This window comes from Accipiter gentilis, chromosome 10 (assembly GCF_929443795.1).
Source record: "Accipiter gentilis chromosome 10, bAccGen1.1, whole genome shotgun sequence".
Taxonomy (NCBI): Eukaryota; Metazoa; Chordata; class Aves; order Accipitriformes; family Accipitridae; genus Astur; species Astur gentilis.
In genome coordinates, this window is record NC_064889.1 from 35,573,965 (window position 1) to 35,646,053 (window position 72,089).

The 72,089-nt window shown below is 40.4% G+C and overlaps 2 protein-coding genes across 3 annotated transcripts; one reads left to right on the forward strand and one right to left on the reverse strand.

The window, feature by feature from the left end:
• Nucleotides 1-15,601: 15,601 nt before the first annotated feature.
• Nucleotides 15,602-23,099, reverse strand: TMEM100 (transmembrane protein 100). Of its 2 annotated transcripts, none has more exons than XM_049811808.1 (3): nucleotides 22,806-23,099; nucleotides 19,820-20,004; nucleotides 15,602-16,534 (listed from the first exon to the last, which is right to left on the reverse strand). In XM_049811808.1, the coding sequence occupies exon 3, from the start codon at nucleotides 16,470-16,472 to the stop codon at nucleotides 16,068-16,070; it is 405 nt and encodes a 134-aa protein (XP_049667765.1). In that variant the 5' UTR covers nucleotides 16,473-16,534; nucleotides 19,820-20,004; nucleotides 22,806-23,099; the 3' UTR covers nucleotides 15,602-16,067. The 2 variants fall into 2 exon arrangements, with proteins under 2 accessions (XP_049667765.1, XP_049667766.1); XM_049811809.1 differs by lacking the exon at nucleotides 22,806-23,099 and adding an exon at nucleotides 22,138-22,332.
• Nucleotides 23,100-31,687: 8,588 nt separating this feature from the next.
• On the forward strand, nucleotides 31,688-43,347 carry PCTP (phosphatidylcholine transfer protein). Its single transcript, XM_049811806.1, is given in 8 exon segments — nucleotides 31,688-31,711; nucleotides 31,713-31,889; nucleotides 36,233-36,350; nucleotides 40,275-40,354; nucleotides 40,692-40,863; nucleotides 41,536-41,603; nucleotides 42,104-42,165; nucleotides 42,329-43,347. Coding segments are annotated over 8 exon segments (705 nt in total). The 3' UTR covers nucleotides 42,333-43,347.
• The last annotated feature ends 28,742 nt before the right edge of the window (nucleotides 43,348-72,089 follow it).

Here is a 72,089-nt window from a genome sequence, read left to right on the forward strand (position 1 = left end):
CTGAGAACACTGCTCAAGACCAATGTAAATCCAGTCTTATTAACCAAGTTATGAAGTTCTGCATATAATGGTGGAAAGATGTAAAAATGATCATATATATATATATATACACATTAAAAAAAAAATCATACAATAAACATATTTTCTATCTAGCTTAAAATTAAAGGCAGCAAGAGAGTAAGCTTTTTACCAAAATTTAGTAACTCAGCAAGGTAAATAAAAGTATCTAACAGAGCCTAGGTGATGTGTGTCAGATATGTTTTCTTCATATAACTGCTTGAAGGTTGAGCGCCTGACCTCAGAAGCCTTAGCGGGGATTCCCATTGCAATACCAGGTAACAACCTGATTTTTGCAACAGTGCTGGCCCACACTAACTTCCCGGGTTTCTTCTTACCAAGGAAGGTGCCCTACACAGTTGGCCAGAAGCTCACTAGCGTGGGCTTGTACCTCCCTCATCATTCTCCTCCACCCCAACAACCACTCCTTATTTTTTGTAAAGCGGAACATTTTCCTTTAGCCTACACAATAAGGGACTAAATTCAAGACAATTGGACTAGCAAGACAGGTGAGGAAAAGCAGAACCACTGCCACTAGGTCAGCTGAACTGCTCACGCTCTCGGGGGGCTGTGACAAGGACGCCCACCTGATGGGTGCTGGAGCACTCAGCTTTCCGGAGGGAAGCAGCATCTGAGGCAGCTGGGGTGCTCGTGTATGGGAAGTGCCAAACTTGCTCCAGCAATCACCCACCTGAGACAGCAGCTCAGGGAACATTACGGGGTTGGCATAAGATCGTTCAGTTCTTCCACAGACCTAACCCTGCAGTGCTTTTGGAAGAGCTACCCAGATCATTTTGTTTTCTTGGGTAAGACCTGTCTGGAATTGAATATTTGCATACATCTATAAACAGATATGCAAGCTGCTGCTAGACAGGAGGGAAGTAACAAGGAAGTAGCCAGGAATTGGGAATAGCTGGGTGTCTTTTAGTTATTTAAGGTATTAGCTGAGCCAATGGGCACGCTTTTCCTGTTTTAGATAGACACAATAAGATAAAGGTCAGCAGGGGAATTGGTTACATTTCTCTTTCCCACGTATAGGTATACTGCTGCGGAGGATGTAATCCTGCCAGAATACTTTAAAGATACAGGATAATTTGGAGATTTTAGAAGTATCATATTGGCTTCATTAGCTCAGAGCATAGTGCTTTATAGGTACCAATTCCCTGTGAAAGCCATAAGAATTTGGGCATTCTGATACTCAAACAGCAAAACTAAAGCCTGCTATGCAATTAAGGGATCCCATAGGAAAACTTACTTGCATCAAAGCTAACTACCCTGTAAGTTCATCTTTATAAAAGAAAACATCTCATTGTTGGGAAAAATGTATTTTCTAATCAGCTTTCTTATGCTTCAGCAGATAATTGAACTAGAAATCAATCTTAAAGTGCGCCAAGAAGCTCAATAAATACCTCTAGAAATGATAATTGCTTAGTCCAGGCAACAAGATACTCAGTGGCACTCTTCCAGATCTATTAACATACAAACTTGATACAGACACTAAGGCATGCGCAGAACCCACCTTTATTTTAGTGGCTTACCATCTTAATTTGTAATTAAACCCTTTTTTTTTTTTTTTCTTCAGTATAGTAAACAATTACAAAAGCACCTCTTTCAGACCAAAAAAAAATAAAAAAAAAAAAATCACAGTCTTACAAACCTGCATATCCCACGGAGATCAGTAAGAGCCTTCAGTTTACTAGGAGTTCATGCTGACTTGCAATTACATTTATAATGCATTCTGGTTCATTAGACACCAATTAAGATCACTGGCAGCTGTAAATAATTCAGTTAATCAATTGTTAGCTTTAAAGTGCAAAGAAAGTGATGCTTCTGATTATAAAAGCACTTTTAAGGATTATATCATTTCTTGAAGTGAGAATATTAAAGGTTGGGTTTTATATGTATTTATATACACACACATATTCATATGCAGGCATGTATATAAAAGCCCAAGAGAATTTGTTTATGGAGAAATGTAGAAAGACCTTTACAATGGGCGTTCTGAGTGTTGCTTCCTTAGTCTTAAACATGAAATCTAAGATTGACCATGCAAAATACACAGCAGTCTGTCTGAGGTCTCAAGCACATTGTATCTTGTATTCAGGTTCTGTTTTACAGTTTCCTTATTGCTTCCAGAATCGTTACTCTGGAGAACATGCTGTTAACTCAGTAAAAGTCAAAACCCTGCTGTCAAGAGCTCAGGGAAAAGCTATTACAGAAGCCAAAGTGTAAGGTGTGATGTTATTGGAATGTTCCTGAATAAGGAACTTAAAGCAATCAATTTGTTCTACTTTTGTTTTGGAAAGAAAGTAATGAAATATTACTCTTGGGATCCAAAATGAACAAGAGATCCATTCCCTCCCTTTATTGTAAAAAAACCCACATCTTGCAAAATCTGTTTTAATGGCTTATTTCTGGTCCAGGGATTTCAAAATGTATATGGCTACACTCCAAACCTTCCTTGAAAGACATGAAATAAGACTGTGGGTTTTTTAACTTAGAAAAAATATCCTCATTGTATGCAAATTCCTTCCCTGGCCTATGGGAAAAATACATCATAGTGACCATGAGTTGCGAAACCTTCATTGTACAAACCATGATGTGTGGTTTGAAAGACACCGCATTTCACCTTTCTGCTTGACCAGCTGAGCTATCGCTGAAGGGCAGAGGTACAAGAAGTCAAACAGTTTTGGTTCAGGAGTTACATGCACTAGCTTAGGCTTGGTTCAGCAGAGCATTAGCACCCTAATTTAACCGTAAGCATCTCTGTAGCCTTTGCTGAATTTGCAACAACAGCAGAAAGTCATCCCAAAGTGCAGTCCTCACAGTGACTTTTATCTGAACAAACGTATTTAAATGTTTTCCAAATAAAATACGTAGACCAGGGAATAAGAACATTTGATATTGAGTTTAATTGCTATTCTTTGGACGTGTTCAAATAATACTAGTTTTTGAAAAGGCTGCTTTCTCAGCTTATTGTGATACTATTAAGAACCTCTGGCATCTGAACAAACTGAGTGTTGAAGAGAAGTGAGCTGGCTTTCTGATATGACAATTTAAAGAATAATGGACTTCTAGTGACAAAGTCTCCATGTTGGGCTATTATGTTAGCAATTATTGCAGAGGAAGTTTGTTTAGGATTTAGGCCCAACGTTCCCTAAGTGAGGCTTGTAAACAGTGTGGAAGTTGACTTTCCTGTTGGTGATAGAAAGATTGACAGCAAACAGCAACCTTTTGTGTAGCAGTGACAACTGTGATTATTTTGCAGTTTCGCTGCAATATGATTAGATTGTAATTAGACTGTGGCTCTGCTGGATTTTTGGATTGCTTAATTGATGGCCCCAAACCAAATGACTTTCACTATGAGAAAAAAAGCCTGAAACTTGAATTCCCTCCCACTGAATTGGTGTAACACATTCTAGTGCAGTTTCATGCTTGTAGCAAATGAGCTTGCTTTCTTTACGCACTTTTGGATAAAACCCACAGAAAGCATGGAAAAATCCACTAACAGATTCCGCACCTGGGCCCAGGTGACTCTGCCAGATGCATCTGTTACTAAAAATTTCCTCGAATTTGGTTGAGAGAAATGGTTTTCTATTTTGATTTAGAGAATGGTATAAATCTTTCCTCAGTTCCATAAAACTGTCATGAAGATGAAACTCCTTTTATAATGAAAAAGTACTTGTCAACAGATAGACAACTGTGGGTACAATCTTGGTTTTATGGAAATCTGAAAGTTGCGTTATTATCACTGGTGAAACAAAGATATGATCTGGTGGATTTGGAATAAAGGAAGCGCTGTAGTTTCTTTATTTTGTATATTTTTATAGGTGTGTTGCTCAGGGCACATTTCTAAGCTTAGAGAATGAATATTTTCAGATCATCTACATTAGTGAAGAAAAGAGTAAGGTATAACAGGGTGATTGTGTATATGCACAAGGATAATAAGTTGTTTAATTGAACACATGTTAAAAAACAAACAACAAAACAAATAATGTCTGAAAAAATAACTTTGAGAAAATCAAATCAGAATTAATTTCGTCAATTAGTAACAAGTGTCTAATGGGAAGTGTAGCTAATGAACCCATGCTGGAAATTTTTAAATATATCCAGAAACTTGAGCCACAAGCTTATATTTGGCAAACACTACCAAATGTTCCAACAACATATGATAAGACTGAGTTACATAAACACAACCCATGCATGAGAAAGTTGCCTATTTATGTTTCATATATCAAATAAGATGATGGAAACATGCCACTATTTAAAAAGATCCTATTAAAAAGTAAAGACTTTTCTTTCCATTCTCCACAAGAAAGAGTCAATTTAGAGAAGATGGAGACAGGAGCTGACTTCTCTTCTTGGACCCCCTATCAAGGTGTCCCTTCAAAAAACAGCACAGATTTTTATTTTCTCCCTTTCTAGCACCTAGGTATGCTCATTGGTCACATGGAAGGAGGCCGCTTTGTGGACGTACCTGTTCATTCACACACAGACTTAAAAATCCTCTAAAATGAGCTAATGTTTTAGAATATGTTCTTCCCCCCTTAGGAGCCTGGAGTGTTTCTCTGCATTTCAAGGCCATTTATTAGCAGCTGCCAGCTATGCTACAGGCCCCTCTCTAATCAGTCATTCCATCATCACTTTAGGACACTTGTAATGCTTGACAGGACTTTAATATAAAACTTCCCAAGGCAGTTGTCAGACGGCCATGAGTTCTGACCATGATATAATTCACATGTTCGGGAATGTAATTTCATGCTATGCATGTTGCTGAACTGCAAGCTTTTAGTTCTGACTTCACGGTACTTAATCTCTTCCATGCCAAAAATTGCTTCAATAGCATCTTTTATGTTCAGCTGAACTGCTGCACTAGCCCAAGGGAAAACTTTTTTTCAAGGTGGATTTAAATGTTTCTGGAAAAAAAATCTAACCAGACCATTTAATACAATTTACACTGTTGCTCCTTCTGCCTGTGATGTGCAGAGGATGCAGAATGGCTCTGCCCACCTCACCCCCATCAACGACTGGCACACAGCACCTCTCTCTGCTGGAGACGAGGATTTCTTCTCCTTTCCTGCCCATAATACCTGTTCTCCAGGGGCTCGTGAGCGACTGGCCTCCCGAACACCTTGCTAGTCTGCTGGAGCTGCACAGGCGTTGGACCACTGGAGACGGCTGCTCGCTGCTGCGCTGTGCCCGACGCGCCTACACGGGCAGAGACAGCCCGGCTCTAGGGAGCTTGCGGTCTCACCGGCAAGGCAGATCGAAAAGCACCATCTGGGGTGTGTTCCATCCACAGCACAAAGACTGGCAGGGCCTCACCCTGGGGAAGATCTAGAAATTAAGTATAAATCCCCAAGCACCGTCACACCCCCAGGACAACCCTCCTACTACCACTTTTGAGCTGGAAATGAAGAGTGACTTCACAGGGTGTCCTTCGCATGGCTCCTTCTCAGACGTCTCCCTGTGATTAGATTAAATGATCCCCCTGCACAGCTAGCCTGTCCCAAAGCAGCTAAAATGAGTGGCTGAATGAGATGATAGAAATAGCAGTCGTCTGCCCCAGATGGTGTGTCAAAATTGGGAGCTAACAGTGCCTGAGTCTGAACAACAGCCCTCTAACTCCTGGTAAAAACTGGCCGTTTTCGGCAAGAGCTGTTTGGAGAGCAAGCTGTGACGACGACTCTCCCAAACGCTTCTCTCTCTCACTTGCTCCAAACCATTCTTCAGCCCAACCTGATGTTTGCTGTCCTGTGTTCAGACTATAGCTTTCTGTAACAGGGGCTGGCTTCCCAGATACCTGATGTTCAGGGCATGAGTCTAGGGAGACCCGAGGAGAAGATTTTACTTCTTTCAGATGACAGATCTGTGCAAATGAGAACTCTCTCAAAGTACTCTGCAGAGCTGATGCCAGTCACATTTGCAGAGTTCCAGCATTTAACAAAGACTTCACTCTGGGGACAAGACCATTGTCCAGCAAAGGAGGTGACAGAGACGTCAAATCTATATGCCAGATGTCGGTGTCGTAACTTGTACCGAGACTCCTTTCTCTTTGTACACTTGGCCTCGCTGCCTGCAACGTTCATTTCCCAGCTGGAAAGACCTCGCACACTTCTAACACTGGGAAAAAGAAAATTGCCCAAAGGGAAAAAAGTACAAAAGGTTTGCCTCTGCTACAGGAAATCGAAACTGCCAACAGACTGCTTTGCTGAACTGAGTACGTCGGCAGAATTAGGGTTTAGCAAGGTATCAGCAGTGTGTGCATGGACAGAAATGGACAGAAAGAATTTTTGAAGTCAGGTTCTTTTCTCTCAAAACAACATGGAATAGAGAAATAAAAATTCAGGGATTGGAGCTCTTCACAACCTGGATTTTCAATCCATGACAAATTCCAGGATTGTTCTCATTTTGTTGCCTTCCCCAATCAGGATGCAAATCTGTCTTAGGAGTTTATCTATGTGTGGATTTAGGTACAGAGCTTTCATATATGTGTGTAATATTTCATTTCAGCAAGATGAAAATGTGTCGTGTCATCTTTCTCTTTTTGATCTTTTAAAAACTATGCAGTTGGAAATTAAATGTGTTACTGTAATGATTACAATTTTCTGTAAAAATGAATATGCAACAAATATGTTACATTTCTGTGCAATGTTTTGAGTTAATCAGATCATCATTTTCCAGTGAAGACTATTCGCTTGGGAGTTTCTGACCAGCTGTAACTCTAGCACTTGGAAATCTTTCACCCTAGGAAATTAAAGAATATCAGAACCATGAAAACATGGGAGCATGGCGAAGCGCTGCTTGCGACACTGCAGGGATGCCTATCAGTCGTGGGAGCATCGCGGTGCTGAAGTCTTACTTTCTCATTCTTCTCCTCAATTTGAAAGCCTTCATACCTCTTAACCCAGAGTATTACATACGTATGAGTATACCAGCAGTACACTTGGTGTGCAAACAATTCGAAAACAGCTAAAACTCCAGTAGATGGCGCTCAAAAATATCCAAAATGTGTGTCCCGGTGGGGCTCGCACAGGCCCTTGGTGCTGCGCTAAAGGGCTTCGTGCAGGCGGCTGCGGCAGCAGCTCTCGGCACCGCGGTGGTCTTGGGGGGGTTCGGTACAAGGTCTGGTCTGCTCTGGCACAGCGATGTCACCGTGACTCTGGGAGACAGGAGCCGATCAGAACTGCAGGACCCGTACGCAAAGGTTGGCTGAGCAGCGGCAGGCAGCTGTTGCTCACCAGTGCAGCGGGAAATGGGGCCGCGCACGTCCCAGTTCCCCCCAGTGCCCCCTTAGCACCCTGCTCTGTCATACACAGCCATCAGTTGTACTTACTGGTCACTCTCTCGCTCAGCGTGAAGTTAACAGGCAATACACGTAAAGTTAATGGTTTAAGAGATCCGAGTCCTGTGAAAACAGAGCAAAGTTTTGGCAAAGTGCTGAGATCCAGGGCAGTTGTAGAACACGACTCGCTGGGTAGGGGAATGTCTGGCTGCCAATTCCTGTGCAGTTTTGTTGTTTAGCAATGGCCAGTTCTGGTGCCAGTTTTACATTTTGTAGCTCTGACTGGAAAGAGCTCGTTGTATTACAAAGGCCGTTGGATAGTAATCCTTCAACAGAAGCACAAATGGTTTTACCACCACCAGGGGAATGGTTTTTATTGACCATTTTGACCAAAGACCAGAGTGAAAGTTGATACCATCGGATCAAGTCCTTGGCTGGTGGCCCAAGGGAAATGATCGAACGACCAGCTCCCCTGAAGTCCCACAAAGCCACTGCCAGAAGGGCATTAGCAACAACACGCTGTGATTCATCAGATACTCCGGGGAGCCCAGATCTCCTGACTGTCATCTGCTTTATACAAAGCAAAAAAAAAGCCCTTTATTGAGCCAGGGAACAGATACATCACGAGCGGCAGTGGTGAAAGCCTTTCCAAGCTGGTTGCCAATGTGCTTCAGTCCTTCTCTGGAGTACTTACCTCTGCTTTAACATTAGTATGAGCAAAACACACATGTGCACATGGATTCTCCCTGATTCGTTTTGTCCCGTCCTGAGCTCCAGGCTTGATACTTTAACTTCTGGTCACTTTACAGTCCAACTGCACTTTTCTGTGTCTGGAGATAAGTCCCGCTAGTCCTGCCTAGCATGATCAAGCAGCCCAGGCTACAGTGAAGAAGAGATCGCTGCTCAGAAAAGCCATCATAGCCCAGCTGATGTCAGCACCCAGTGGAGCAGAACCTGAGCAGGTCAGTGAATGTGAACGCTGTGCCCAGCACTGATGGTTTACATCTTTCACAATACTTGGAGCTGGTGGCAACTGAGGCTACGGTGCCTGTCGTGTGCTGTGATGGAAGAAATGAAATATTTTGCGATGGGAATATAAGCTTTTTTCCTAGGTTGTTGGTTTTTTTTCTTTAATCTTAAGAGGCAAATGAAGGTGTTGGTCCTATTACACTTAATCACTCATCTTGCAAGAGCTGAAACGCTAGCAGTAACTTGACTATCTTTCTGATCTTTGCACAGGAATGACATTATTCACTGCAGCAGTTTTGCCTTCGGGCAAAAAGGGTAAGGGGTGACAGGATGGTTTGCTTCAACCCTGGATTTCATCAAGCTTAAGCTGTACCAGTTTTGTTGCAGATCAGGCAACAATTGATCCACTCATTGGACTTTCTTATGAAAACTATTTATAGGGAAATTGCTAAGAGACCAGGATGTTTCTTTACAAATTTATTTTACGAGCCAGAGTGATGGCTGAAAAGCCCTTTGCTTGTGTGATAGCAGAGGCCATTCTTTGAAGCACCATCAGTTGGTAGGCAAAGAATGGAATTTTGTCTGTATCTAGCTAAAAACAAAACAGAAGTGGCAACACAGATGGTCATACATAACATACCCCATATATTCCAGAGGACTAAGCCTATTCACACAGACTGTGTATCTGACCCCAGCACTCTTAACTGAGGAGCTGTTGAGTTACATGATGTGAAGTCCAGTGGGATTTCAGCTCTTCCATTATATGGAAGATGAGGAAAAATGATCATGGCTTCATTCAGAGGAGCAGACATCTCACCACAAGAAGCCAGAGCTAGCTTGTGGGATCAGACGTTTGTTAACCATCAGACGGCAAAGAGAGTGGGAAGGTGGGTGAGCACCGGCTTTCAAACAAACTTTCATTTCAGCTGCACTCCCAACATGCCTGGCCCTTCCAGCAATTATTCTGGCTCTCAGCCATCAGTCCTGGGAAGAAGCTTCCTTTGGGGGAGCGCATTTTTATGCTGCAAGCATTAGAAGTACACGTATCTCAGGCTATTTGCCCCTATGTGTAGTCAAAGAAGCGTATGTGTGTATGTATATATGATCTTTTCTCTCTTTTTTTTTACTAATACAGAACAACTCAAGATATTAAAAAATGGACTAATGACTTGGGGTTTAAAAATGAGGTGTTCTTCAGGACAGCACAAATATCTCCTACAGCTTTCAGATGAGGAGCAAGAGGACTAATATTCTAGATTAATACTCCAAGTACCGCAGAGAAGAATTGCCATTTGAGAACCTAAATAGATTTTGTCACATGTGGTCTGGCAGAGGGGAAAGTGGAAATAAGAAATCTTCCGATCGTCCTCTCTCCACCCTGCCCAATGTCTATGAAGGACTTGGGGCTGCCAACTATTCAGATTGACAAGGGGCTGCTGGGGTTGTCTTGAAGGAGGCACACTTCAGTTTGCACCATGTCACAAACTGAACCTAAACCTCATTTAAGGGATGATTTGGGCTCCCCTAATTCACCATTTAATCTCCCAAGAGTTTGTCCTGCTAAATACTGAATTGAACTACCTTTCCCGGGGACAACAGCACAGTATCAGGAGAAAGCTAGTCACAAACCATTTCAAGCTGATAGCTTATGTTCCCTCGCCAGTGCATTTCCCTCAAGAAGTGGTGAAAGTTGTTCAATGAAGCTTTTGTGTTCCTTTGGTGAATCTCAGCTAATTCACATACAAGCATACTTTGTACTTTTTTTTCTTTGTTAAGCAGCCATTGTACTATCCAGCACAGGCAAAAGAACAAAGAGCAGCAGGCAGCAAGAATGTGACACCATCTCTTCCCATGCAGCTCTGTTGCTGCGGCTCAGCCGGCTGGATGTTATTTTAGTGGCTGTGCATCCCACCCATGCGTTTCTGTGGGCCCAGAAGCCGCGCTGCTGTGACGCCTTGTGAGCTCGAAGCTTATTCATGTTCAGGAATGGGAGGGTCAGGGCCATCGACACACACCAGCATCCTGCTGCCTATTATTTCCTGCCAGTGCTGGCGTCGCACCAAGCCCTAACATGACAGGTGGATGGAGTTCACAAGGAAATAATGTCATGGGCCAGTTTTCCAGGAAAGCTGTTAACTCTATTCACAAACTCGGGCCTTCAGATTGAAAGGGAATGTGGCTGAGAAAAGGTGGTGAAGGGCCGCTCTGGTGTTATTTACTTTTTTTTTTTTTTTTTTTTAATAGATTATTCACTGACATCTCTTGCTGCAGTACAGAAATCTTTACCTTTATTAGTGCCTACATCTTCAAGAGTAGACTGTGGCTGAATACCTTATAACTTACAAAACCACGGGGGCGCCGCCTCTGCAAGTCCCAAATGGCCATTTTAATTTCAATCAGATTGCAAAAGATGGTAAGAAACTAAACATCCGCCTTTTCCTGAGCTAACTGATTCCTGGGAAACAGAAAAGGAGAAGAAATATTAGGTGAGATCTAAGACTGATGTTAACCTGGGGACTTCAGGCATTTTATAAGAATGAAACTGAGGGTACAGCCAAGGATGTATCAGAAACAAGACTGACATATTTTTAAAGGTCTCTGCCTTCCAATAAGGCATTTGTGTAAAGCTCTACTATCCTTCCTGACTTTAGGTAGTGTCCAACATTTGCTGTCGTGTGTTCTTCTCTTTCCTCTTTTCCTCTCTGTTTTTAAAGTTTAATACTTTTTTCTCTTACTCTAGAAAGCACAGAAGAGTTAAGTGAAAGCAATCAATCCAAAAAGTGTTTTTCAAAAATGCCATGTTTGCCACAAATGCAAATTTTTGGATGCATGAGTTAGGACAATAGGACTCCAACTGGCTACTCATGAGAGGAAGGATTAGGTCCTCTGTCATGTTAATAGTGACATCAACAACCTGAATAAAAGCCAAAAATTCAAGTTGATTCTGCAGTTTAAGACCATTGTTCTCCGATATGGTTTAGCCTGTAAGATTTAGTCTACACATAAGAGTTTTGCCAGGATTTATATAATTTTTCACATCATACAGTGCAATTCCTGATATGTTAATGTACTTTTATGTATAAAAGCCCTTTGTAATTGACAAAGATTTATACTGATATAGCTAAAATGTCCTACAATCTAAAGGCATCAGAGGTATTGGAAATACGTATGCAAAATGATGGTTACCGATCTTCTTATTTTGGAGCCCATTGTACAAACAAATTAAGCAAAACCCACTAATGATATGCAACAACCTCCATCTCAGGTATTAAAGGAGCAGTAGCCCTGGGCTTCGACTCTGGATAAGGAAAGCTGAGGCAAGTATACAGGATATTCCAGAGGGCTTGCTTCTGGCCTGACCCTTCTGGATCCTGATGAAATTCTCAGGCCTTTCTTCATTCCGTTCTCTGAGCCTGATTCATGTTCTGTAGAGCTGCAGTAATACTGTACATTAGTTGTTTGGTAACAGGAGCTCTCCCAAGCATTCAAGGCAGAGAAATTAATTCTTGACACAACTCCACGAAACTAACCTAGCTCTCTCCTTTTTTTTTTTTTAAACCTGGCAAATTATGGTATTAGAACCACAGTCACGTACAAAACATGACAAGTTAAGTGACTGGGGAATCGTAAATTGGGCGTTTTGACTTGAACAAATACTAAGCATTGTCATACCAAACTGATTATTATTTTAAAATACTGTCCCGGGCTATAACTGGCTTTGTGTACAATAGCAATACAGGGTGTAGTTACAGACACAATTTCCTGTGCTTAAGTTTTGAAATTATTATTTAAGATCCACGTAACATTTGCCCAGTACACCAGCGCAATTCCCCTATTAGATAATTTTCTATCCTTGTGAGGGCAATTTTACTTGCGCAATGCTGCCAGAGCTTTCAGGAAGGGAGAGACAAGCAATTGTGACAATAAAATTTGCATCAGCTCCCACCCAACCTCTCCCAGAACCTAAATACCATTTGTCGCATTCAAAGCCTTTTCACACCAGAAGGGAAGGTGTTTCTGAACTGGAAAGTCATTGTGATCTCCACAGGGTTGCATCCTCCAGGATGACTTTTGCCTCTCAGGTTCCCATGAGAAACAGCAACTGTGGAGTTCCAAATGGATTTGCATCAAAGACTCGGTGGACTGCATGACCAAGCATCCAGGCTCGAAACCCCAAATCAATGCAGGTTAGGTCATGGAGTTCAAAAGCTGAAGCAGAAATTTTGCTGTTTGTAGCTGACCAGTTTGAGGGAGTTGACCCTTGTAAAAGCATTGTAAAAGTGTCCTTGTAAAAAACATTTCAGATCTAACAATACCACCAGTTTCTGGAAAAATGAAGGTGCTAAGCCTGCCACACTGTACTCATGTAGCACATCTCCCAGAATGATTGGGTTTTAAGGGCTAAAAAGAATGTATTGTTTCTGTGTGGGAACAAGGACAAGGAGAGAGAGGGATAGTAATGAAAATGTCTGTAATATGTAGATTTGTAGGAAGAAAAAACATAAGACTGTGAGACTTGTGTTGGACGTCATCACTGCTCATTCCAAAAAGATGCTACTACTCCTTCAGATTGTCCCAAAATCAATGCACACAAATGATGGTGGAGAAGTCTGTGCCAGTTTCTAAGGCCACATGGCAATTGAGTGATGAAACATGTGAAAATATCTTCAGCAGCATGAGGTCTCTGACCAAACTGTTCACAACCTCTGCCTTGCTCCTGCAGGACACCAGGACCAGGTGCTGGGCTTCTTCCCCATAAAATTACTATTTTGCTTCTCTGAATAAAGGACAAACAAGAGTGAATTCCTGCACAGGCTTTCACTCACTGCTTGACACGAAAATGCTTGTGCATGTACCTTGTCTCAGTAGGATAGCTGATGCTACTGAGCTCAGCAGTGTGCGCTACAGCAGCCCCATATTACCTAGAGGCCTCTCAACCTGTCAGTTAGCTGGTATTACAGGACACCATGCTGCATGTGAAGCTTTGCTATGCTAGGGGATCATGGCTAGGGTCATTGCAATGCTGTCTGTCACTGCTCACATGCTGCTTAATGCCTAGATGCCCCACAACTAGCAAGGCAGAGGGCGGTGCAGGCACTCTGCTGTGTCCTTGTATATGCAGGGCAAATATAAAAGAGAGCAGAGACAAGGGAAAGGAAATCTTCTCTAGTAGTAGCAGAGTGACTCGTACTCACTGTTAATTTACCTTTCCTGAAAAAACTGCTCCCCAGAACCCATTGCCTCCATTCCACTGAGTTTGGCCTTTGCTCCACTTGACTTGGAGCAGAGCCTCACCTTGCACCTCTCCTTTCCTTCCACACACCGCGTGCAAGTTCGCCTGTATCACAGCAATGGCGAAGGGACGACCCACGTATGAGAAAGACTTCTGAAGAGGGCAACAGGCTGCTTCTGCTTTGGGCTCAGCCTGGGAATCACGGGGCTGAGCTGCTACACTTGTCTAGCGGAAATCACTGCATCTCTACAGCCCCTGCAATTCTCTTCTCGGCAGCCCGCAAAATTCCACTGAGGAAAAAGAAATGGGGAGGGGGAAGAAGGAGTCAGAAAAAAACTATTGTGTTCCCAGGGGGGGGAAAAATAAACAGCCCTATTTAGCTTATCCAGCTTTGCTAATGTCAATCACTTTTCTCATTTTAAACAGGAAAGACACCACTTTAGTCCACCTGTTCCATTATTTATCATGCTATGCATTTCCCATGAATTGTCACTCATGCAAAACCTGTACATCGTAAGGGGACACCCTAATATTTTTAATGACCTTAAGCAAAGTGATTGACATTAGACACCGGTGTCAGATGTTCTGGTGACGCAACATGTTCTCCTAGCAGCAGGAAAGCTTCCTGCCGTGATTAAGTTAGGGCTATGGAAGTGCTAAAATGTGTTGTCAGCTTTCCTCTGATGCAAGTGATTTTATTATAGCGTCTGGTAACCACGGAGTGTGGCAACGCAAATACTGACTCCAAACATCCCCTCCCAAACATATAGCTAGCTCTATTTAAAACACAAAGTGCACTTTGCAAATCCGGGGATAAGTTATGGATGTAACAAGCTTAAACCATGGAGGGCAGAGGAAAAGGCGGCACCTAAGCCAGAATGCCTGGGTGATTTCAGCAAGAGAAGCGTACGGCTCCGGGATGACCTGCAGAAGGCTATCTCCTGCGGCACCTGTCAGCAGGTGTGCTCTGCAGCGGCATCGCCGCAGCCGTTGTGGATGCCAGAGGTTCTGGAGGGCAAAGAGGAGGCCCGCTAGCACAGGCCTCGCTCGCTGTAGCAGTGGGAAGCAAAAATCGCATCCAGCTCTTCTGAGTCTGGAAAAGTAAGGGAAGATAAAAAAAAAAAAAAAAGAAGGAGAAAGAGAGGGAAAAAAAAAAAAAGAAAGAGGACTCCATGCAGCCTCTCTGCCTTCTGACACCCTCATACATGCTGGGGTGGAAGTCTGTGACTTGGCTCAGCACCACTTGTCCTTCAAGACATAGATAAAGAAATAATGTTCTGGTTTGCTTCAATTTCAATTTGGGACCAGCCCCTCAATTATTCATTACCTGAGAAAAGCTGGAATACCTCTAGAACACAAGAGTTACAGAATCAAACGTCTCAGACACACACAGGGGACACCTGGCACCCGCTTTTCGTGAAGGTTCATTCAACAAACATTTACCACACAGATGACTTTGCTTCCACAAGTAATTATTAATAGTTGTGTCTAAAACTGGCTACGCCAGTGTCTGCAGAACTGACTGTTACGATTTTTCAATAACTGACCTGTTAATCAAGCTACAAGAGGGGCGGGCTGTCAAATCAAAATCCATAGTCTACAGAGATTTTTGGAAGAGATCAGCAGTACATATGTTCACAGTTATTGTCACAGATGTTGTTCTACAAAAATAGAATCATAAAGCAGTCAAATTTGAAGATACAAGCTATCCTGATAGCAATAAAAAAAGATTTTCTAAAGGTCTAGCAGCACTGAATATTATTTTAATGACATTTACTTTTTAATTTTATAGCAAAATAATCAAAAGTGCTAAACCTGACCACATTAATTTACAAAAAAAGTCTCATGTTTTAAGATATAGTCATACCTCGTTATTTAGGTTAGACAATATAATTACACATTTCTACCTATTTCTATTCAATAGTAAAACAAAATTAATATTAGTTGGTTTAAAAAAGGGGGAAAGTACCACAGATATTGGGAGGGGAAAGTTACATAAAATATACGAATCAGCTTATTGAACAATCTGCAGTGTGTTTGGTTGTTACTGCTTTTTTTTTTTTTTCTTTTCAGCTACAATTTAAGTCACAGACAATCTGGCCGTAAGATTGTAGTCACTTCAAATGCTATGACTTCTCCCTTGGTCAAATGTCACAGTGTGTATTTTAAGGAGATCTCTGGCATTTCAAGTCAGTTCAAATTATTTTCTTAGTTCTCACAAGTTCGCTTTCCAACACAATCAGCATGTTGGAGAATGCAGTTATGATGATTGCAGTTATGATGACACTTTTCTGTGAAGGAAACCTGTTTTTTCCTCCGTCTTGGAAAGAATCACTACCAAGTCTGCAGTAAGAAAAATATTAAGAGCACTTGCAGAGTTTTAAAGCGTATTTCTCAATCCATTCCATTTTCATTTCAGTTCATTTCCAAAGTTAAATTAAAACCTGCATTCTCTCGTATTGATAAATAGTCAAGTTGACTTACAAAGGTTCTGTCTTCTGTCCAGCATTCTCTTGGTTGTCTTTAACCAAACAAGGTTCGTTGATTTGCCACAAGCGCTGTCTGGCTCTCCCGCCTCTTTGCTTTCTTGTTTTGCTGCCTGATTTTCCAGCACACTGCACTAGAAGCCAGCAAAAGGAGTCCTGATGACAAGAGGACTAATCCAAACACTGAGATGATTGATCCATGGGAATTGAAGCTGTACGCCACAGCAGTAACCACAATGCCGGCTATGAGGATAACCACACCGAAGGGAATGGTACAGCGATAACAGGAGAGTTCTGCTCCCCCTGTTGCTGCAGTCAGCTGGCATTCACTGACAAGAGGGATGGTGGTTATCACACAGTCATTGTTATTACTCTTCTCCGTGGTGACAGAATCAGGATGCTTTGGAGCACCCAGGATCTCTTTAATAGGTTCGTTTGTCATCTTGATTGTCTTGACTTCGTCAATTCTTAGGCTACTGCAGGCTCTGCTGAGCACGCATTGCACTGTGGAGAGAAGAGCATGAGTTCAACTAAGAAGCATTACCGTTATGTGACAAATGGGTGACACAGAAGTATCCCCCTCAGGATTGCAAACAAGCAGACACTCTGACCCCACAAGGATTTGCGCACAAGCTTATTTGTAACACTGCCGATTGTGGAGGATCTGAATCAAATCTTATGGTAGTCATCAGCAGGTGCCTAAGAGCTAGAAAGAACAGTGTCACAGACTAAGACAGACACCAACCTTAAAGTGTTGTGGGCCAAATCCCAGTTTAAGTTACATCCTAAAGTCAGTATTTCTGGATGTAATTTAGATTTCAATGGCATTACATCTTTTGATGAGGGGGTGAAGTTCATGGGCTGTTTTGGTTAAAAATTCTACTCTTGCTCACACACTTTCTCACACTTTCTTCATATATACACCTATACACACACATTACACAGATTTGCTCCAATGCACATCACAATAACCTAGGCAAGAACTGGCTCAGCAAAAACCAGGACTGAACAGCGAACCCTTTCTCGGTGCAAGTGCTACTTCGCAAAAAAATCCAAATGGTCACGACTAGGTATGGGTGTGGGGGGAATGGGGATGAAGACAGTTCCCTGCACTCAGCAAACACCAGCTGAAAGCTGGTGAACCTACCGTTACAGCAACATCGATGCCAGACTGTCAGCTTGCCATTTAAATTGGCTTAATGCAAAAGTAATGGGTCCCTTGTAAGTCCATGAACCACATCCATGTTACTGTGTGGGAGGGAGATTTACAGTCATATTCACTCATCTCAGTTACAGTAAGTTGCTGTCCTCCTGTCTCCATATTGTATACACGCTCTCACTCCTACAGACGGCACGCACAGTTTGATTGCTTCCACATTATGAGACAAAACAGCCTTTGGCTCCACGGAACCCAGTGCTTAACTGGAGTCCACCCGATCGGGGCAAGCCGAGCCCGCGGCTTTCCACCACTCCAGGCTGCCGTGACAGACCTCGGCCATCTCACCGGGACTCTGGTGGTGTGGGGGCCGCCCCGGAGACTGCGATGAGCCTCTGACGGCTGTGCTGCCTTGGACCAGGCTGTGCGCTCAGTGCACCCCACCACATACAACAGAGCCTGGGACACGGGAACCACTAGGTTTTCCTCCTGCAAGTAGCTCACAGGACTCCTGCACCACTCTCCAGTACGGGCTGTGTAACTTTTGCTCTTATGAGCAGCATGATACGCAGCTCAGAGAACAAGGAAGAGCGTTGGCAATGCAGTAATGCTTTTATCACTTTTATCACCTTCACATCTGTGACTAGGAAGTTAATTGCCAGATACTTGTATTCTCCTTTTCCTTTCCCACCACTCCCACCCTTGTTGCTAAGATATATTCATCCATTGTGGAGAGCCCTTGGTTTTGTATCTCGGTACCTCATATAACCGACTGCGTGTTTTGCAAGAAAGAGCACTTCACTATTTTTAAACACACGCACAAACAGGCTATACCCTGTATCTAGTCAGAGAGTTTGTGTTTGAGTTTCCTTGAACCCTAATGAGAGAAGGCAAGTTCAGATCTGGTTTGACAAAGCTTTTGTTCTACTTCTCTAAGGAAGAGTGCTCAGCTCAATATTGTATCTTGCTGTACACAGCTACCTTCAGGGGTCAATCCTGCAAGGGGCTCAGCAGCTACAAGACAGAGTAGCCTTTCCCTCCCTAATGACAACACTGAGCACAACACAACCGAGCACACACTGAGCACGCACACTGACAGCACAAGAGGCAAAGGGCACAAACTGAAACATAGGAGGTTCTGTCTGAACATCAGGAAAACACTTTTTTACTGTGAGGGTGACTGAGCGCTGGAACAGGTTGCCCAGGGAGGCTGTGAAGTCTCCATCCTTGGAGATATTCAGAAGCCATCTGGCCAGTCCTGGGCAAACTTCTTTAGGTGACCCTGCTCGAGCAGGATGGGTGGTGGACCAGATACCTCCAGAGGTCCCTTCCAACCACAAGCATTCCATGATTCTGTGTGTTTCGGTGAAGGTACTTGGTATCTCCAAGGGCAGGAAGGGGATCTGATCAGTGCTTATCGGACAAAGCAAATATATTTGTGCTGACACCTTAGATATCCTCGGTTCTCCTAGGTTCTGTTGCTTTGTACTTCGAATCATAACGCATGATTAAGCACCTTTTATATCAGTTGAAAGAGCCCAGGAAAGCCATGAGGTTGCTGTAGGGTGCCATCGATCTGTCCCCACGTGGATCTGTCCCCACATGGATCTGAGCCCAAGTTCTGCATTTTCTGTAATGACTTACATGGCAGTGAGACTCACACTGGTGTCATTATGTTGCTGCATTACTTATGCATAAAATGTTACAGAAGTTCAGCACAATGGGAGAATGTGGTCCCCAAACGTCACCTTTTTTTGATCTTACCATTAAACATATTCAATTTGTTCAACATTTTATTATTAAATTTGTGGGAGGAAAAAAATGTAACTGGTTTCTATATAAAAGGTCTCTTAGTTCCAAATACATTAACTATTCAAAAGTCCATACACTCTCTTCTAACAGTCACAGAAACAGGCAAACTTCCGAATAACTTGAAAAAGTTTTGGATTGGGCTCGTAGTAAACACGATTATGCTGAAAAACTTTAACATCCAATCAAAGTATATTTACTCCTGTCTCTACAGTCCTTGTCCCTCTGCTTCAGATACATCCCCAATGAGCATTACATCTCTTAGATGTCTTGTACAAAGATTATGAAGAACATACATTTATACAGTCAAAACTAACATGAATTTTAAAAAAACTTCCTAAACCACCAAAATTAAACCAATGGCAAAATACCTGTTGATTTCTGAGGAGCACAGTTCTTGCCTGTAATAGGATGTAAGCAGACAAGCATTCATATAAAACAAATAAACAAACCTCTATTGAAATACTGTAAGTTAAATAAACAACAGAACCTATTTGAAGTGTGAGTAAAGGTATTCAGCCCTAGAAAATAGGGCACTAGATCCTCATTGCCAGCAAAGTCACTTCTGACTTATGCCAACAGGTGACTTGGTTCAAGTTTCAGAGCAAGAAATTTAGGCAAAGATACCCAGCAACACCAGCATCCTCTCACTAATCATACTAGAAGTACTGTCTTAAGGAGCTACTTTGACTTGGAGGAAGAATGTGTTTCTGTGGCAATCTGTGGCTAACACTGGATGAAGGGGAGAGGAATGTTTTACCCACTAATAAGCATAAGCTGAGATTTACTGAAAAGCCATGAAATCCAACAGCATGCACACCTACCAGGTCCATGAGAAATCCATCGTAAAAAATCCCCTCGCTCAGGAAGCCAAGGAAGACTGCTTAAGATGCCTCGTATGTCAGTTCAAGGCAGAGTCATGCAGCAGTAAGAGCCGCTCCAGGCTTTGAAGTGTCAGATGTTGCTGAATGATGAATTGGAGGTGACAATATTCTAGCATGGAAGTTTCCTACAAGAAAAGTTGTTGGATATTTATCAACTTCTTAAGAAAAAAACTCCTGCGTGGAAAAGCTGCTGCTGTGTGCTGACTCCTGCTCCTAACCTAACCGAAGCAGGAGATGTTCTCCCTCTGGCTCTCCTAGTGGTTTCTGCCTCTTTTCTTGGCAGCAGTCACCCATTTCTGGCCCTATGTAACATTTTCCTTTGATGATGCGATGTCTCGATGATAAGCGTCACAACCCAGGCAAGTGCCCCAGAAAGAGCTAGGTAGAAAAAGGTAATGCACACAAATTTCTATAGTTAAAAATCTCATTTAACTTCGTTTCTATCGCCCACTTCGCCTATGTGAATCACAACTCGGAATACTTGGGGTTTTGCCTCCTCTATGTCTCCAGTTTCTTTGAGCAAATCACTTCATCTCCCTGTGCCTTGGTTTTCCTAGCTGTAAACTGACAGTGACAACAAGCTTCCCACTAAAAAAAACCCTTTTAAATCTATTCTACTATAACAAAACCTAAGTAATATAATCTGAAAATGTCTCTCAGAAAAAAAGGCAAACCGAGTCCAAAAACTCACTGTATTAACATAAATCCATTATATTTACTATTCATTTCTGTTATCGGATTTTTTAAAATAAGATTCATAACTCAAATAGGGACAAGGCAGAATCTGCAGGCAGAGCAGTGTGACAACTCTGCAGAAAGCAGAGCGATGGAAATTGTTATCAACTGCAGAAACAGCTGTGAAATCACCAAGCAGCTGGGTAAAACTTATGAAGCAGCAGAGATTTATGTTGCTAATCTTATTCAACATTCCCTTTCTACATGTGCATGATTATGGAAGATCATTTTGACACTGAAGCAGGAGTCCCAAGTGGGGATGAGAATAAATTCATGAGAATAAGTTCATATAATGATAAACTTTAAGGGCTTTTTCTCTTTTTAAGTTATTTAGACCATGCTATCATTTCACAAGCACAAACATTTACAGGCACAAACTGCTGCTGTTCTTCTCCAGATGATCCTTGGAACAAGCCTGGGACATAGCTGAAGTATATTTAGCCGATTATTGAAGTTAGATAATAATAAGGAAGTCTCCTTGTCTCCTTGACTATATTCTTGTGCACACTACCTAGAAATTAGTTTAACTTTTTGAAAAGTTTGGAGGGAAATGCAGAAAAAAAAAAAACCACCCAAACACCACTTTAGATAAATTATCTAGATTACATTAAAACAAAAGCAGACCTCTGAAATTATCTTGCAGTCAGCTTCCACTCGTATTACAAGAACGGTTACATTTGTTTGAAAAGCTCTTCCTAGTGCAATTGTGCCCCCTAAGCCACTCTGCTAGCATCATTCTTTGAAAAGATTAATTACTCTGTCAAATACATACAATTTATTTGTATTTGTCCTTGACTCCATATAGTTTAGGTAATTTTTTTAAATTAACGTCTATCAAAAAACCTGACTGACAGCAACTTTTTTTTAGACAGGATTTCTTCCCTCCTCCTTGTCTCCCTCACCACAAAGCTGAGAAGCAGAAACACATGAAATCTATACATTAAGCTTCCAATATTTTAACTCTCAATGATTTCATGTGGTGCTCTCTCAGGAGGCTTCCCACATACTGAATATCCCCGTGCAAGTGCAAAGAGCCGGTATTTCTCAGCCACTACGACCCTTTCTCCTTTTTTGCATTTTACTCAGAACCAGTGGGACACATTCCTGCCTTCAGGCTCCTGACCTGATTCTCTCTGTCTTGCATGTATTTCAGACAGCCTTTTTTGCTTATCTAAAATTCCAATAAATCATAATGCTCATGCTTCACACTTGGTTTTGCATTAAAGTGACTATGGAAAACAGCGTAAGGAGTCCTTCCGTATCGAGAGGAGAGCCAGAGTTCATTTGGAATTCAACAGACTATAGTAATCCCGAACACAATCCCGCAGCTCTTGCCCATGTGCACGCTCCTGGAAATACATAACTAGAATTTGTACTTACAAGACTCTAGGATCGGGCCCTGAACTACAGGGGGAGGAGAAGAACACATCACACCCATGCCAACTGCCTGACCCTCAGGATGCCGTACGTTTCCACCACCACGTTTTTCGGGCAATATGATTACCAGATTTAAGCTCTCGCACCTTTTTCGTTTCTCAGGCATAGTCGGTGGGTAGGATGGGAGCCAACCACACCGCTCCACAACCAACCTCCGTTATCTGCACGTTGCCAAACTTGCAAACGCGTCTGTAAAACGCCACGCACACCTAGGGCAAACCACCGCGTGTCACGCCTGTCCCCGAGCACCTATGCCCGGCAGAAGAGACGCGAAGAAGCACGGAAAGCTTTACGCCCGCTTGCTGCTGCACAGCCCGCCAGTAACGAGAAGGAGCTCCGACCGCCGAGAGCCCGAAGCTTTTCCTTCTAATACTTCATCCCCCGGGAGAAGCCCTGTGCCACGCAGGAGGGAGCGGTGCTAGGAACCGCCTCAGGACCCTCCGGCCGGAGCGGAGAGGCTGCCTGGAGTACCCGAGCAAGCCCAGCCCGCCCCGCCGGCGCGGCGAGCCGGGCCCCGGGCGCTGCCCGCGGCAGCAGCGGGGCCGGAGCCCCCGCGGGCACCGAGAGCCGGCGGGGGCGCGACCGCCGCGCCGGGCGAGCGGCTCCAGCGGCTGCCAGCCGAGCCGAGCCGAGCCGTGCCGAGTCGAGCCGTGCCAGGCTGAGCCGAGCCGTGCCAGACCGTGCTATAGTATAGTATGGTATGGTGTGCCGTGCCGTGCCGTGCCGTGCCGTGCCGAGCCGAGCCGAGCCTTACCTCCCGACTGCCGGACGGGACTGCGGCGGACACCAGCCCGGAGCAAGCATAAGAGGGGGATGCAGCTCGCCGCACAAGGGACTGTAAACAAAGTTCTTGGTGAGAGCGAAACAATTAAGGGACCGGAGCAAATTCAGCGGCGGGAGCTGCCGCGGGCGGGGCGGCACTCGCCGGGGAAGGTCCCGCTCTGGTTTGGGAGGGCGGCCGGGAGGAAGGCTGTCCTTCGGATGCCAGGCTGGGCAGGGCGAGCAAGGAGCCTGCCCGGCCCACAGCGGTTTCGCTTGTCCCGGCCGGCGGTGCCGGCGCCGCACGGTTCACGTGCCCGTTTCAGAGAGGCGCACGGCGGGGACGCGCGTGTCTCCTGCTTCGCCCCGTCACGCACCGTGGCGAGGCTCTGCATCACACCCTAGGCGTGTCGGGTTAAACGCGGGGCCTGGGCGAGCGTTTTCCAAGCCCTCTCGGTGTCCTCCTGCACAGCACCGCGCGGGGGGCCGGCCCCGTCGATACCCACGCGTGGTGATTTGAGCGAGCGCGGACGGGGGGCTCGCTGCCCGTCCTGAGCCCTTCTGGGACGTCAGGAGCGGCAGCGCTGGGTGGCACTGCGAAAGCACGGCCCGTGCCGAAATCCAGATGAACTCCTCCTAGCTGGTGTTGAACGGCTCAGGAATCAACTGAGGAGGAACGCACTTTTGGACGACATCCTTAGAGGATAAAGTTTCATGTATCACCTAGAAATATTTTTACTGGCTTTTCTATGCTTTAATCACTCATTTCAGCAGAACGTCAAGTACTACAGGGGTTTGGAGTGGATGGGTATGGGTATGTGGGGGGTTTAACCATGATTTCTGTTCTTTTCAGACAAAAAGCAGACAAATTTTGCTTTTAAGGCTTGTAATGGGACACGTTTGAATTTTGCGGTTAAGCTTACCCAAAGTTTATATTTAAAAGGCACTCTTTTATCAATGATTGATAAAAGAGCAGTGCACCAGATGTATTTAATCAGCCACTCTGTCTCTGAAAGCATGCATGTACTTTTGACTCCCTTTCCAGGGTGAAATCCTGGCCTCACAGAAAGCAATAGCAAAACTTCCATCAACTTCACAGGGGCCAGGATTTCACCCTGTGTATCATTAAGAACTCCCCAGTGATGGAGATCCTGCCAAGGGTTCATCTCCTCCAGCCAAATCAGCCAGGGGGTTCTGGAAGAGCTCCACGACTTTATACAAGAAACTGGCATTTTTTCCCCATTTGGTAGCGTTCCCTCCAAATACATCGGCATTTCAGCAGAAATGACAAACAAGCTGGATCTGAGGGGAACTGTCATCAGAGAGGATCTCTTGGGCCATTAAGTCCAGTCCTTCCTAATACAGGCAGCCGTGCCAGGTAATATCTTTATTAAACTCGCTGAGTTCCACCTCAAACCAACTGGGTTTCCTATTCCTTCTGCTGGAAGGCTATGAGCCTTATTCTGTTGATATATAGGAACCTCTATATTGTTTCTAGCTTCATGGATTCATAGACAATTATACATGGATGAATAAGCTTTTTGCAGAAATAGGTGGTCTTTCTTTTGGCAATTAACCCTCGAATGTCCTAAGAGGTAGAAATCGGACTCTCTCTCAGTCTTATTTTTGATCATCATTTTTCTCAGAGTTGGCCTTACCAGTATTCTGCATGGAAGTGCAAGTATTTTCCTGTCTCTACCAGAAATACTAACGTTTCATAATCATCCTCTGATTGTTCAGTATATCTGGACTCTTCTCCAGTAACAGTTCCATTTATCACTTTATATCCGAAATTCTTGCTGTTAGCACATATGTGCACGGCCTAAATTTCACCACATTCCTATTACATCAATTCCTCTCTAGTCCTTCCAGTGTAGTATTTGGTCCTCCTATGTTGATAGAGAACCTCCCTCCCATGCTTACACCAGCAACAGTTCCACTCCTACATTCTTACTTTCCCATGCCAACTTTATTACTGAAAGCGTTACATAAAATACTGAAAGCGTTACATAAAATACTTCCCAGTACTGGTTTTTGATGGACTAATCTGAAGTACGCATAAACAAGCATTGAAGCTGGGCTTAGAATTCCTATGTTTCTGTACAAATAAATGCCTTAACAATAGGCTAGAAAGTCACACTCTCTCCTAGACCCCGTGCAATTGTAACTCCTTTTTGTGAAGCAGAAAAGCTGAGATGAAAAGTGATGGGAACGCCATCTCCCTCTAGTGCTGCGAGATTAGTGGGCTCTCCCCTAGATGGGTGGGTTTGTAGCTCTCAGGCACATAAGGGTCGAACACAACTTGGGCACCACCCCTCTGGCCCCTTTTTAAAAAGGGGATGACTGACTACCTCTGCCATTTAAGGTCTTGCTGTGTTCTCAGCATGACTCTCCAAGGATATAAGGAAAGAAGCACCAAACATACCCGAAACAGCACGTTTGGCACCTGTAGAAATTCAGTGCAAACAGCTGAGGAAACTTCAGGACTGAGCAACAGCTGCAGTGAGGGGTTACAGGTTCACAATTTTGGACTGCCATGCTTAAATGCTACATAGTTCCCCTTTAGGACCTGCACTAAATGACAAAATCTCCTCCCTGTGGCCTTAACACAGCTGCTTCGGAGGAGGTGCAGCCCCAGCGCCTGGGACAATAAGCAAAAAGCCTGTGTGATTCTGGAACTCCTGCAGCCTATTGAGAGAGTGGAGTTGTACTCCTAAATTGAGCAATGCCGTTGCTCTGCCTACTAAGACACACTTGCAATACTTCACGGCTTCCTTTGAGTTTCTAACAGTCTCATGGGCCTTAGCAGCACGGCAAACAGTGACTCATTAATCTGGCAAAGTACTACCATTGTAGACTCCCTATTCAATTAGTTTTCCTTGCCTTTTCCCTAATCCTCCACTGAATTTTCCTTTATTTCAACCCTAAGCCCACACATGGACATGACATGCCAGTTGATTGCATTTACTGAAACTTCTAGAAAGCACTCTTTCAACATGTTTAATATGTTGTAAATTGTCCTTACCATGTCATGCAGTGTATGTGTTTTGTGATGGGGAACGGAGTCTTTAACAAAGCGAGTTAAAAGAGAACCAAATTATTTCACATAAAATGCTGTAGCTCCCCTCTCATTAAAACAGTTTACAGCACAAGGGAGTTCAGCCCTGTTGGTTGATAGCTATGCAAACCACCCACTTTGTGTGTAATCAGGCTCATGAAATGGATGTGTTTGTAACGATAGTGAGAAACCTCTTTGGTGACTAGGAATATGGAAAGGAATTTTCTTTGAACTCCATTAGGTCCTACAGTAGTTTGGTCAACATCAGTTTCCTGCTGTGCATTTGAACTTTGTTATTGCCCTACTCGACTTTCACTTAATCTTCCTGCAGTGCTGAAGAATACAGGACATCTGGAGCTGAAAACAATTATTCTTATCTCCTACTGCTTTCATAATTACATGAAGTTCACATTTGAAGCGCTACATTCCTTATGTGGACATGTGCTTTTAATTAACAGAGGGATGCGCCACACCACCAGAAGCCAAATACTGAATCTTGCACAAGTAGGTTACAGAAACTCTGAATCTGTAGCCAACATGGCAGCTTTCTGGCTGAGCTAGGAGGAAGCCTGGTAACACACACAAGACAATGTAATTTCACCATAACAGTGCTTTTTTGTTATACTACTGCAGTAGGATCCAGCAGATGCAGCTGAGATTTAAGTCAGGGTAGGAATCATCTCTTCCCATGGCTTTGCAGAGGGCTTTTCTTGTTTTTCCTGCACTGGCTACCCCTGAGAATTTACAGGGCACAAAGACATGAAGTGAAACGCTGACAAAGAGCTGAAAAAATGACTCGTCCAAGCTCACCTAGTGGATGACGTCAAGAGACATTTTGTATCTTGCTTCCCTGCTCTGCCAGTACATATGGCATAAAGAGCACACACTGTTCCATCTTTAAATGGTCACTCTAATGAATGTGGAGCATTTCAGCCAGTTGTAATTGACTCTCCAGCAGTAGAAAGAAAATTATGAGCTTTCAGCTAACCTACACAGGCCATCAGTTGAATTACTTCCTTTAAAACAAGCTTCTCCATAGGGTCTAGACAGCTTGGGAAAATTGGTGAGAAGGGAAAGAAAGCGTTACAGGGAAATCACCACTTGCCAGTTGTGTTCAATGGCTATTGATGCACAGATATACAGGTTTATGGCCACAAGAAACCTTCAGATTATCTTAGTTGACATCCTGTGTAACACAAAGCATTCAATTTTGCATTCAGTCCAAGATCTGTACTATGAAACCAAAATTCTCTTCTCATCTGAAGTCTATTTTTCAGAAAATCATCCAATCAAGAGATGGAGAATTTGTCTCACCAATTCATTCAAATGTTACTATCTTCACTGTTAAAAAACTATGGTTTATTTCTAATTTTTCTAATTTCTTTATGTTAATTTTAAATCTTCTGGCTTTTACCCGGTCTGATAAATCTTTCTTTGTCCTACTCCACTACAATCCTTGGGACTAAATTTATACATAAGATCTATCTAAAATACTGCATATAGCTCAAATACCCAGATTTTCTCCTACATAATAGATGACTTCTGTGAAATTAACAGTAAGTCAAGTGTCTGACCTAAAGGGTAGGTAAGAAAAAAAAGAAAGAATTATTGCAGTCAGACCAGTTCTCACTATTCCCAGGAAAGAGACCTTTTCATATATATCATCTGCTTTAGCATCACACACTAAAGGAAATGTTTAGAAATATTTCTACATCCATGTAAACAGGTTAGGAAAGTAGAGGGTGTGGTAGTGACAACCATTTGCCAAATCAAGTCTAGATCCAAATAGCCTTGCTTATCTTTTGAATGAGTCATTTTAGGGCTTGCAGATAATAGTACAATCCCTTCTTTCCTACAGCAAAGTTTTAAAATTATCCCTCTTTCCTCATAAATAGGTCGCACCTCACAATCACCAGTTTATTTGCACAGGGAGCGCATTACTTTCCAGAAAAGCTGTGGCTGAAAGGGCTAAATCAAAAGTAAACATGGCCAAATGAGAGAGATGGGTCCTGATACCAGGAGTCCAGGATATTAAAACTCTTTACAAAGATCAAAAATATTTAGTATCAGAGGGCAGGAAAACAGCAGAACTCCAGTTATTTTCTGAATCCACTTCTATTTGGGTGGAGCTCTGCTGAAATTAGATACTCGATACAGATATAGTCATAGGGTTAAATTCAACTCTATGAAGGCGGCCATTACAAGCCAGTGTTTAATGGCCACTTAAGACCTCTTCCGACAGCTCAAACAGTGGATGTCTTGTGCTAATTCTTTGCAAAAGAGATGACTGTCACTCTGGGTGCCCCTTCCAGCCTATCTACTTAAGCAGGAATATAAAATACATAAAATATATAAAGATCTCAGTGCAGCAGACAGGCTAGATTTTCTGCATATTCCAGAAGTGTTGAAAAAACAGATTTCCCTTTGACTCGGATAGACTGCCTTACACATGCGTGTCTGTGGCGGGATATGCTATTGTTACTTTTCAGCTTTCTGGATGAAGAATTTGCTTCTTGAAAGCTGCAAAAGTCATGGAACAATTTGTAAGAAAGGCTTTTACATAATTCAGTCAATAAAACAACAGTAGCAGAAGTTTATAATTGGTTTGGCTGTGTATAATAGAAATATGAATGTGCATACTGTATAAATGGTGTGTCAGGACTATTCAGCACTTTTGCAAAGTTTTTGGAATGCACTGAGTAAAATGGAATGACAATAGTATATAAATGTCTGCACAGCAGCTGAATCCAGCAAAATCCTACATCTTTAGTTCATCTTGAAGAATTTCTCAAAGTGCACCAGTGCCACACAGAGACAGATGTAGGAAAACACAATATAGCTGGTAGCACTCTTACATGTGGATACCCATATCCAAAACAAACACTGAAAATCATCTGGGGCCTGAAAACATCAAGGTAGTATTCACTGCTGTTTTAATTTCTGGCCACATAGGATTTTCTGATGGAGGAGTTGTCCAATTTACTGGTTTGATTCCACACTGTAGAATTCAGTGGATTACTCGGCGTTGATTTCAGTAGCAGAAACGTTAGGTGCTAGGGTGGAATTAATACAGATTATTTCCACTCTAAAAGACAGGTGGACAATTTAGGTGCATTAATCCCATTGATAGCCCAGATCAGCAAGTTTCCTTGAGGTATCATTTCCCACTGAAAGCAGCAGCAGCTAAATACCTAAGAAATACTAAGTATGTGGGTCAAGTTGTGGGCACTTTTGAAACTCCCCCTCATTGCCCTAGAATAGTAACCCTCTATTTTCATTCAGTTAGTATTTAGGTCCCTGATCCATGTGTGGGACTGGATCGTGCTGTATCTAGGCTGCCTTTGGTAGCTGTGCTCAAGCTTGGGTTCATGTTCCCAGAACCAGCTGCCCTGAAGCAGTTGCTATCCCACTCTCTGTTGGGGCAGAGCTCTAGGAAGTTAGTCCCCGCTGTGTCTGAACTCACCCCAGACTACAGCCACACTATCTAATAGTGCAGATATCAAAGACTTTTGTTCGAAGTTTAGCTTCTATCCCTAAGCTAAGGGCAATACATGGACATAGAAGTGATAAACAGTAACACTTACATAAACATACAGGAAAATAGAAAATAAAGTCTCCTTTCAGAACTGTTTGTGCTTTCTTAGTAATCACCACTCCTTATTTACCAAGAAAAAAGGTCACATAGTAATGCCTTTTCTGAAAGATTTGGTCCCTGGAGTAGCCTTGTGAGATAAATCTCTTTTTTCCATGAGAGTGCTGGGGGGAGGAGGGAGTGGCCAGGCAGCTGTAGCCAACTTACAACTCTGATGCCATGTAGACAACCATATAATGCAAAACATTTACTGTAAAACAATAGGCAACATTGAGCTACGATCACTTCAGTCCTTTTGCACAAACAAGGCTCCTTAAGCGATCATATACTCTCACGGGTATGTGTCCTTGCTGCATGTTAAACATCAACTTTTGACTCGGAACCACTCCTTTTTCATACAGGGTGAAAGTCATCTCTGTACAAACAAGAGCCACAAGCTCTTTCAGTCTTGTGTGAATCCTATTTCAGAGCATGAATGGGATTTAAAAGTGAGATAAGAATCTGATAAAATTGCTGCAAAAGTGAAACTACCGCTTAAAGAAATACTTCTGCAAGATAAACTAAATCAGTCTCACCCACAGACCATTGTCTCATTTTAAAGACCAGATCCTCAGCTGGGTGAGCTGCATAGCTCCACTGAAGTCAGCTTAGCTCAGCCAAGAATTTACTTGTAAAGGTTCAGCCGTAAGAAATGTATTGTCATAACGTTTTGGAGAACCAGCTGGGCTGACTGAAAGCACGCCATTGTAATTCACAAAGAACACAAATAAGCCAAAATATTTTATACATATTGTATAAATATTAATCATAAAAGGTCATCATACGTGTAAGCATACAACAAAAATAAAAGAACTGGAATGCTTGCCAAGCAGTTTCACTGGGGAGGTGAGAGCAGGTAATCTATGAGCAGAGACTTATCACCATTAGTGACATTATTTTAGAAAGACGCTACAGGTCAAATTCTGGCATCAAATTTACATGCTGGGGGGAGGGTTGTGAGATACCATCTTGCCTTCTGCCAAAACTCTGTCTCCGGAAGTTTTCTGGACTGTGCAAGGATGATGCTCAGCCTGTATGTCCAAACCAGAGTCAGCCAGAAATCCTCATGCTCTGCTTGCAAACCAATTGACTGGAACTGGAAAGGACAGCTGACATAAGTGACCTCTTTGTCACAGAAGTCACTCACTTGGCAGGGAAGCTAGAAAAAGCTAAATTTTGCCAGCCTTGCACAGAGGTTACCACCAAGTACGCTGGGCTAGTGTTGTCAGACAAGCTCTTTTGTCAGTCAGTAGGTTTGATGACGTCCCATAGCTCAGAGCTGCTTCTGTTTTATTCTGAAGACATAGTGTTCAGCAGGAAAGTCTCACAGGAATTAGAAGAATAAAGCTGTAATGAAAACAGATTTACAGCTCCAGGGAGAAAACGTGCCTTAGCCCCTTACATTTTGATGACCCGAATGCTTTGGCTGTCTGTGCCAGCCTCACACGTTAGCATATGGTTGTAGGTGGGGTCATTCAGCGGCAGCCTAAGTAAGGTGTGAGGTGTGTCCCCATCAGTAGATTCCTCCGGCCCGCGAGCTCAGCCCAGTGACAGTTTTCTGTCCCTTTCCACTCTGCCCACCCCAGGCCACCATGGGCCAGAGCCTGCTGCCACCTCCTCTTTGCTGTCCCCTCCACCAGGCTGGCTGGGCCTCGGTGGGTGCGTGCCTGCGTCAAACACACCTACCAACCAGCTGCCCAGCGTTTATGCCTTCTTTACATATTCCCGTACGAACAGCCCATAAAGAAAACTGCTTTTTAGAATGTGAAAAATACATGTATAAAAATACACGTGCCCACAGAGACTAATCCATTTCCCTCCTTGGGGAACACCCGAAAGGCAAGGCCCTGACCAACAAACACACCAGCGGGACGCGGCCCTGCTCTGGCAGCAGAGAGATGACTCGCACGTACGAAAACCTCCTCGCCCTCGTACCCCTGAGAAACGGAGACCTTCTCGGGAAACTGCAGAAAGCCCGGAGAGAACGTGCCGGGCAAAGAGACCAGCGGGTTTACAGCCATACAACCCCTCGTCCTCCGCTCCCTACCCCGCAGCGGGGCAGCGCCCCACCTGCTCCCACGTACGGGGACGGCCCCTGGGCTCGGCCCGACCCCGGCATGGCGGCGGGGGCCGGCCGGCGGGGAGGGGCGGCGGCGGCCGCCATTGGCTGGGCCCGGCGCGGCCGCCAATGCCCCGCGCCCGGCCGCCGCCTGCCGCCGCCGCCGCCAATGGAGGCGCCGCCGCCGCCGCCGCCGCCGCTGCCGGGCTTCTCTGAGGAGCAGTTTCGGGCCGCCTGCCGGGAGCTGGACCAGCCTGCACCGGCTGCGGGGGGACCCTGGCAGCTCCTGGTGGAGAGTATGGGCGTGAGGATCTACCGGCTGTACGACGAGGTGGGCGGGAGGAGGGAGATCCCCCCCCTCCCACACACACACCGCCCCGCACCGGCGGGGGGGGGGGGGGGGGGCGGCCGTGCCTCGGATTCTCCCCGCCCGGGGCTGAGCCCCGCGTGGGGGTGGGAGCGCCCGCGGGGCGGGGAGCCGCGGGAGGGCGGCTGAGGAGCGGGGCGGGCTGCCGGGGGCGGGGGAGAGGCGGCACGTCCCCGTCCGGGGCCGCCGGTTCCCCGCACGGGTCAGGCTGAGGTCCGTTGTCCGTCCAGGCGCTACCGGCCTCGGCTCGGTTTCTCCGGGCTCCCGGAAAGCGGCTTTCAGGGTAATGCTATTAACTGGTGATGGAGAAAGCTGCTCTGCAGAAAACACCGCTCTTACAACCTGCTGGGGGAACCTGCAAACTGTGAGGCTCTTAACGCTTGTTAACAGCTGGTGGTCGGAGAAATTCCTGGTGGAAGGTGCTGTCGGCGAGAGGAGCAGTCGTGGGTCTGACGGGGCGTTTGCTCTGCGTGTCCCACTTCTCTCCAGAGCCCTCTCTGAGGGATGCGTGTGGTGAAGGGGAGACCCGTCCCTGCACACCGGCCCCTGAGCACCTCCTGTGTTAGAGCAGCCTCCTGGTCGGCAGACTGCTGCCTCCCGCCCTTCTCCAAAACTCCCTTCGAACTGATTTCCCACCTTTCTCCCTCTAAGATCAGGAGGTGGTTCAGAAAGGGTTGGAATGAAATTCCCCCCTTTTGGGGGGGACTTAAGTCTTTGAAGAAGATCAAAAGTTTAGGCTTCCAGAACTGACTTGTAGGTGATTAATTTAGTGTTTATTAAATCATAAATCACTGTGATTTATGATTCGATGACTTTTGCATCCATATAAATATCCTATTTCTTTAGCTCTGTGATGGTAGTTACCTTTCAACTCCTTATAAGGCTGGACTTCATGCTGTGCTTTGCATGAAAATTTTGGATTTGTATTCTGAAAAATCATTTCAGGCATGGTCATGTTAAAAACAAATAGCAAATAAAGCAAACATATAGGTCTGTGTGAAAGGCGAGACAGGGTAGGCAAAGTCTTTTTAAAACAAAAGGTCACTTCATACACCTCAGAGTTTTTTGGTGGTAAATAATCCCTATTTACAGCGTGGACATGGTAACTGGCAAGAGCAAGACGAGCTTATCCGTGACTGCGCACAGCAAAGGCAAGCCTGCGGTGTCAGCCAGGTATCTATGCAAGAATTAGATATGCTGATGAAATAGAGCTTACTAGGAGCGTTGCTTCTGGAGTGGATGAAATCGAAACTTTAGGACTGGAGCTTATCATAGACCTGTAAATGTGTCACGCGGTGAACAAAGGCAGAGTAACTTCGGGAAGCTGGAGGCTGGATTTAGCCAAACAAATGGGACCAGGTGTCTGTAAGACTTGTATTGGGGCAGCCTGTGTTGCTGTGGCTTTGCTGCTATTGTATAAATTGAAGCTGGCTAGATGGAAAGTAGCTCAGGCTTCTCCTTCTCATGCTTTTATATAGAGGGACTATTGAGCTAACTAAAAAATAGAAGAGTTTGGGGTTTTTTTTTTGTTGGGTTTTTTTTTTTTTTTGCGTATTTTACGATGACCCTAATTTAGGCTGAACGGATGCTAGGTAGGATGCAAGGGACCTTTTCAAGTCCAGTCTTCTGATTCTGCTGGGAAATAGGTCTCTTGTTTGTTTTGTCTTCTAGTTGCTTCAAATTGCCACGTGAGAAGAAGAACCAAGTCTAAGAGGAGGGTCTTTGCTTAAAGTTGTTACTGGAAAAATTGGCTTTTAGCACTTATTGAACTTAAAGTCCACTATAGCAGTGGTAGTCCTGGAAGCTGAAGGCAGCAATTATGTTTCCTGTTGCTTTCTCTTTCCGCCTTCTCTTTCCACCTTCTTTGCAGGCTACACAAATCGATCTCCTGGGCTTTCCTGCTCTGTGCTGTATTCCAAGCCGCTGATTGACTCTCCTGCTGATAGGCCTTTGAAAAATTTCACTCTTGTTTTAACTTTCTTCTTACAAATTGCTGTTTTTATTGAATGTCTTTGTCCAGCTTACTTCCTGCAAGGTGTACTGTTCGCTTTTCAGATCGTGATTTGCTATTTCATACGGTTATCAAAATACTACCCTTTTTAATAGATGACACTTAATGATGTATGCCATGATTTGTCTAGCAGTTGAACAAATAGATTGGTAGAGAAGAACAGCATAATTTCTGGATCTGTCTTGAGCTACAGTATAAGAACTTGAAGGCTACAGATATAAGAATGACTGAACTGGTATTGTGAACCAGTTGGGAGCATACTTTTGAATGTAAGGTAGAATCCCATGTGTTAAGTCAGGAGATTAGGTAGTGCAGCACTTGCGCTCTGTATTTAGTGGCTTCTGAATTATGTGACAGTAAATGACATCACTACAGCTCTATTTTAGACTCTTGGTGGAGGTTCTATCTATAGCAAAAATGCTCTAAAGACCTATATTGTATGCCTATCTTTTGATAATCCTCAATTAAAAAGTATTACAGGCACTTCCAGCTGCCTATTGGGTGGAACATAAAAGCTGTAGAAACAAGCAATACAATGTAATAGTTTGTGGTCCTAAAGTTTTACTCTGGAAGTGTGAAACTGTAGTCTGTCCTCACTAAGGTACAAAGCACACAATTCTAGGCAAAGTCTCTGAGGCAAGCTCTGTTAGCTTAAATGAGAAAATTACTGCATGGCTTTCTTCTATCAAAGAGATTAAGAGGAAGCTAAAGGATGCAAAGAAACGGTGAGTGTGCTGATGAACAGCTAGCTTTGCATGTTGACTGCAAAATTGAAGTTTCAGGTGAGTTTGGTTTGTTACCTCTCAAGATGCAGTCATAATCAAAGTCCAGGAAAAGAATACAAAGACTATTCTTCAGCGAAAGAGCAGCCTCATGACATGGGGAAGCAAAACATTTTGTCTGAATTACTAGAAGAGCGAGAAGAGTTGTGGTTTGCTGTTCTCCTGCCTTATGTGACACTTAATGTAAATGTACATACATGCAAGAAAATCCATGTAGTGTTTCTGACTAGTGACCTGGAATTAAATAGTGTTTAAGGCAAAACAACTATTTTTGAAGTACCGGTGTTGTGCTTTGGCACATGCTGTTGGGTCTCGGCTCAAGTTCAGGTGTGATATTTTCAAAATTAGTTTTTCTGGTGAAAATAAAAGCACTGATGTCATTTACAAAGGTGATATGAGTGCATGGGGCTGCACAGGTGCTGAACAGTTCAAGTTTGAAGCTAGTGTTTGATGCTTCAGTGAAGCCCCAGTGAAGATGAGTAGCTTAAGCTTCTTGGTCCCATTATTATCTTCTAGTACATCAAATCTTCGTCTTCTAGGGTTGATTTGTGAAGGGGAAGGAGACAAATCAACCATTCACTAACAGAATGTTATATAATCCTTCCTTCCCTTTCCTTGAGAATGCTTGAATTTGGTTCTACAGTGTATATTCAAAATACTCTCATTGTTTTAATTTAGTCCTGAACTGGTACTAACAATAGTACAAACATTGCTCTATAGGCACAGATGGAGTTCCCATATGTTGAGAGTATCATTAAAAGCATTAACATAGGAGATATCCTGAACCCCACCCCTTTAGTGCAGACAGCTTTCTGTGCAAATAGCTGGTAACTATTCAAGGCGGATATAATAGTGCATTGTCTATAAGCATGGTTGTATATTGGCAACCTGGTGTAGTGGAAGGTGTCCCTGCCCACGGCAGGGGGGTTGGAACTAGGTGGTCTTTAAAGTCCCTTCCAACCCAAACCATTCTATGATTGTATGAACATTATAAAGTATTCTTGTATCACAGCCTGAAGTATAAGCATAGCTAACTTGCTGGAAAGCTTATTCCAGATCGTGGAGTACTTGGTAACCTCCTGGAAATGGCTGAGATTCTTAAGCATGTTATATAGGGTCTGAAGACCTTGCTACAAGAATTTGATGCTTCTGGTAAGCTTCAATGTGGGCAGGATTTAGTCCATACTGACCACTGGAGATGAAAAGGGGCGTTCGTGTGTGTGAAGAAACATGCTCCCTTTGGAACTACTTATGAAGTAAAAGGGTACTGGTGTAAGGGAAGGAACAGCCATTGTGCAAGGCAGGTGAGCCTGTCTGGATTTAAACTTTCATATATAGATCAAAAAGTCGAGGTTGAAGACTGAATCTTGCATTGTTTTTTTGAACACTTGCTTTCACAGCTCTTGAGCGTATTTGTAGTATGTGCCCCACCTAACTTCCTTCAGCTGTTCTCCCTGCTGCAGAGTATTTCCCTTTCCTGTGTGACTTTTCCTCTCCCCATTCTGTTTCCACAGCAATCAGGACTTTATGAGTATAAAATCTTTGGTGGTCTTGCTGACTGTCCCCCAAAACTGTGTGCAGATGTCTATATGGACCTAGATTTCAGAAAACAATGGGATCAGTATGTTAAAGGTAAGCTCATCTAGGCAGTTTAAAAGCAAGCTTTATGTCCACATTGACTCTTCCCACTAAAACTTTCTTCAAAGGTATTTTAAAGTTGCTGCATCCAAAGACTTTGGGCCAGACTTAAGTAGCTTTTGGGATAAGGTTGCACTCTGCACTTACACAAGTAAACGCTGACATGGAACAGCCAATATCTCATCACCACATAGCTTTCTTCTGGAATGAATTCTTTCCATGTTGTTTAAAGCATATAATTGGCATCACTTGTTATGCTGGAGTATCTTGTAGCTTCTAGTTGTTGTAATTCCTAGGTTAAATTTTAGATGTTCTGGGGAGAAATGGAGAAGGTACCTTTTGTGCATCTTTGCATATTGTGCCGGAGCAGTGCAATCATAGAATACCAGGTTGGAAGGGACCTCAAGGATCATCTGGTCCACCCTTTCTTGGCAAAAGCATGGTCTAAACAAGATGGCACAGCACCCTGTCCAGATGAATCTTAAAAGTGTCCAATGTTAGGGAATTCACCACTTCGCTGGGGAGATTATTCCAATGGCTGATTGTTCCCATTGTGAAAAATTTTCCTCTGACTTGCACCAGTTTGATGCATGATGGCATGTCTTTTTCCTGAAAGCATTGGTTGTTCTTGGCACCTTTTACAATCAGAAATGGGTGTATTGAGAGAATAGTTGGTGACTTCAGGCTTTTACAGAGAAAAGAATAACTAATTTAGTTGTGTTTATTTAATATTGTCTTTGAAAAGGGGAGTTGAACCTGGGTATGCCTATGAAGTTAAAACATCTTAACTCAGCAGTGACAAGGCAAAGATTCAGCTGATGTAGGCATCCAGTAATCCATTTATTTTAAAGATGGGGAGCCTTTTCCTTTTAAGCCTGTGCTTAAAATCGGTTCAGGCCAGTAAGACTGAAACATGCTCAAAGTGTTTTGCTGAACAAAGAACAGTGTTAAAAAATACAGAACTGTTAAATGTTGTGCTAGTTAAGTCTAGGACAGCTCTATGGTGAATGGCTACTGTTAATGCCTTTGGCTGTATTGATACAGAGAACCACGTTTGACTCGCGTCAGTACTTGGTCGAGCTTAAGAAGCTATGTCTTCATTAGTACGTGCTACTTGTCAAAAAGGGCAATAGCTTTCTTGTAGCGAAGGCCACTTTGCCGTTAACAAAAGAAAAAAAGCTGGAGTGGGACTCAACGTTATCATATTGGATGTAAAAATACTATGTTATCTTGAGTTACTTCAGCGGTCTTTCATTTAAGTGCATTTAGGAGAACTGAATCCTTCTTAAACAAACACTTTTTTTTTTTTTTTTTGTTTTGTTTGTTTTTTTGGTAATGCCTGCATAGAGAAAAGAAAGGAAGCCGTTGGGGGAAGCTACACCCTTAAACTAAAAACTAGATAATGTTGCAGAGTTGGCATTTATATCCTTGCTGACCGTGATAAGTTAATCTGTGAATTTATACTTGTGCTGGTACTTCAAGTCCAGCATTTCACACAAGTTAACTCTTGAAGGGCATAAATATAATGTTAATGCTTTCCTTTTAGCTTAAAATTTGACACAAGCTCTCCCATTCTTTAGAACTGTATATATGATGAAATACCACTAGCCAACATTTTCAATGTAAACAATATAAGCTTTGTTTTTCTCCTTTCACATTTAGGGAGAAAAAACAGAAAACTTCCATTCAGAGCCTTCTCGCTCTTTGTTTTACTGTTTTTATTCCTTGTTGCTCTTACAGCTATGCAATAATGGCAGTCCAAAGAAGAGTTTTCTGCTGAACTGCTGGTTGGTATTGAAATAAAAACATGACCAGAGTAGAAGTAGCTGCCTTTTTAGTTGAAAAGGTAATGGCTCCTGCAGTAAGCATAAGAGGAGCTAATCTCTATCCTCTAGTTCTGTTCAGCAAAACTCTTTATGAAGGCCTGACTGGAGGCAGATATGGACAGGATTCCTGTGAGTACTTCGGAAGGTCAAGCTTTGATCTGTTCTTGCCAAGGATTTGCCTGAGGCCTCAGAAATTTTGGTATCTGTCTGCTACTATTGTTGCATTACTGTTAGTACCCTGGCTATTTCCAAAGCAGGCTCCTGGACATCTATGAGATGTGCACATCCCGAGGCCTGGTCTGCAGGGAAGCTGTGACTAAACTGTAGAGTAGTGACTGAGGTACCATATGCTTCTGTGGCATGGTACAAAATGGTTGGGTCTGAGCAATATTAAAACTTGCTACTCCTGATTGCAACAGCATCCTGATTGAGATCATACTTCCCAACAATTTAATGGTAATAATTGACTGCTAAAGCAGCAAATGCAGCTGTGACTGTTACGAATAAAACAGACTTGAGATCTGTTGTAGTAATGCTAAGTGAAATCTGGTTATTGATTAAAATGCATTGTATTCTGCTTTGATCAGAAGCTGTCCACTAGTATTGACAGACTAAAGTGAATACAGATGGGACGTGACTTACCTATTGTGTGCTTTTTCTGTGTTTGCAAAGATATAAAGGTAGATGAGTTAGTAGCTACCAATTGCATTGAGGTCTTTAAAACAGTGTCTTAATCCCTTTGAAAAAGGAAAGCTCTGCAGTTAGAAATGCAAGTAAAGCTAATAAACCAATGCTCCAGTGACCTCTGGTGGATAGCATAATGCTGTACCTTATTACAACACTGGGAATATTGTGCATCCAATACTGTTCCAACCTGGAGAAGAGGAGAAGCTGTTTTCGTGGGTGACAGCTGACTTGCAGGGCATACTAAGAGAAGCCTAGTTTGAAACATGTTATATAGGGAAAGAATCTCCCATCTGTGGCACTCTTCTTGCCTTAGCAATGAGATTATCAGTCTGTTCTAGCCTTATTTTTTAAAACTACTGAAAGTGATGTGGCAGACTGTGTGCATTAACTCTGAAGGATATATAGCACCTCAGGCAGAAGTCTGCTCTAAAGGCGGAACAGACCACTCTTGACTGTTAATGTGAACCACCTCTCTGGATCACACCCTTTGTAACTGGACCCATGTAATGACCAGTCCCTGAGCAGACAGGAATTTACCCTGGCTCAGCCCTTTGGATTGTCAGGTCCATTGCCCTGATAATGGCAGTTATTGTCGCAAGGGAAGAAGCCATACAGTACACAGTTTTTCAAACTCAGTTATGTAGTTTGACTTGAACTAATTTTTGTCCTTCATGCCACACTAGTACCTGACTGAGTCACTGCCATGTTTTAGGGACTGTTAGATTTTTATTTCTTTTTTTTTTCCCCTATTCAGCTGCCTTCTGATTGAGTTTCCAGGCAGACTGAAGGTGGTGTAATGCAGGCTTATAAACTGCTCAAGCTTTTTGATCACTGTTACCTGTATATACTGCTGTGAAATTCCTAATAGCTTTTCCAAACTTCATTAATCCCTCATATAAGACCTCTTCACATATTGAAAAACACTGCTCGTTAACTCAAAATAATTTACAAGGATAATGACATGCTTGTGAAAAAGCATACTGTACTTGCGGTTCAGAATTATACAGAATATGCATACGTGAGGAAACAGCTTTGAGATGGAATGGCTTTGAATGAGCTAACTGTCTGAAAAGGAATTTGACTCTGTCTCCCCCCAGAATTGTTCTGGTTTTGTGTTTTGCGGGTTTTTCATTAGGTGGGATTTTTTGGGTTTTTTCATCAATTAATTCAATAGCAGCAGAAAAACAGGCCACCTGCTTTTGTGTATTTAGTTCCTGAACAACCCTGCTGCAGAACTTTTCCTAACATCTTCTACTGCTACAGCTTTACATACGTATCAATTTTGACATAAGGGTTGCGTGTAAAATGTGCTAATGTCAGAAATCTGAGCAGTTCTTGATGCCACATATGGTTCTGTTGCAGTAGAAATTTAAAATATCTAACAATCTTCCTTTTTCAACTGTAGAACTACATGAGAAAATATATGATGGTGAAAAAGTAATCTACTGGGAAGTGAAGTACCCTTTTCCTCTCTCAAACAGAGATGTATCCTTTCAAGCTTTTTTGTTCCTCTTGCAGTTTTTGTCACCTGGTCATCCAGGGATCCCAACGGTGTACTGATTGTACTGCTCTGCTGCACTTGATCTAAGATCTTGCAGTCCTCATGTTACATGGAATGTGTATAGCATGAAGAAGAGCATGGGTGCCTCTTCCCACACACAACTAAAGCTCATATAGCTGAATTATTACTGTGCAGGATTGAATCCTATAGAAGCATAAGAAATAATTTGAAGGGGCTGGTATTTGTAATGGAATTCACTTGTCAATTCATTATATGTCAAACTGACACTGTTTTGACATGCCTTCTCAACTTGGAATACAGTATGTCTATATTCGTGAATGTCGAGAGATGGATGTTGATGGGCGGAAGATCTGGATTGTGTTAGCTCAAAGTGTGTCTGTTCCTCAGTGCCCTGAAAAGCCTGGTATTGTCAGAGTTAAAAGCTATAAACAAAGTCTGGCAATTGAAAGTGATGGCAAGACTGGATCTAAAGGTAAGAGGTCAAGAAAATGTGATCACAAGTCATGTAGAAATGGAAATTTTAAGCTAAAACCAGTTCCTATAAAGTGGATGTACTGAGCACTAGGAGTACTTAAAAATAAATGGAACTTTTGGAAATGTCCAGTGCAGCGTGCTACTGTTAAGAATCTTTTAACAGTTGGGCTGGGTAGTTAAGAATAGACTACTGACCACATCATTCTGCACTCTCATCCCACCCCCACTCCCTCATCCCACACTTATTTTCCTGCCAGCCAGTTCAGTTGGGTAGAGTCTGATGCTAGCTGCAATTTGGTTAACTTAGCAATGATTTAAATATTATGCTTGACAGATGTATAGATTAAAGGGTTTGCCTAGAGATTGACTCCTGTCTGAGATTAGTCCTTTAAAGACAACCTTATTTTATAAGACAGGCTGCCTAAAATAGTTTGCAATAGTCTAAATTAATATTATGGTGCTCTCAGCTTCCCAGAGGTTAACTGGGAATGGCTATACTTATTTCACATTCCACTTCAGTACAAGTTGACATTTTTGTGAAGAATTCAGAGCAGAACTGTTGTACTTGGTGCTTCAGTTGTGCACACTGACAGCTTCTGTCATACGGTGTTAGAGCTAATACTCAGACTATGGCTGGATAATGTTGTAGTAACTTCTCTCTCATCTCTAGTCTATATGTACTATTTTGATAATCCTGGTGGCATGATTCCATCATGGCTGGTCAACTGGGCTGCCAAGGTAAGTAAAGGTTGACAGCACAATTGTCTTTGGCTAATCTGTTTCAAACAATGTATTAACTGTATCCATACCTGTCTTCTGCATGTTGGGTAGCATTAATTTTTTCTGAAACAGATGTATTGACCTTTCTAGCTCTTATGCAGTCCCGTTTTTCGAGTCTCGCTATTGTCTGCTTACATGGCAGTTGTCTTAATTTTTTTTTTTTTTTTTAAATTCCTGTCAAATTCCTTTTCTTAGTCAACCAGCTGGGTAAATTTTTGCAACAAAAACAACAAATCCATGTTCCAGAGCATATGTGAATAGCCTTAACTCAAGCAAACTTCAATAGTGCAGTCTGTTTACAAAGTATTAAAAGAATGGTCTGCTGCTTTATACCAGATCTTGGAATTGTCCTGTATTTGTTTGAAGGCCTCGATCTATATAGCGGGAATTCTCATCTTGCTTATAGTTTTTCTTGATAACATTATGCAAGAATGACTTTTCCACTTTTCTCTTTACAGAGTGGTGTGCCTACTTTCTTGAAGGATATGCAAAAAGCTTGCCGTAATTATTCTAAGAACATGTAGGTCGAAGTTGATCTTAGTTGTTTAACTCGTAGAGCTCTGCACTTACAGAAGTGGCTACTGTATATTACACTGGATAAAATCTACCTCTAATATTGGAAAGATTTTTATTTTACTTGGTTTATGCCTTGAATTTTATTAGGTCTTTGTTTTCATCTCCAGCTGAAGAGCTACCCACTGACAAGGTAACGCCAACATCAGCTGCATACTGTAGAAAGTACTTAAGTTTAGCCTTGTGCCCCATGCTTTGCTTATGCTGATTGTAATGTGTCAGCTAGAGGAATTCCATTGATTACATCCTCGGACAACAGACAATGATCTTGCTAGGAAAAATGGCTGAACTTGGACTGAAAATTCTTTGCATGTGTTATGCCTGGATCTGCCTTTGTGGCCTTGCAGGGTGGCTTCCTACCAAAATTGAATAATGGAACTTGCATTGTTTAGGAGGAAACACTTTTGCTACCCAAGTTTGTAATTGTAAACTGTCTGCCTGCTATAAACCTAAAAATGCTGAGGGCATATAGGTAAATTACTAGAAGTCTGCAGTAGGAATGGAACTCTGTGTTACTAAGCTTCCTTGTGATAGCTTTAAGTCCAGATATGAAAGGACTTGTGCCTAAAGCCTTGCATTCACATCTCAATATCCCTTTATGAAAAGTAAAAACCAGTAGCTCTGTCCAGCTAGTAAAAAAGGAGGAGTTGGCTTCCATGTCTGATTTAATGATAGCAAGTTATATCTTCAGAGTCAGTAGCTTTATTTATAAAGCAGCTTGGATACCAGCTTTAAACTGGAAGTAATTTTAAAGGGCATGCCTGCAACTAAATGTGAATGAACTTGATGTGAAACTTTGGCTTGCTTGCATTTTTAAATTTCATGCTGATGTAAAGAGTGAAACTGTAATTTTGGATGGTAATCCACTAAAAGTACAACTGAGCAGGAAATTAAATTTCCATCACCTTTGCAGGGTGTAGGGGTGGGGTGGGGTGAGTGGAGTGCATAAAAGGTGAGAGGTCCTCAATCTCAGGGATTTAAAATATTCTGCATCATTACTAAATCTGATCCTGTTACTGAACAAATCTTGTAATGGGGTAGCTTTTTCTTGTTAAAAAAGAAATGATTGAAGTGATTGCCTTTATACTTTGTGTAAATATTTGTTTCCAATAAATCATTATTCTATCCATGCAGTGCTCTTGTTCCATCTCTCACATTTAAGAGTGGCCATGCTGGGCAGGTCACAAATGACATGTTGATATCATGGGCTGTTTTATTTTTAAAGGCTTTTGAAAGAGTAACTTGGATTCATGAGAAATAAGTAGGATTCCATGTGTTCTGAAGAGCTTGCTGCCAGCAGTTTAGGCATTTTTCAAGTGTCTGACTTGGAGACCATTACTGAGTTGAATATTACAGTGCTAGACAATTTTGAATCCATTTTAAATTTAGCTGTCACATGTGGTTTTTTCCAGCAGATAAAGAACAGATATCGAGAGAGAATAGTTCTGAAGCATAATTCTCTTTAACTTTCCGTGATTTTTGTACACATGCACTTACTGGAACTGGAGCCAAATTTTTATTTCTGTGTACTGAAAATGAATTGCCTCTATCATACCAAGAATATGATGGTGTTTTACCTGAGTATATCAATTCTCGAATTTCTTTTTGGCAGTGTTTAAAAAAAACTACCTTGAGAATTCAGAAACCATTTTAGCAGTGTGCTAAGTATGTAGGAATTCCAATGTCATAAGCAATCACAGGAATACGCAAAAGAGTTGCTTTTGAACAACAGGATGTGGATACAAGTTATGTCCTGAAGCAAAGCAGCAAAGGTGGGACTAGGTAGATTGTTCAATAAAGAAACTAGAAAAGCAACAAGCTATTCTAGACTAGGTATAACAGAATTTAAGAAGAGGGCTAGCTGAGGATGAATCTTCCTGGAACAATGATGGAAACTAATTGATTTCCAATTCCTTCTGATCAAAACCGACCTCTGTACCACAGTAGTACAAAACCTATCTGTAATTGTAAACCTGCCTTAAAACTTAGAGTTTCAAGGTTTACAAGAAATGTGTACCTAGTGAGCTGAGTATTCACAGAGATGAATCGTGTACAGATGAGGTAATTTTTTTCATCCTTTTTCTTGAACCAATTTGTAATTTTGTTTAGTCTTTAATTAAATGAAAGCAGGAGAAAGAGTGAAAGCATTTTATATTCATAAATTCATGGTTGCATCCTTGTCATTACAGTTATTTGTCATCAAGACATAGTTTACAGTTGTCTGCACTGGACTGAAACAGTTAAGACTTGAGCATTCAAGAGGCTGAAGGGCTCCATTGTCAATCTTGCTGAAAACTTGATTTCCTACAGACCCCACACTGAGACTACAGAATACATGGCTTTTGCTCACATATCCTTATTAAAACCATTGCACAGGCAGTTTCTTGTGCTGTACACAACTTTCCAGATTAAAATGCATTTGATTAAACAGTAGCTACGGAAAACAGCTTTTCCTCTATTTGCAAGCAACTAACCAATGATGTGAGATGAATGCAACATCAGATCTGTTAAATTTAGGTCCCCATGAGCTTTCATAGTGACATAAATGTGCAGTGACTCTTCAGTTTGTTTCAGTGTGCGTTACTACACCTATCTTGTATTACTAGGGAAGAAAAAGCAGTTCCAGCTTTGTGTGATGTGGCCTCTTGTCTAAATGGGAGATTACAATCAGAAAGAAAGTGTTGGTATTTTTCAGTCTTTGGATGTAAAGATATTCATAAAGCATTCTAGAGCTTTATTCATTACTGATTAAATATTTATCTCGTATAAGTTATACATGCATTGTGAATTTTCTGGATAGCTTGAACAGAAATTTACCTGCTGTGAAAGTTGTAAGTCATTGAGTTCTGGTGCACAGGGTTAAAAAAATGGAACCCCCTGTCCCATGCTCTTTGTTAATGTAGCACCTGAAAGTTAGCTTTCTGTTTTCACCAGCTCGCCTAAAAATGGAGCTCAAAGTTTGTTCTTTTACAGTGATCTGTTGTAAACATAGGGTTGTTTGAATAAAAAGAATGAAGCATGTCTGTTAGGTGATGCTTGAGCTTCTCATCTTCTATATCCCACCCCCATTAACAGATCAGCAGGTATCACACTATGCAGATTAATAGGGACTAATGAAGTTTTCCAGTAGCCAAATAGAACTAGAAAAGTGCTGTAGTTTCTGGCAATAAACAGGCTTCTGATCCAAAGTGCAATAATCAGACTTTCCATAAATCACAGTGAGCTTTGGATCTATTCTCATATAGAACTTTTGTTTTAAAATTACCAGCTCTTAGGTTCTTTTGGGGGATGACTGGTCACCCATCCCGTTTCCATAAGGAGTGAAGTTGTAACAAAGTGAATAAAAACCATTCTTCCATATTGTGTTCTAGTCATTCAAATCCATTCTTTCCATGTGATGTCTGTGTAAAATTATTGTATTTGAGTTGGAAGGTAAAGTAAAGGAAAGATTCTGAGTAACCCAAAGTCAACATAGTGAATGATGTCAGATATGCAATCACTGTAGTGCTGCCTCTCAGAAGATGATGTGTAAAGGGAAACACAAGTTGTCTTTGCTCAGGAAACATCTGGTTGATACTTCATTTCTCAAGCAGGTCGTTGGCTGTTTTTATAATTTAGTGGAACAAAAATGTGGGAAGATAGGGTGATAGACTTCTGATATTAATGCACACTAATAGACGATACATCTTCCCACCAACGCTTTTGCTTTCCATTGTTAGTTTACTATGTATAAAGAATATTTTCAAATGGGATCTAATGGTATTTAAATTTCACTTAGCTGAGAGTGATCTCTCCCTGAGCATGGATTTGTCTTCCTCTGGACGGGAGGATAATTCATCACCAAACTTACTGCCCCTCTGTAGCCTTCTGATCAGACGAGGCTATTAGACTTTGAAAACTTCATTTTTCACTTATCTCTTCAAGCTTAAAAGACACTGAAGACTTACATACACAACCAGAAAGTAAGACTTACAACAGGAGGTAGGTTGTTCTAAATCTAGGTGGACTATATGGAAGATAAATGCTTTTTGAGGAGCAATAACAGGAACAAATCTCTATAGCAAGACGAGTTTTGCTCAAATTTTTTCATACCACTCCGGCTTATAACTGCAGACTTGGGAGGAATCCTGAACAATAAGGTAAATAAAGCTGGTGTTTAGGCATCTTACTAACTCTTCTCTGCAGCTGCCGATTAACATATTAATTGGGATTACATATGAACACATATGCACACATAAAGAGAATGTCTTCTTTCTCTGTTAGTTCAGTATTCCCTGTTCTTTGAGAACTTGACCATAAATTATTATTCTCATCTGGAATCTGAATTACAAAAGTATCCTGGAGTCCTGCTGTGAGACAGGAACATTTTAAATGGGAACAACTCTCCACTGGAAACCTTCATTTACAAAGGTTTCCAAAGAAAGAGCTGCATCCTGTGAATAAGTGTTTCAGTGGAACATGCCATAATAAGCAATTATGTTGAAGGGCCTTGATTATAGGTATTAATTTTAGCCTTGTGAAAAATTTCCTGCGTCCCAGCTGTGCAACTAGTTAAACTGAATGCTGTTCCTACAGTTTAAGCGTGAGTACCTGTAACGTTAAGATTTAAGTTAGTTTACCTTTGTCCTCACTAGATTTCATGCAGATTTTTAGATTTTTCTGAGGCCTATTTCATCACTGGAGGCAGAAGAGGTTCTATTATGGGGTTTGTGACAATGGAAGAGTGAGGTTTTGCCTCAAGCTTAGTTCTCTTATTATTCTTCATCTATGAAGAAACTCCTGAGAATGAATCATTTTAATAGATTCTGTTGTTCCTAGAATGACAAGTTTTGGATACCTGCTGTTAAGTTACAAGGCTCACTTAATCTCTGCCTAAGCATATCTTGAAAGGTTTTAAGTCTTTCCCTACCTCACCTAGAGTTGTGGGGGTTTTGGCTTTTAATATTCCTAGTGCATATATGTATCTTCCAAAGCATGATGGAGATTGTGTATAATTGGCTGTAAATGGATGTTTCATATTCAGCTGCAACTTGGATTTATGGTTTAAGAGTGGGTTTTAAACATTTTTATTAAGACCAGGCTGCCGCTATGCATTTTAAAAGTTAATGCGTTTTCTCAGCATGGAAGTCATATAATTGATTTGTACATTTGAGTGGAGAGCATGATCCCACAAGAAGCCAAAATTGCCCGGCCAACCCTTTTACCCTGTGAAAGGCTCATATGATGCTGTTCACCTATTCAAATAAAAACAAACAGTAGGAACATTTCTTCAGCAGGAAATTACTTTGACACTAAAAGGGTCTATTGTCGCGGAGTGTGAGGTGGGTATGTGAAAGAGTACATTGCCTTCCACTGATTTTTTTCTTGTAACATGGGAATAAACTGACCCTTGATAACACTTAAGGTGTGGTTCTAGGAACCATGAAGTTGAGAGCATTATCACTGAATAATGAGCTTGATTAATTCACTACAATGACAGGCAGACATATCAGTAATTTAGAAAAAGGACTCTAAAATCTGTTTGGAACAAGTTAGAGAATAAGAATAAACAAGTGATCTGAGGACCCTTTAAGGTCTTTCAGCAAAGACAGGCCTAGAAATACCTGCCAGATCACCAAATGCAATTACAGGCACCACATAATATAAATCATTCCCTTTCATAAAGTATGTTTCACAAGTCTGTGTTTAACCCATCCTCTCTTTCAGACTAGTAATTCTGTATGCTTAACATATTTGCTAGTAAGTTTATTGTGAAAATATGACTTGAATAGAGAACTAATATTTTGCTTTTAATTGTTTTCATGACCAGTAGGTATCAGAATATTTTATGACGATATAAGGAAAGGTTTTTTCACAGTGATGATAATCAACAGTGAAACAAGTTGCTCTGAGAGACTGTGAAATCTCCATTTTTGGAGATACTCAAAGCTCAACTGGACAAGGCCCTAGGCAATTTATCTGACCTTGAAATCAGGCCAACTTCAAATTTGGTGCTGTATTGGACTGTGGGTTGGACCAGATGATGAGATGATCCCATATGTACCTTCCAAGCTGAATTATTGTATGATTTTTAATAATAATAAATCCAGGAGATTACTGTGTGAATCCTTCTGAGAAGGCAGCATTATTTTCTTTCCAAATGCTGTTATTTAACTGACCAACTTGAATGAGCTAAATTCCTATGATATACAATGAGATGCACAAGTATAGGAAAATCTTAAAATCAAGATCTATATTAGAAACAGGTACACAGACATTTTTGACAAGATGCTTGTTGCAGGCTTGCGTTATTGCTTTAGTTTATTATTTTAACTGAAATTATTGGTAGGAGTTCGGTGAGAAATCTGGGAAATTTAAACTAAATTAAATGAAAGCAGACTTTCTGAATCTTCGCTAGTGAAGCTTAGAATCATAATAAATACACTATTGAGTGAAAACATGATGACTACTTTTTGAGAAGGACAGCAATAGCAAACTGAGGCTGTCCTGCACACTCAGAAAAAAGTTATTGATGCCAGTTGTTATTGTTCATTTCCTGTTGCATCCAGCAGCTGTAGATCGTATTTGAAAGGTTAAAGCTGGGAGAGGCTCAACCAGGCGAGGCTGAGATATAATAAAAAGAGAAGATGAAATGCAGATTTAGAATATCTAAGCATTCCACAATGATCCTCTAGTTTTACCTTAACTATCATGGCACTGTATTTTTAAAGACAGCATGCTAAGCCAAATAGCACTCACAAAATTTTATCCTTTTACATGGTGAGACTCTCTTTTTGTCAGGTGGGGATATATACTCAATCATATTTAATTAAAATTAAATTAATATTAAAGGATATTTAGTGTTAGTAAGTAGAGTCTTCTTCACCAGACCTGGTGCTCATTACCAGCCTAATTCAATATTTAGCAACAGAAGATTAAGAAATCTTTGTGTTGATTCTATAGTGGACTTTCCTCTACCTGGTCCAATGATAGATATTTCCAATCAATGTTTACTGGTGAATACAATGTCCTTTACTGTCACATGCCTTTCCCTTTCCCTTCCCCCTTCAATATTGTGTCAACGTTTGGGTTGAGCCCAAATCCTAATGTGTGATCCGACCTTCTGACATCTTAGACCAGTGAGCTACCAACTTAGCCATGCTTCCTGCTCTGGGGAGTAAAGCACAAACATCACTCTCAAGGATCTTCTTTTACCTACCTATTATTTTGATGCCTGTCAGTGCTTGTGCATTTTACTGTATTGGATGCATTTTCATTCCCAAAATATGTATGTGGAACTATATATCTGGATTTATGTGGGAATAAGAATTATGCTTTTTTGCAATTGGTAACTATTGAAACTAAGAAAAATGAGGGGGGAAAATACAAACTGGACTGAGAAGACAGTACTGAATGTGAAATTATGTTGGTCAGCATTAAGCAGCATTCTGAAAACAGAATGTTTTTGTTTAAAGTGATATGATAAAGTATATGCACTATATTTTACAATAAAACCTTTAATCAGATTTCCATTAAACAAACAGGGCAATTTTTCAGGTACATTTGTACCTTTTTTCATTAAGCAGAGACTTATTTTGAATTTGCAACATTTTTGGCTTGCCATGCCAACAAATCAAAGAACAAAAATGTTGCTAGAATCCCAGTAAATACTGTCTTCTGACTTTTAAAACTGCAAACTTGTATTAGTTTGGTACCGTTGCACTAATGGAAATGCCAAACTCTTAGAACATTCTTCCCTAGGTAAGATAGCTTCACTTTTGCAGTTTCCTGTTTTCTCCTAGTACTTTGAAAGGTAAAAAAAAAAAAAATCTACATTGCTCCACCCTTGCCTTGCACAGAGGCTCCAATTAAAATGCTATTCTGTTTGGGAGTAAGAATAAGTTCATTGCCTACAGTAGCAAATGAGGAAGAAAACAAAAAAGGTTCCTTTTTTAACTCTTGAGAACGGCAGTATCAGTAATATGCCTTCAATAGTTTCCACAGCAGAGAGATCAAATGAATGAAACATCAGCAAGCTAGGATAGTGCAGTCTATTTTTGGTAGCAAAGCAAGCATCCACAAAGCTCATCTGGTTCACTGGGGATATTAGAGGAAATTGCAAATATTGTAGAAGGCTATTCTGATGTCACATGCTCTTAGGTGGGTTAAAAGGACAAATACTGAGCCTTTCACTTTGGATTTCTCTCTGTCAGTTGCTGTTTATCAAGCAAGGTTGTGGTTTTGTCTACATCACTTACATTGTCCCACAAACAACAATTTTTTTAAAGAACTAATGAAGTCTGTAATGTGGTAAAGTACATAAATAAGCAGTGGAATAAGTTCAAATTTTTCACTTAGTTTTAAAACGTACTGAAAAGAATATTTATTGGATTAGTTTCAAATGCAAATACAAAATATTTAAGCTTTTTCCACCTCATTTTCCTCCCACTTTTTTATATTTAATTATTAAAAATAAAATGGAGCTAGAGAAAGATGCAAAGAGAGGGATAGCAGCAAGGAAAGTAAATCTTAAGGTTTGGGGGGGGAAACTGTGACAGTGCTCCAATTGTTATGGAAAAATAAGGAAAAATAGTATTTTTACTTCTCTTTTATAAAACAAATTTTACATTTTTCAACTACTAGCAGCCTTTTCTACTGCTGAAAAGCAGTCAATAGCCTGGACAAAACAAAGTATTAAATCTGCAGAAACAAATAACTCCCTCCTTCTCTCACAGCTATATGTCACAAGCAGCAGTAGAAAGTCCCCCCCCCCCCACACACCCTTTAAGAATTTTAACGTTGGCTTCACTCCACAGCGTTACTTCCCTCCCAGCACAGCCTTTAGAAGAATCCTGCCTCTTTTCCCCATTGACCTGGATCGATTGTGCCTGTGTTGAACAGTTGCTGTACAAGGCAGCACAGTCTAGGTACAAAAATGTTAATCTCTTCAAACTGTTTATGATAATGCCTGGTAAGAGACTAAGCTCCCATCTTGAAGCTGGCAGTCTCAAAGTAAGGCAACCCAGTCTGCCATAGTACTTCAAATACTGTTTTGTTTCATTTGTATTGGAAGGCCACAGTTTGGAAAACCAAAGGGGCCTCGCAGGATAGCAATAAATATATTTATTATTATCCTAACTTTGGCTTCAGTAAGAGAGCTAACTGCGTCTGCACAGGAAATAAGATCTTTAGTTAATGGACTTAAGAGAGCAGACACTGATTACTTGAGGAAGCTGACGAACAAAACCAGTGTGTTCTGATCCAGTGGATGATATTGCTAAATTGGCAGCCTCATTGTCTTACAGAATGACCTTGCATATGCAGTTTGGTGAGTCAACTGGCAGAGGTTGCAAGCGCAGGATTACTGACTCTGAAATGTGGCAGAAGGGAAGGAAAACAAAAATACCTTTGCACAGAAAGGCATGCATGTGAAGTAAATGAGGGCAAAGCAGCACCTGGAAAAGGGCAGTAAATAATGCTTAATAGTGAGGAAAGACTACAGGAAACTGGGTACCCAAACACAGTAGAACCAGGAAGGCGTATCAAAGCATTAGGAAAGGGCCACAGGTACAGTGTAATAAACAAGGGCACCACTGGGCACACACTGCTTACTGATCTGTGCAGACTACAACATCAGGGGTTTGGGGAAATAGAAGCAATGTGGACATGGTATAATTTTATTTTTTTTTTAATCTGAGAAGTCACATCAGCATTTTGTTTCCTTTTTCCTGATACTTTCCTGATGTTTCACACAGTGTTGGAAAAAGACCAGGAAAAAAAAAAAAAGTGATTTGGTTTAAAAAACCATAAGTATTTTGCTAATTCATGCTATTCAGAGACTAAAGTACAGCTCTAATACTTTTGTCTGTGAAAAAAAGTAGGATGTGGCCATTACGTGAAGAAAACACTGAGGCAAATTCTGAATTGGGAGTATCAGTTCCTAGGAAGGACCCTCACTCAGGTCTGTGTGAGAATCCACTCACTCACATGCACAGAAGTAAATTCTGGTGCAGATATTATACAGAATTTTTACCCTGCAGTTTCACTGTCTCAATGAATCAGAAACCTCAACACAATACCTTCAAAATTGTATCAATACCCTCCTTACACAAATACACATGTGCATACGCAAAACACGTGGTTCCATCATCTGATAGTAAGCATTTTCAAAAATTTGTTTTCTAGCTTCTCGGCCATGAAGACTGCAAATACGCTTGAAAAACAAGTAAATACTAAGAAGTTTTAAGTCTCCCCCAAATCATGAAACTCAGCAAAATGATGAGCTGTCAACCTGTTCTCAGATATATTAATTACAGTCTGCGACTATCTGCTGTAAACGCAGGGTGAAGTCCTACACTAAGACAGTAGGAGTTTTGCTTTGCGTTCTACCTACCCAGTCACTTTTCAGTTCCTTTTCACTTCCAGCACAACAAAATAAATTAATTCTTTTTATCTTCTGAATTTTTCCTGGTCACCATGTGATCAAGGAAGCACTCAATTTCATACTTTCATTTACTACTAATAAAAACACAGCGGATGAAATGCCATTTAGTCTTTTAAACTTCTAGCTGGTAATATCTTTTTGATCATTAGTCAAAGCTGCCTACATTAACATGAAATATTCCTTCTACTCCTCCCCAAATTCACCACATACTTGGTATTTCTTTAAGCAAATGAAAAATTTGACTGATTACTTTTGTCTAGTAGTTGTTCTGTATGATCACTCTGTCCTTGTTAGGTCTGACTTACATGTGGATCTTTGCAGATCCCAAAATCTGGAGCTATACCTGGTTGTCTATGACTTCATCTCTTGGTATCTCCACTCAGCCATAAATTCTGATGTCTTCTCAGTTCCACACTCTTCCTTTTTTCAAAAAGTGGCACAGCAGTCACCTAGAGGACTCTACTCACTAGCCTCTCTGGTATGCTCATAACCCACAGATTTTCTAGTATTTCACGTACTTGTTTTCTACTTCAGTGCTTATGTTTTCTAAATCCTTACAGTGCCTTAGCTTTAGGCACTCTTCTAAGCCAATGCCACAGGGCAAAATGAACAGTGCTCAAAAACTTGTCACGATTTCCAAATCACTTTCCAATATGCACAGGAGAGATTACAAAAAAGTATTACCTTGCCCTGCTGAAGTGAATCACTGATGGTGAAAAAGGGAAGAATCTGCAAATAAATTCTCCTCAGGAGATATGTTTCCACTCAATCTATTAGGGATGTAAATTATTCTCTTATATTAAGCAAATTGTATTTTTAAACATTCTGTGATTTTATCACTTTATTAACAGATTTTTGAGGTGACACCTAGTGGTGATGATTGTATAAAACAGAGTTCCTTGAAAATAATAGACTGTAGCATCTTTGAGCAGGCTGGGGCCATTTTTCTCTGAATTTATCAAGGGTGTTTGCTTCTTGCTTTGTAAAATAATGGCTGTGAAACCTTACACAAATCGTGCACCACGACAGGAAACCTTCTTGAAAAGTTCTGCAGATATTTTGTCTCCCCTGCAAGAAACCACCCTGGATGACAAATGAGCTGTTAGATAGTATGAGTTTTCCCTGCGATGCTGCAAAAGGCAACATCCTAAAATATTTTTTCTCCCTACTGAGCACTCCGTTTTGCCATCTCATAATGTATGGTACAGCTGAACTTTAGGCAGTTTCAAAGAGGCCCATTCTAAAACAAATTAAGAAAATGAAAAATCCCCAACATTGTATCTACAGTTGGCTGCTACTGCTTTCATTTACAAAGGCAGATTATAATGTACATTCAATTTGCATATAATTAATTGTGATCTAAGAATTTTAAAGAAATAGTTCAACTGTTTTATTGAAATTAAGGCCTCAAACAAATCTGCTTAGGTTGTAGGCATTTAATGACAGAAATCTTCCAAAGTGTCTGGACTTACAGAGACAAAACTTTAAAAGGATAGCACTAGCTAGATTAAAATCTTAGAAATTTTTGCTAATTCCATTTAAGGTTAGAAATTTAGCCTCTATATTCAGCAGAGCTGAATGGGATTATTTATTCAATTCTATTACTAGTTTCCTATGCCCCTGTATGAGTCACTTAATATTTGTGTGCTTCTCTTTACACCCTCTTTCATGTGGGTCTAATTACTATGCAGAAGATTGATGGTTTCAAGGAACACTGAAATTCCCCATTGGAACACATTACTGTTGTACATCAAATTGGGATTTACAAATAATTGGGAAGAGACATTTATTCCTCTTTGAGAAAGTTATTCATAGTAATAAACCTACTTCTGCAAGATACAAAAAAAAGAGCAAGTAATGAAAGAAAAAGTGGGACAAAAAGTAAATGTAGCAGTAGATTTGGGCTGTTTAGCTGCTTTTTCTGTTTGAATCAACAGGACAGTGAACTGGAACTGGACTCTGCTTTTTCCCCCCATTGGCTTGTAAATACAATTCATTTGACTCTAATCTCCACCAGTGAATGCAACAGCACTCTATCAGAAGTCAAGATACTATCTCTCTAGCTTCACCGGAAGTAAATGCATTAATAGTATCTTCACCACAGGCAGAAAAACAGATTAAAATATTGTTTCCTGCCTCCTGGGAACTGACAAATGCTAATTGTAGCTAGCCATATCTCACAGCTCTATAGGCAGGATAAACATTTTAGCAACATCAGTAGATCACTTATGCTGATAACAGATGGCAATGAACCAACCTGGGTAATTAACAACACTGTGCTATTTTGTATTCTCAGAAAAGGGTTGGTGGGTTTTGTCTTACTAAGGGCAAAAACCGTTTTACAATGTTCTTTGAATACAGAAATTTCATTAAACTAAACTTTGTCTGATCAATATTTAGTGTGAAAGGGCATGGAATAAGTTTAATTAGATCTATAAAAGTCAATTTGCAGATTGGAAGTAGAAATAATAAAGATTTATTCAAAACTATAGCTCTTGTAACCAAATAAGAATACACCAACATTCAACCATTTTAATGTTATTTATTTAGCTAGCTGCTTAACAAAAACAGCTAAATCTTTAAAGCCCAATGCAAAGTGCTTCTGGGCCTTGAACTTACAGATCAAATCCCCAAGTTCTTTTTGTAAGTAACAAATAGAAAGGTGTTATAAAAATCTGCAATGCAGAGCAATGTGTGCTTTACGTGAAGACTGCTCTATTGCATATTGTCATGACTTGGCATAGAAAAACACCCTCTTATTACTCTCCAAGTCTTCCAAACTCTTCTTTCAGCAAAATTGTTTTTAAACTGAGGTGCTGGCCTGATCTAAGCTCTTCATTAGTGAGATCACTCCAAAGCAACCCGAAACCTTAGCTTATTAGGAAAAATATTACTTTGCTTCATTACATAGGCTGTTTGAAACTGCACCATCATGGAGAGGGTGTTTTCAAGAGGAGCAGTAATTAACATTTTGAAACAAATGCTAATCCTTAAAATCTTAAAGAGTAATAAATACATTTCACAGCAAGTAATCTCAATATCCCAAATTTCTTATGGAGTAAAATACCAGCCAACCTGAGCAGGAAGATCAGAGTACAGACATTTCACTTAGATTTTATAAAATGAAAACATAGCATCTTAAAAGGACACCAAGAAGAATTCTAAGCAATGTCCAAAATATCACTCACAGAAGTTTCTTACAGTTTGCAGGGTCTCACTGAGACTTACTGAGGTGTAATATTACCAATACCTCAGACTAAAGCTTTTTCTCATGCATGAATAAATGTTGGCTCAAGAGATGGATTCTGGCACTAACGTTTTCGTTTGAGGAGAACAGGGTCTGGAAAGATCTAGATTATTGTCTCTAGCTCTCTCAAATATAAATAACAATGACATTATGTGTCACTACATAGCTTATTGTAAAAATGTATAAGGGTTTGCCCCTAAAGAGATTTACACTGTAAGGACCCTATTCGTGAAAAGGCAGAGGGAGAAACGGAACTAGTGTAAAATTAAAGTGACTTACTGGTTCTGTTCATAAAATATTGGCTCTGCTTGAAGGAGTTACGGAGTAATGAAGTACAAAGAACGGGACAGAATCCTTATTATGGCTGAAATGAAATGAGAGGATATGACTTAATAGTCAGTAGTAATCATAACTAAAATCTGCTTTCATCAGTTTATCTTGATCGGCTTTCATAAACAGTTACATATAATTATTTACATTTCAAAGACAGAACACAAAATAAAGTGATCCACTCAGTTAACAGCAGCAAAAGAAGTGAAACTCAAGTTTTCTAGATCAGTCACTACAAAACCCTGCAACACCCTTTGACTTTATCATGAAATAAACAGCGTATGGTCAACTCTACAACCCTCCTTTGGGTGAACCTTCACTCAAGATAGTTTATCCAAGTTCACTCACGCAAACCTTTATAAGTCAAAACTTTGCCTCAGCAAAGAAGTCTGCTTGGTCCAAAATCAAGAGGTGTTTTGGTGAAAGCAAGAGGCAAAAATCCATCTTTGATAAGAGGGCTTGGATAGTCCTTAAATCATAGCTCCGCCTCTTTCAGGTGAATACATCTATCATCTCAATATCAGCACATTACTAACAGAATATTCTGGAGCAAAAACATGCAACTGTTTAACAGTTCACAGACTGTTTCACATCTGTGTGGAACAATAAGAACAGAGACTCTTGTACAGTTATGTCAATTCACACCTGAAGAAAAATCTCCATGCAAGACTAACTAAAACTACATTTTTATACACTATGCCATCAACATTAATCACATTTATCTAATATTCAATGCAATTGCATGGGGGCAGATTTGGCTAAATGTGATATGCATAAAGCTGTTTGATTTTGCTGATGTCTGAACTAACAATATCTACAGTTTTCTTGGCAGACACATAAAGAGCTTAATTAGCTTGCCCTTGCAGGGAAGTATGGTGTATGCAGCATAAGAAATGGTTTTTGTGGTCAGCTTAGATCAACTTCAGACTGTAGACCAAAACAAACTCAGAAAAGAAATGTGGTTCTATTTTGCACTTAGTTTACATTTCCCAACCCAGATGACTAATGACACAGTGAGTTGATGATTTAACCGGGAAGTGTAATATGTTACTGCCATCTAGTGCTATGCAGTAGACTCAGCTTCTGTCATACAACTAAAATATTTTAATGTGACACGTGGGAGCATTAGATAAAAAGATTACATTTCCTATCAGTTGATCTATGAAGCTTAGGATACAGTTGAGTCACGTCGTGACTTTTGGTCTGGCCCTGTGATCTGTCCTCTATTTATTTGGAGTAAAATGAGATTGTAACAATGAAAAAGCTCCAAAATCAGACAAGAGGCATGGTAGAAACTATGCTGAAGAAGTCTAAGTGAAGACTAATATCTTCAGAGACAACATCAGAAGAGTGGAGTTGCTCAATGAGCCAATAATCCCCAGCCAGGATAGGGCTGTCTTTCCCTCTATTAAATAAAAACCCCAGAACTCTCAGGTGGCCTACAGATGGTTTCCCATCAAGGTTTTCCTAAGATCATATGGTAAAAATTTGTCAACATTTGAGACTAAGGCAATTTCTTGGTCAAAATTTAGACCCTTGACTCATAATGAAAAGAATATAATTAAAGTTTTGCTGTTTGCTTTATGAGACCAACTTCTGGATGCTGATAAGACACTTGGAGGGAAATGATGCTGAACCACAAAAAAAGGCTGCCAAAGGAAAAACATATTTTAATGGTACAGACTCTGAGGACTGTTAGGTAGTATGTGACTGAAATAACTTTAGCTGTCAGCGCTAAATATGTCATGTTTATTGACAACTATAGTTGTTACTGGTGCAACAGTAAGGAAGTTGAACTTAAAAAAACCACATTTGTGCATAAATAGTTCAAAACTTGATCCAAAACTTATTAGAGTCCGTGAGACTCTTGTTTTGAATTTTGGGCCAGCACTTCAAAATGTGTAAAGAGAGCTTCAAGTGTGGCTTATAACTAGCACGAACAGTGCAGAGTTAAAATATTTGTGGGAAAAGACTCATGCAAAAGCCTTTTCTGCATTTCTCTCATTTAAAACTCATTATTATTTCTCCAAATAGAGTCACTGCTCAGGAGCTGGAAAGGTTAGGATAATTATTCACTCAGTTTGGACAGTATTGGAAAAAGTCCCTCAGCTATACTCTTTTATAGTATATTCCACAGCAAGTTGATAAACTGAATGTAAGCAGTAAGTATGAGTTTCATTCAATACCCATTGAAATCTTTAAAATTCTTCTATTTACTTTAGTAGTCATCTGATTAAGCCCTGAAGGTAAAATATAAGTTTAAATTGAAATCTAACATTTTTAAAGGATTCAAAGATTGTTTTTTTCCAAACATGGCTCAAAGTAAAAATGAAGCAAATTACATTCTCTCCAAACTCTATTTTGGATCAAACCTTTAAGTTCTTATTTGTGCTTTCCTTTTTACTGAAGCAACTGAACAGTATCTTCATGGTTGTCCTGCTGAGACTAAGTAGTTTAATAAATTCTATAGCATATGAAAACATGCTATTGTAAAATTGCTTTCTTTTATTGACAATGGGTGAAACATCACACCAGCAGCTGCCAAGTGCAGTCATTCATGTTTTCATAAGAAGTTTGTGACAGCCTCTTAGTATAATCAATTTTACATAATTTAGGCAGCTGTCTTCATTTCTCCATTTGGTGAAAGTATATTATAAGAAGTCATTCTTTTCCAGTTAATAGAATTACATAGCCTGCAACTAGAGTAGGACTAATCACTTCAGAGTAATTTCTAGAAGAGCACATAGAAAAGCAGCCCATTGTGATTCTTTTGTGATAGTTCAAAGAGGATCCTTTTCTATTTCAAGCCACTTTTACCTTGCAATGTGCAAGAACCCTACAATAACATCTAGCAAAATATACTTCAGTCCAACTTCATCCTATAGTGAATGGAATGCTAAAAACGGTAAGATCCAAGTCAAATTTGTAACATTTGTTTCTTGAATTTAATAAAAATACCAAATAGGAGTGCTGGTGAGATCTGCAACAGCCCTCTGGTGTTATAAGAAGCAGATTACAGATCAAATCTTCATTTCCTTTTGCCCTGCATTGGACTAGCATTTTATAACCTTTATAAAACAACAAAAACAGTGGAATGTTGTCATTTTGCACTGTTGAGTGTAAGAACAACCCAGAATCAATCCCAAAGTGGTATGCTTTGTAAAAATGGGAATGTGCCTACTGTTTGGGGCATCCTTTAGTCTTTTTCCTACCAAGAGCCAAAGCTGTGGCTTTACCATTCAGCCTGCAAGTCATCCTCACTGCTACAATGGTTCCAGGAGCTAGCGATTACCTGTCCATTTTCTCATCATAGGATATAGCAGTGATGTATCTATAAATGATCTTCTTGAGCAAAGGCCTGCAAGCTTGGTCACTTCCTCCCTTTTCTGGTCCCTCTCCCATCTTTATGTATATTCAAGTCATCATTCAGGCTCCTCTGAGACAATGCTTTCCACTTTCTAGGATCAGTATCAGTTCACGTCTTCTAGCATCTGCCCAAGATGGATGACCAATAACGTAGGCTAGGAATGAGCTTTTTATTACTGGAATTCCTTGCACAGTGCAAACCCACACAGTCAATAATGCAAACCAGGCACACAAATCTCCCGTCTTGGCAAATAATACATCTCCCCTCAGGCTACCAAAGAGTGAAAAAAGCATCTAAAAACCTGCCCATTAGCTAGTTATTTTCTTTGCAATGTACATAACCAAAAACCAATGACAAATGGAGTTATTTCCTACTGACGAGAAACTATTTGCTTTTCCTAAGTTACGATCGAAACAGGCTTGATATGCATTAATAGAAGAGTATTGCTTTCAAGTCAAACAATGTCCTATTGCTGCAACCACAGCAACAGAAACCAAGTAACAGAAGTAGCAATCCTGGGAGCTGTTAATGATGGATCTGGAACTGCTTTTGTTCTGTGACCTTAATGATAAGTGTGATAAAAAAAGAGACGCTGCTGAAGCAGGTAGGAAACAGCCTTTTCTACAAATCAGACTTAGTTAAAATCAGTTTCTAGAAGGGGCTGAGACAGACTACTTTGCAAGATTAAAGGAAACACCATTCCATCAAGGAAACAGAACACAAATCTTCAATTTCTGAATAAACAGCACTACTATACTAATCCATGGGACCTTTTCCTACGTCCTCTTTGCAACGACCAACATCTTTCTTTTACAATGTGAATGATCTCATATAAACTAGGCAACACAATGACAACTGGAAAAGCTGATCCAAAAGAAGAACATCAGCAGCAATGGATTAAGCTGAAGACAATTAAGCAAGGACTTAACTACAAAAATGAAATTGCTGGTCTAAAGTATGAAAAACAGCCAGAAAGATCATAATTATTGATTCTAAGCTCAGTAAGTCCTACCAACCAAATATGCAAATATGTCCCTATCTGAGCCTGAAAAAAATGGGGCACATTACGATGGTAGGATGGCTTTCCTTCAGATCATATCAAAATGATAGACAGGAATAATTTGTGGCATGGGAAAGTTTCCTCTTGTCACAAGGGAAAGAGTTACAAAAAAGGCAGCCTTGGATTGTCTCAGGGGTAAAGGTTTTCCTGATTGAGATTATTTATAGAGAATTAGTTTTTATGGTGGGCGTTTTATTATTTTCTTTTTCTCTTGAAAATTCCATCAGTTCCTTGTTATTCATTTCAGATGTTCCACATGAACGAAGCATATCAAGGTGTCCTTTGTAGAAAAAATCCAGCAGCAACTCAGTAAACTCACCATCACTGTAAGTAAATTCAACAATCAGAAAATTACTAACATTTGTCAAAAATGTTTTGTCTTTTCCCTGCTAATAAGCTAAATGTATTGGAATAAATGGTGTACTTTAAAGTGAATCATCCACATTACAGAATGTATATATGTATTATGTACGGTGTAATGAATTTCTCTCCAACCAGATCAGAACACTCGTGAGCAGTCTGCATATTTAAAATATTTCCTGAGTTATATCTGCCAGGAAGGACACATTGCATGGGAAACTGATTGCTACTTAGTTTCTTTTGTACTTGTAGAACTGGCTTTCTCGAAGCGGCTGATTAACACTATTATATTTTACCAGGATTAGCATACCACACTGCCTTCTATACTATTAGCAGTTCTATTATATTCAGCATCATTATAATACGAGTTTCCATTCTCTGGAGTTTTTTATTCTCCTAGATTTCTCATTAGTGATTCTAAGGAAAACAACACCTTCCCTGTTTGATTAAAATATCCCATGTTCATGCTTTCATTGATAGAAAAGGATGTTTTAAATCAACCCTTAAAACCATATCAGTCTAAGAATGTCTGTATTTATGAAATCCTAAGCCACTTTAGGATGATGATTAAATGACTTAAAATTCAGACACAGCCATTAAAATTTCAGAACATATGCTTAGAGGGCTGTACTGATAGATTATGTCCTTGCCCACCTTCCAAACTGTTCTTCAGATCATGCTGACTCTCCTTTGGACCTCTGATACTCTCCTTCCCAGAAAGAGTGCAGGAGGTAAACCAGCATACCACATCCCACAACATGCTTTATATCTCCACTGTCACATTGTCCCATGTCCATTTTATGAATACAGAGGCTGTCAGGAGGCATAAGAGCTGCGGGCAAAGTGTTTTCTGTATGCAGATTTTATAGGTGCATTTTCTGTTACAGTGACAGTGTGGGAGTATTCATTTTCATGTTTCTCAGCCAGCTCTACAAAAAGAGGATGAAATGATGACATATTCAGTGGTCACAGAAAAGCTGTTCAGTTGCCTTAAAATCTGAGCTGGGTGTAAGAGTAGAATTTTGCTTGGGTTTTTTATGCCTATGAACATTGCTTCTACACAAAACCCCCCACCTTTGAGTGACTTGGTCTTTGTGTTATTTTGTTTCTCTCACAATGGCATACAATATCATATAAAAACTGATACAGAAAAAAAGTGAATTCTCTCCATCCCTTGCCTTTTTTAATAATTTATATAGACCCCTGAGCTCTATACAATAACAGATGCAGAGTCATGAAACTGTGGACTGTTCAGCACTGAGATTCTAAAATATCATCCTGATGAGTACTGAAGCAGCTAGAGTGATTTAAAAAAGCCACAAAAAAAAAAACCCCAACACCAAACCAAAACAACATTATAGTCTTTGAGTCAGTCCTACAGCTGGTGTAAATCAGCACTGCCTCCTCTGACTCCCATGTAATTCTGGCAATATCAGCCACCTGAGACTGGTCCTCTTCATGCAGTAATATGGAGAGTATCATGTTTAAACACAGCTCTAAAAAATGGCAATTCTTATTTTGACTGCCCTTCTCCATTTTTAACAGGACAATGAGGAACGAATGAACTGTTTCCTTGCTTTTAAATAAGATATTTTCCTTCAATCCCCTCTTCTTGTGGGGGAAAAAAAAAAAGGAAACATAAAGGTAGTTTTCATTTCCATCCTTTTTTATTGAAAGATAATTTTCTTTTTCAATGAAAATTGGAAAAGATCATTGAAGGTAGATCTCTCTCCAAAGAAAATGTAATTAGAAAGCAGTTTCTTCATTGAGGAGTGTTTCAATAAATGACATTCATCCATTTGAAGGTACAGGATCTTTTAGTATAATTAGAACGGGCTCATTTTACAGCTGAGTACTTTGTGTCTCTGCCCTCCCACCTTTGGGTATTGTCTTTCAACATGCTGTATAACAGCTGCCTAGAAAACACTGAGGCAAATTTTGAGACGTTGCACATATCAGTCTCTCCCTTTTGAACCATTTGTAGTTCTGTATCATTGGAAAGAAAGTGGTTTAGATAAGCAAAACTGATTTAGGAATATAATGCACTAATCCTTGCTTAAGCAATTAACATTCTTCCCACTTCACATTTCCTTCAGATTGGAATTGTTAAATAATTTCTTGCTTCACATTCTAAATACTGAAATATATAGTTTTTTGTAGAGAAATGCTTTTATATTTTCTTCCAGAAATGACTGCATTATAAGAGTATGAGTTTGGTCTTTGTATATTGCATGTGAAGTGTCCCTTTGATATCTTTTAGATTGCACAACACCATACAAGTGCAAATTCTTTTTGTATAATTGCAGTAATTGGCAGGAAATACAGACTGCAATAAACTGTTGGAGGTGGAAGAAATCTGTTCTTGCAGGGAAGACTTATTCTGAATTTGCCCCAGAGAAAATGGAAGGATCCGCATGCTTAGTTTTAAAGAAATGATTACAGTGATTATGGATTCCTTAGTTATAGAACTCACAGAACAAAAGTACCTTTAAGAAAGATTTAAGGTCTCACTGTGTATTTATTCCTGTATTTGCCTGTTCGACTTACTGTATTTAAGACCTTTTCAAATTATAACGTGTGTGTAATGCAAAGGATGGGAAAGAGTGAACTGGTACAAATCAGAACACTTCCACTATTTTAAATGGACCAAGAAAGATTTATTTCAATTGAAAGTCTAATTAATGAATTCTAACCTGTTCCAGATGTGGATATTCCGTCCAATTCTTTTTAATAATTTGCCTGTCTAAAGAGCTTTTCAAAACAAAGTGATCATCAATCAAAACAAAATGAGCATCAATTTCTTTATTCAAAATTAGAAGTAGCTTCTCTGATGTGGCTTGGCTTGATAAGAGTCTGATGTTTCCACATGTAAAACATACATAATAAAAGATTTATAGGTGGTATTGTCTCTATCCCAGAGAACAACATTAGTATCATATTTGATTAAGGCTAGGAATGTGTTTAGTATTGCATAAAGGAGTGAAAAATTAGCAAACATATTTGTCAAATTCCAACTTTATGGAAACAGAGGAAGTAGAGGGCTGTAATAATGTAGTACTCTTAAAACAGAAACTCAACACCAGTGTAGGTCCCACTGATGCTTTAGAGTGGTATCCTTCCCTACTTCATTGCTTACTTTTCTTGTTAGCTGTATATTAAATAGTACACATGACTTTCATGGCAGCAGTTCCATTTCATGATGTCCTTGTAAGACAAAAAGGGAATTTCTTGTCACAATATTCATCAAGGATGTCATTCTTGGCATCAGAGGGGGTTTACGCTTTGTACATTTACAAGAGCTTTTTTTTCCCCTTCCCTATTCACCCAGTGACTGCCCTCTGCCTGCAACAGTTGGACCCTCTTAGTTCAGTCCATCCAATTTTTCATTACATCTTTATCATTTTCTGTCAATGAAACTGAACAGAAATGGCTGCCAGGGGATTTTAATCTGTTCTGGTAAAGCTTACACTTTTCAAACAGTATACAGCTATATGAGCAGGACTTCAAAGAATCCACTTGTCCCATAAAAAGATTGTTATGTTTTGTTTTCCATTTTAAAACCAGAACTCAAGGTTATTCGGTGTCAAGAAGGCTTCTACACCAAAAAATTAGAGCTTCGCAAAGGCTATGAACAGCTGATGTAGTACTAGCTGGTAAGGGGTTTAACAACTAACATATGAGGGCACTACAACTAAGTATACCAGAGTTTCAGTTCCTTTCTTTCGATGTGACTTCAGACAAATACTTTAAGATCTTGATTCCTCATCTGTGAAATGAAAATAATCTCTTGTTCCCTCAGACAGGAATCGATGTATGAGCCAGTAAGCCTATTCCCTATTTGAGCAATACAAAGCACCAAATAACTAACTAGCTGTGCCACAAGATGAATTTGTCTGTGTCACAAGTAGCCTGGAAGCCACTCAGCTCTTCTTCGTTAATAATAATAATGGTTCACTGTTTTAGAAATTTGAAATATATTCAGATCTGCTTGCTGCCCAATGAAACATCAAGGTTAGGTCTGGCACAAACAAAACGCTGCTGATACAATGCACTAAGAGACTGCAGGACCCCCAGATGGTAGGCATTTATCGGAGTTCACCAGTGAAAGGCTTTTTTTTGTACGCAGTACATTTGAGCAAGTAGGAAAAACTAATAGCTTTGACTTCAGGAGGCCAGACAGTCTGTAGACAAGCACTGTGCAGATCTCCAGACCGCCCTGCGAAGGCTCCTCAGTTCTTGCCCTCAACACTCCTATTATTCCTTTGCAATTACTGCCAGTTGGCTTGGTAACCATGGGCATATTTGAACAGCTGAATTCTTCCCTCAGTTACACTTGGCACCACTACGGACTTCAGGGGAGCTACAGGGTGTAACTGAGGGCAGAACTTGGCTCCCGGCATCCACTACAAACCAGGTCAAGGCCATCAAATGCATTTTTATCCTTAATGTTTTAATCCATACCATTAGCAGAAGGAACTTAAAGCATTAACTGTATCACCTTGCCTCAGAAAGCCTGGCTCCTTCATCTGGGCATAAGATTATGTTGTGCATGAAGCTTTGTCAGCATGCCAGTGAGTGTGGAAAGAAACGCATTTCTTATACCTGAAGTGCAGACTCGGTGTCACTCATGCTGCAGTCTACCCACCTATCACACCGAGTTAAGCCAGCTTCTGGAGCTGTACTTGAAACAGTGCTTTGTTTTAACCACATATTTTTATTTCATAAAACAGAGCTAAGTATCCTGAAACTAAAAGAGTATTTTTCATGCTGCTATAATTTGTGAAATAATGAGACATTTTGGTCTGTTAAGTCCTCTTAAGTCTCACCACAATGTTATGCTTTGACTTCATTTGTGGTTGCAAAATATTTACTTTTCTCTTTAGCAGGTTATATGAAGCTGTGTATTTTGTCTTGGGAGATATATGCATATATTTATATATATATTTAATCTTAGTAGAAGCTATTAGTAAAGCTACCTTTGTGTTCTGATCTGGTTTTGGATCCTCTTTAAAAATATTTACCAGGATATTGTGGATTTATCTGCTGATGCTATCTTTTCTCAAAAAAAGTTAGGACATAATAATAATAATGATAATGGGTTTTTTCACTATGCAGGTCATATGCACAGAAAGTCTTGACTTGTATGGGTAATATATTCCCCAAACAATTATTTAGTAATATTAAACCTTCCCTCATTAGACATTATTAATACAAGGTGGTATTTCTAAAACTGCAAGAGGGAGTTAGACTCTTAAGCCTTCTAAAAAGTCAGAGTGAGCTTTTACTAGGACAAACTCAACAGTAAAGGAGACAGTACCGTCTACTTAGGATTTAAACAGCAGGACACCTGGGCTTACTTTCCTTCCTTTTCTACCAACATACAACTAGGTTCAATCACCTGACCATCACTCATTTATCAACTGAGCTGCTATCCAAGCAAAATACAGATAGTGAAGATCCAGTCAAAAACGGAACAGCTACAGTATTCAGGAGACTACTGATGCTACATTTGAGTCACCTGTAATTACAGTGCTGCTTATACAATATGACTATGAAGTAATTTACAATTTAATTTAATGCTTGTAAGAGGTTATGATATCCTTTATAAAAAACAAATGTGTATCTAGTCATGCTTCTCTCCCTGCATCTCTCCAGTGAGAATTCAAATATGACTTCCTTATTGTCTGGGAATGCCCCTTTACCAGTTTTTTTTCTTGGTAATTAGAGTCCATCTCAGCAGTACCTTTCTCTCTTCATTCCCTATCAGCTTAATGCCTTGATGTCTCCACTGCTGCCGTTATCTTGGGGACTTTTCTGTTTTCCCTACAAAGTCCCTAAATTTAGTAGCTACTGAGTCTTGTAGGAATAAGTTTAGCATCGAGGGATTAAGGAACCTGCAAAGGAATTCACTGCACATGAAGATAGTAACGCTGCATCACTCCTGCTAGCTGAAGGAGCTTTTAGTAATCTTTTTCATCATTCCTGTGGCTCTTACTTAAGTTTGCCCAGACTCTTAGCAGTTTTAAAGAGGTATAGCACCTGAATCTGGCAGAGATTTCAAGAGTCGTATGACCAGTGCCAAATACAAAGACAATATAATCCTACTTTTATTCGGTCTCCTTTTCCTAAACTTAAGTGTTTGCACTCACTCTTTTGGCCAAGGGATTCTAGAGGAAGAAGTCATGTTCTGTTGAGCTTTCCACAGAATTATCAGCTCTTTTTCACAGGTAGTTTTTCCCATATATATGGTATTTTACTTGGTTATTCTGAAATGCAGTTTAATGTTCCCACCATACTGAGCGTTGCAGACTCTTGACAGTGATCTTAATTTTTCATGACTTGCCAGTCTGTGTGTGATCTGCAATTCCTGTCAATTAACTTACATTTTCTTTATGTCTGATCTGAAACTCTAAACTTGAGAAAAGTAGATGTTCAGAAGTCTTTAGGCACCTAAAGAAAAGCATCTTGTTACGTTAAAAAGGGACTTAAAGAAATAAGGTACCTAATTCCTGTTGACTTCCAATGGAAAAGTGCTTAAAGTATTTAATGACTTTTAACAGTTTAATTAGCTGCTTGCATGTGTCATAAAGTCCGTAAAACACTTTTGAAGATAACAGCCTTTGCTTTTCATTTGTGCATTGTTTCCTATTGTGGAAGCAGAGAAAGGACCCAGAAATGACCATAAATTATATACACTTATAAGTCTCTTTATTTTGGAGAAAGAGGATAAAGGAGTGGTTTGTTGTACTTTGTACTTGTGGACCTATTCTGTCTTTTAACCACACTTCCAGCTATATACAATCTGCAACTGGGAATCTTTGGGCTAAATATGTATATTAAGTATAAGATTCCTGAAAAGATATTAATGTAACTCAAACTGGGCCAAAATTCCACTCTTCTTTTGCAGAACTTAGAGATAACATAAATTTCTGACCATTGTTTTCATTCTTAGACGGAATTAAAGCAGTTTGGGGGAAGGGAGGGGGAAGAGGGAGGAGTGAAGGGGAATTTCTAATTTTTCCACAGGACAGATCTTGGAAAAAGATGAACTCATTTAGGAAACAACAGATGCATATGGCTTCCAAATGTCTCAGGTCTTTTTGAGCTTGTGAGGAAAAATGACGTGTTTTGTTGTTGTCTTTGATACCTAGCACTGATCAACTACTTTCTCCTAGTAGAGTCCCAGGATTTCTGAGGCTTAGGTTACATAGGAGCCACAAAAGCTTGATTCAATGAGACAGTCTGACACTGGTCTTGCACTTCTGAACAACAAAATTCAGTTTTGCTGATGAACCTCAAGCTGCTGCTTCTAAACCAAACATTAAAAGCTACACTAAAGAATTTCAAAACAAGCACTGAGGTGATATTACAATACTCACGTATAGTTTAAGCAAACACTTTTGGGTCTAGCCAGGGATGAAATCCTACATAGTAATACATATCTAGTGAAAACATGATACACGCTAAAAAAATTCTAGGCTAAGTGAAGTGAAACACTACATATTCATCCTCCCCTCCAAAAAGCTTAGCCAAGGCTTTGCTTGTTCCAGTGGCAATTTTCCTGGATGCAAAGAGGAACAGCAGATGCCTATAAAACTTTTATCATATGCATGCTTTGTCACTGTACTCCAGAGGGCAGTATGGTAATACCTATGAGATTTGCCTATCAAGTCATGCAAGAATCCTCCAAATTTTCATATTAAAAATAAACATTAAATTATTTACTAATATTTTTACACAGAGAAGTCATCAAATATACAAAAGCAACAACTGAGGAAATGCTGTTCAGACTTCATAGGTACCTATATTAAACCAGTTATAAGCAGATGAGGTTTAAATTAAAAATGTCAGTCTTTCTATAAAATACTTTAGTTTTATAAAAGGATCACACAGTCTCAAGCTAAATTCAAACAGAAAACAAAATAGAAATAGCTTTCAGTTCTTTAAAAAAATTTATTTTCTGGTGATTTTCCTGCTTAGCCTCAATTTTGGATGAGAAAAATGTTAATATATTAACTGCAAGTATAACATATACTGTATTAAGTGCTTTCTTCAAAGTCAAAGATATGTAGGAAAGTGCTGCTTGATAGTAAGTTTCATAATTTGTAATATATAAGTTAGAGAAGAAAAAAAACCTTCTAAGTACTTCAGAAAACGTTAGCTGTTTGTGCTTCAAACTCTTGGTGCTTCTAGGTGCAGCCTAAGAAATTACTTTCCTTGTTTCTGTGATTTATATTTAAGACCTATCTTAATGAAAATCAAAGCTTTTCACAGAAAAAAAAATAATTCTGTATCCAAAATATGCACCCAAAAATTTGAATCAAGTTTCCATCATTACTTTTTCTCCAAAAAGTATTTTCTCCAAATAACCATTCTGTTATTAGGGCAGTGCAAATCTGAATAGCAGAAAAGTGACTGGACAAATCAGGTTATCCAAACTTCTCAATAAGGAAACCATTTGCCACAATACATTGAGCAATGTGCATTAACAGAAAAACTAGATCTTTGATGTGAGAAACTTATTCCATAGAACAGTGGGAGAAACAAATTACTATCTTTATTTTACAACACTTTAAAATTTGAGAAATTAGGTAACATGGCCAGAATCAAACAGTTTGCAACTCTTCAGCCAATAGTTAACCCTCATCTTCTCAAGCTCAGTGCTACATCTTAACTTGACACTACATACTACCTTCTTTGTGAAAAGACCTAAATTTAATGCTCAGCTATGGACAGAATCCCAAGAAATGAAACCAGTGGATTCATAAGAAACCATGCAGGCTTAATCTCCCATTTTACATGATTTTATTAAAGACACCATTTTGTATTCTCTATGCCATCACATATTTACAAGGCAAGCTATTTTTCTCTCAACACAACAGATTGGCTGCATAAATAATATCTTGAATTTCTGAAGCTCTGAATTAGCCATTTTGAATTGTCTTGACTAGAAGTAGGGATGTATATTATAACTATCCACCTATAGTGACCAAACTCTGGAAGTAAGAATTCCTTCCATCTCTCTCCAAAATAAAAGCAGAAATTAATTTTGCTTAGGTACATCTCTGTCTTTCAAGGCAATGAGTACTCCTGAGAGATCAGTTGCAATGACAAAGAATATAGTTGATTCTTATTAATGTGGGGATTGGAGATTGGGGATTGAAGATATGTGCATGTCATCTCCTGCCTATACTTGGTTGCTCCAAGTCTTAGTATGGACTGTCCTAATTTGCAACTCCTGCAACTCCAATGGAGTTGTTAAAATAGTGCAATAATTCACCTGTCCTACCCTCGTACTAACTTCTTTTTTTGTTTCCTGTAACTCTTTTAACTGCACCTTTAACAGTCATCATTTTTCCCCTCTTCCTCTCTCCCTACCATACACACAGAATGAGTAATGACAACCGTCTGGACAGAGGGCTTTATTTCATTCAGTCCCTACACCAGCAGCCTTATTATTTTAGTTCCCTGAGCAATACTAGATAGGAATTTCTGCACAGGTTTCACTATGGCTTAAAGGTGATATGAGCTACAGCTTAAGGCATTTCCCAAACATCTGAGGTCAAAGGGTTGATTACAATATTCGACTAGATTACATTATTGGAGTAAAATTTATCTCCTTTATCATGGTTCTTAGTATGTTAATCTGGCACGTAGCCAGGCCCCAGTTAAGAGTGTGCATATATATACATATAAGTATGTATGTGCCAGAATGCTAAGCAACTGAGAATCAATAGCTACCCTCACTGTAACAGTAGAAAACTATTCCTCAAGAATATTATTATATAAATTACAATAGGATCATATTCCAATTGTTTTAATAAAATTACTACAATATGGGGCATTGTTTAGTCAGGGCTGGCCATAAAATCCTGAAATTAAGCCCAAACCTGTATGTAGTAGAAGGCTTCATATAAATAATGCCAGCATGACAAATGGGAATCCCTATATATTGCAACTATTAAAAAGCTTATGGAGTGTTGCTTTGCTTATTATGGGTTTTATCAGGGTTTTGTTGAGTGAAGTAGCAATTAAACTAAATATTCTGTCCCAGAAACCATTTATGACTCTTCTGTCTACATAGAGTAGACTATACTGAAAGATACCATGACTTGCATTTCAAAACATGCTTTTCAATGGTTGTAAAGAACCTCTTATAGGTCTCTTCACAAGCAATCTGATGAAGCTAAAATCTACTGGGTCAAATTTTTAGAATTTTGGGTCCTATGCTACTTGCCTAACACAGTAGGTGCCTTTCCCAAACAATTCTGAGGTCATTTATGATGACTTCAATAATCCAGTATAGTGTTCTTAAAGTCAAAGGAAGTTTTTGAGTTTGATAAGTTTTGGAACAAGCCTTGCAGCCCGCAGATATTTTTCATTCTGTAAGTTTTTTCCAGAGTAGTTTAGACACAGCAAACCTTCCCAAGGAATTCTGGGGAAAGTTACCTTTTCCTGTGAAAGTTTTAACAAATCAGGACCTTTTGAAGGAAAAGGATGCAGGATCATTTTTATACTGAGGCCTTCCCAGTCCTAAGCAATGCCAGGGCTGTACCAATGCAGAGGACATAAAGATGCTGCAACACTTTTGCCCACAGTGTCCCCCCAAAAGAGGGATGTATTTAAGGAAGGATCAGTATGGGGAAATCAGTAATTAGAATCTGTAAATAATTAAGTTTAGAGGGAGGTTGGCTAAAGATAGTATCTTGCAAGGGAAAATACATTTTCTGCAGTCTGAAAAGACATAGATACTACCACAGTATGTTTTTGACAGTTCATTAACTTTATCTGCTAGCCCTGCCCATAGAAATGGGGATTTTTTGGCTGAGTTCTGCTTCACTGTTTATCTGTGTCTTGCAGGTTCAGCAAAGCTGCTTTCATTTCCCTTTGTCCACTTGCTTGTTATGAAAACAGATTTTAATAGTCCAGCCAGGAATTTTAATATATGAAACTCAAACTGCATGCAACATTGGCTGCCCATGTTTAAATGTGCACCAACCTAGGCCACAAAAGCATTGTTTAGCCCTGTAGTAATCAAATCTCATCCTTCCATGGGCATCTACAATGATTACAGTGGACATGTA

Coding starts and splice junctions, on each gene's coding strand:
- TMEM100 (XM_049811808.1), bottom strand. CDS start 16,472: ATGACAAACGAACCTATTAAAGAGATCCTGGGTGCTCCAAAGCATCCT.